This window comes from Phascolarctos cinereus, unplaced genomic scaffold, assembly GCF_003287225.1.
Source record: "Phascolarctos cinereus isolate Bilbo 61053 unplaced genomic scaffold, phaCin_HiC Scaffold_4;HRSCAF=312, whole genome shotgun sequence".
In the NCBI taxonomy this organism is placed as follows: domain Eukaryota; kingdom Metazoa; phylum Chordata; class Mammalia; order Diprotodontia; family Phascolarctidae; genus Phascolarctos; species Phascolarctos cinereus.
In genome coordinates, this window is record NW_027555847.1 from 710,948,827 (window position 1) to 711,020,003 (window position 71,177).

Sequence of the window (71,177 nt, forward strand, 5' to 3'; positions counted from 1 at the left end):
GAGAGAGATGAGGAAGATTCAGTTTTCCTGCCCCCTCTTCTCCTCCGGCATCTTCGGTCTTGCCATACTTTATGCAAGTAACACAAAACCCCCACAAGGGCCCCGGGCTGGGCAGAGCTCACAGCTGCCTTCCTCCCCTCTGCTGCATGTTTTTGGGGAAAACTGGGCGACAGGGGAGGTTTAGATGAGAAAATTCATGTCGTATGGTAGAGGGAGAGAAGCTTTCCCAACAACAACCAGAGTCTGGCCCCTGGAAGCCATCCCAGGCTAGAAATCTACTCAGCTCAGAAGAGCTCCATGTTTGAGATCTGGTCTGTCTGTCCAGCTTCTCCAGGAAACTAACAGTGAACAAGAGACTGCCTCACTTTCCTGCAAAGTAGAAGCAGGAGAGGGAAACTCACTGTGCCAGACCCAGGGTCCAAGGGAGTCATGTGGCCTCGGAGAGAGCTGCCGTCCCCTCCTTCTCTCCTGAGTCCCATGCCAGATTGCCATAACACTCCCCACACATTCTATTTGGCATCTCCAACACATCTGGGCCTCATCTGTAGCTCTCCAGGGACCCCGAAGGGAAGGGAGAAGTTAGAGGCAGTGGGCAGCAGGCCTGCATGGGAGAGTCTGTAGGCTCCTAAGCAGGGCCCTGCAGAGGGTGGGGTCTGAGTGGATGTGGGAGGGGGCCCTCCCCCTCTGCTGGGTATCACAGAATAAACACTGGATTTGGAGTTGAAGGATCTGGGTTTGAATTGTAGCTCTACCCCTTATTACTTAGAGACCCTGGCCAAGTCACCTAATTCTGAGCATGTTTGCTCATCTGTAAAGTGGAAAAGTTAGAAGATTTCTGAGGGTCTCAGTCAATGATTCTATCTCCCAAACAGCCAAGTCTACTTGTGTAGCTCTAAATCTTAGGAAATTTTTCCATCAGCAAACCTTAAGTATTCCTCTTGGGACCCACCTTTTCTCCCTTTGGCCCCATACCCCAAACTCTATGACCAAGTGCTGGGTCTGCCAATCAAACCCTACCGTAGGCTGAGAAAGCCTCCTCAATTTCCCCCTTCTTCCCTCCTTCCCTTCCCTTCTCTTTCCCTTCACCCCTCTAGGCTTTTGATAACTAAGAATCCCAAGAAAGACAGCATCACAATGTGGATCACACCAGACCAAAGTTTATTAGAATTTATCAACATTATTATTACTAGGTGGAGCAGCGTGCTCCATCTTGTCCTTCCCAGTGGGGTACCAGGGATGGGTGGGGGTCTACAGGATGCCGGCAGAGGTGGGTTCCTGCTCCCCATCCCCGAAGCAGGCCAGCCAACTCTCTGGCCCCAATCCAAGAGATACCAAGGCCATTGGCAGTGAAGTTCTAATTGTTGGGTATGGGGAATTCAATGCCCCATCCTGCCCCTGACTCAAAATCCACAGGACAAAATGGGATTGGTTGGAAAAGGAGGAAAGAGACCCTTCACTCTGCCTTCTCTAGTTTAAACGGAGGAGATGTTCCCCGTCAGGTCATACTCTATCCTTTAACTCGCCAGACCAGTCATATCTTTGGAGGGAGAGAGAAAGGGGAAGGTCACTAAAGCCCATTCCACAACGTGAGTCTGGGCGCCCAGTTCCAGCTGCTGCCAGGCCCTCCCTCAGGTGGTTTCCTGAGCCAGACCCATATCTCTCTTCTCTCTCTAGCTGTCCTCCAAGTGCAGGGTCTGGTCCTACTTCCTGCAGAATGGAATCCTAAGGCGAAATGAAGCAATCCCTAATCCAATAGAGCTAGGATCCTCTTGTCCTCCCCTCCATTCAAGGCAAGCATCAGAAAGGCCCCTTAGTTCATAACAGAGCAAACCAGTTTCTAGACCTTTATGGCAGTGGAGGGAAGGAGCTGCTTGGGTGGTATTTGGAGGAAGAACAAAGAATGAAGCCAACAGAAAGTTCCTCCACTTTGTTCTCTATTTCTTATGCACTGTCCTCCGCAGGAAGATATAAGCCTCAAGTGAAGCGATCAAAGCCGATGGCAAGCTACCTATGGGTTTAGCTAAAGTAGAAAGAGTCTTTAGAAAAGAAGTTAGACCCTTATATCATTAGGGGGAGCTGAGTCAGCACAGTCTGGTTCTGGGTGGGTGTCTGGGGAAGCCAGAGGAAAAAAAGTCCTGAGATTTCTGGGGGCTGCTTGGTTGGAAGTAGAGTGGAGACAGCTAGGGCCCCAGCCAGACAGGCCCAGACAGTTTGGATTGGATGTTCAAGGCTCTAGGGGAACCGTCTGATGTAACCAAGTCAGCTGAGAGCACAGGCAACATGTCCGTGTCCAATCATCCATAGGCCGACTCACAGAGCCAACCCTTCTGCCTGGGTCTCGTGGGCCAGGGGAGAATAGAGTCTCTGGAGGCCAGCTGGTTGACAGAGTTGTGCTTCAGTCTGGAAGAGTGAGTGGCCCTGGTTCATCGAAGGTAGTCAAGCAGCTTCCTCCACCGTTGGAGAAAAACTGGGGCACGCACAAGAACCCTCAGGGACAGGGAGACTGGGGGACTCCCTAGCTTCTTGCAGTAACGAGAGAGCACCCTCCTGCTCACCATGGTCCATCCCAGTTGCTGGTGGCTCTTCTGCTCTGGCCTCAGCCCCTGATGGACAACTCAGCTCTGCAGCCTCCCCTGAGGGGGCCTCGGGTATCTCTTTGGGGCTACCCTGACCTTGGGATTCCTCCTCAGCCTTCTCTGCCTCCTCATCCTTCTTACTTCCCTCCTTCTCCTCCATTTTGACTCCATCTCCATTGGCCAGGGGCCCCTTGGTTGGAGACTTGAGATTCTGAGTAGCAGCCAGTATGTCAGCCTGGAGCTGGCGGGAAGAGTCCATGGCTGCATCTTCCGGGTGGGCATCCGGGGCCTTGTCAGGAACCTCGCTGAAGGCCCGGGTGCCTCCGGTCCTGTCGTTCTGGTCTACGTACTTCTTCTTGGGGAAGGAGGATGGGTAGTAGGCCGAGGCCTTGTGTTTCTGTTGGACAATGACAGCAGCACAGATGATGAAGAGAAGCAGGAAGACCAGGGACCCCACCACAGCGATGAGCAGCATGTACTCCCGGAAGAAATCCACAATCCCATCCAGGAAGTTGGTTGGGGGTGAGGGACCTGCCAAAGGAGTGGGTGGAGGCCCCACTGAGGTGGGACTGAGGGCCGGGGTGTGGGGCGGGGAGAGGCTGGGGGAGGAAGCTGAAGAGCCCTCCATCTCTCCACTGCCCCCACTGTCCTCCAGGAGGGCAGCCTGGACCAGCACTGAGTGGGCAGTGTTGGGCGGGGCCCAAAGGAGGGGCAGGAGCAATAGAAGGCTACTGGTCGCCAACGGGGCCATTTTCTCAACAGGCCTGGGGAGGAAATCTGCAGGAAATAAAAAAAAGGTGTTGGACCAGGCACATCTAGGGTCATAGAATGCATTCAGTTCATTTAATTCAAGATACATCATGGCCCTGGGAAAAGGGTACAGCATTCGGAGCCATGGGACCTAGGTTCAAATCCCATATCTGCTACTTACAAACTCAGCAAGTCATTTTCCCTGCCTAGACTTTACAACTTCATAGACATGACTTGAATTCAAATCCATCCTTAGACATTGACTAAATGTGTGACCCTGGGCCTCTCTCTGCCTCATCTGTAAAATGGGGATAATAATAGTACATACCTCCAGGACTGTTGCAAAGATCAAATGAGATATTTATAAAACACTTTGCAAACCTTCAAAGGCTGTAAAAATTCTAGCTATTATTATTATCATTTTTATTATTACTATTATCATAATGTAGATCTCCTGATTGCAAATCTAATTCTCTCTCTGGGAAGAGGAGGAGAGAATAGATTCCTTCTAGATAAGTAGACCTTTCCCTATCAACCCCTGAGAGGAAGCATTTGGTCAGAGTGGAGCGGTGGATAGAATGGTGGGCCTATAGTCATCACCCTGAGTTCAAATCTGGCCTCAGACACTTTCTATCTGTGTGACCCTGGGCAAGTCACTTAACCCTCTTTGCCTCAGTTTCCTCATCTGTAAGATGAGCTGGAGAAGGAAATAGCAAACCACTCCAGTATCTTTGCCAAGAAAACCCTAAAAGGGGTCAAGAAGAGTTGTACACAACTGAAAAAGATTAAAAACAAAAGCAAAACACCAGACCTAGAAGCAAAAAGACCTGGGTTTAAAACCTGCCTCAGGGACTTACTAGCTGTGTGACTGTGGGCCAATTAGCTGAACTTCCTGAGCCTCAGTTTCCCCATGTGTAAAATAAGAGGTCTGGGCTCCATGACCGCAGCTCTGCATCTATGATTCTGAAAGCTTGGCTCAGAAACCTCCACATGTCCTGAGGCTTTGACCTTCACTTCATTCGACGTAAGCACAGAGCCTGGCACATAGTAGGAACCCAATAAATCTGTGTGGGTTGATAAATGGATGGATTATGTGGATATATATGGAATCGTTGCATGTAAAAACAGTTTACAAATCCAGTTTGAAATGCTCTAGGGTGGGGCTAGGTAGGTGGTGGGCTCTGTATATAAGGGAACATATCATGAAATCCTACAGGGAATAATCATCTGATAGCTTGTCAGTATTTCAGGGAGCAGATAGGGCCGAAGGACAGAATGAGAGGCACCCCAGCCTGGATTCTTGTCTCAGCTCTGTCCCTAGCTCACTGGGTGACCATGGACAAGTCACTGCCCCCCAGATGGGCCTTACTTTCCTTATCTGTGAAATGGGAATAGATAACACCTCCAGACATTCAGATAAGATCTAGTGAGAGAAAAGTCCCTCCTGGTTCTCTGTGTGCTGGAGTGGAAGGAGGTGGCCCAAGGGGCAGTCTTCTCTGGCCACAGTCAGCCTACCTAGCAGAGGCAGAGAACTACCTACTTAGCAGGCCTGGCTCCAAGGGCTTGTCAGCCAGAGCCATATCCTGGAATTTGACCACAACCCAAAGCTTCAAAAGGCACAGTCAGCCCTTTGGAAGAGAGATAGCTTCAGTTATGGAGTGTTGCCTCTCCCTCCCCGAACTCTCTGGATCCTCACCTCACCCACCATGGGCTTGGCTGAATAGGGGTACTAAAGGCTATTCAGAAAACTGGGCCTCAACACGAGGGAGCCAAGTGGAACAGGCTTCAGAGCTGGGGACAGATGTCAACTTCAAGGAGAGAGTGGGAGAAAATCTTAGAATAGACACTATTGGGGGGCCTTAGAACAGGGGATGTCAGAGCTAGAAGGGGCCTTAGAATAGAGGATATGTCAGAGCTGGGAGGGGTCATAGAATAGAGACAGAGGATGTCAGAACTAGGAGGGGTCTTAGAACAGGGGATGTCAGAGATGGGAGGGCCCTTAGAACAGGGAATGTCAGGACAGGAGGAGAGGGGCCTTAGAAAAGGGAACACATGCATCCTGGGGCATCCTCCCTTTAAAATGCATCCCCCAATTCTGTCTGCCCATCCAAATACTTAAAGAGTGGCTCCAGTGTCTGAACCCCACCTCCGTGAAGCCCTCCATGACTACCCCAGCCCACAGTCATCACCCACCTCTGAACTTCCACCAACCACTCTCCCTCTGTGGACCACCCAGTTCAACCCTTGTTCATTCTCTGTCTTATTCTGTTTACTAACAGTTCCCTGTCTTGTTTTCCCACTAGACTGTAAGCTTCCCGAGGGCCAAGACAGTGTTTTCTACTTGTCTGTACACCCCCAACAATGGGCTCATAATATCTGTCCAGGGGACAATAGCCTGAAAGATAACCGTATTGGAGTTTTTCTGTTTGTAATCTCTTCTGAGACACTCAAAGCTAATTCTATTTTTAACCCGAGGGCCCCCCCCCAATTTGGGCTCCACCTCCTTCTCCAGGAACTGAAACCTTGGCCAAGCCAACCACACACCCCACAGCTCTAAAGCCCTGCCAGGGTGAGATTCCTGTCTGTCTATGGGCCCTGTCTCTGTCCTTGCCCCACCCCACCCCCACTTCAGCCATCCCCATCAGGATCTTAAGCTCGTCCTTCTCTCTCCTGGGTCTCCCTTCTGAAAATAATTTTGTTGGAGACAAAAAGAGCCAAAAAGCTCTTCTGCTCCAGGGCTATTGGAGAACGTCGCCCCCCCCCCCCCGCCATGACGTAGCCTCAGAGTAGATGAGAACCAGATGACCTGGCTCACTAGCTCCCGCCCACACAGCCATCCAGATAGGCTGCTCCCGGCATGAACCCCCAGATGCCAAGACCCCATCTGGAGCAGATTGGCGAGGCCAATTAATAAATTCCTGACAGCCCAGTCTGGGTATGGAAACTTTGACATGGATTTCCAAGAGCGTGGTCTGCCTGGGGCCCAAGGTGAGAGGGAAGACACCACTTTCATGGTATTGGGGGTACAGTGGGAGGTAGAGGTGCTGTCCTATGTTTTAAGACAAGGATGGATTAGATGACCACTCTAGGGCCTCTGAGATCCTGTGATTCAAGAATTCCAAGATTTATGATTTCCAAGTTTCAATGCTCCAGAGTCCTGGGCAGCTAAGTAGTACAGTGGATAGAGCACCAGGCCAGGAATCAGGAAGACCTTAGTCCAAATCTGGCCTCAGACACTTACCAGCTGTGTGGCCCTGGGCAAGTTAGTTCACCCTCTTTGCCTCAATTTCCTCGTCTGTAAAAAAAAAAAAGAAAAAAGAAAAAAGAAAGCTAGGGAAGGAAATGGCAAACCACTCCAGTATCTTTGCCAAGAAAATCCCAAATTGGGTCATGGGGAGTTGGGCATGACTGAACAACAAGATTTTCTAATTTGGTGATTATGTCCAAGACTTCAAATTTCTTTCATTGTAAGAATCTATAGTTCCAAGACTCTCTAATTCAGCAAGTATGTGGTCTTGATTCTAAGAAAGTATGATTCTAATATTGTCTGATTATGCAGTTAGATGGTTCTAACACAACAAAAGGGGGGGGCAGCTAGGTGGCACAGTGGATAGAGCGCCGGTCCTGAAGTCAGGAGGACCTGCGTTCATATCTGGCCTCAGACCAAACACTTGAAACTTACTAGTTGTGTGACCCTGTGCAAGTCACTTAACCCCAATTGCCTTAAAAAAAAAGTTGGTGATACTATTCTCTAATTCAGTGACTGTATGATCCCTGAGATTCCAAGATTCTATGATTCTAAGATTTCTGAATTCATTGACTGTGACTCCAAGATTCTCTGATTTCACGTTTCTGATTCTAAGATCTTCTAATGTGATGTTTATATGAGTCTCAGAATCTTTGGTTCTAAGAGTCTGTTCTTCAGTAATTCAATGATTCCTGGATTCCGTGATTCAGTGGGTGGGGCCTCGTGGTACAATGGAAAAAGCTCTGGATTTGGACTAGGAGCTTAAAACCCAGTTCTGTGATTTTACTCTCTGTGTAACCTGAAGCAAGCAATTCTGGGCCTCACTTTCCTCAGCAATAAAACAAGGAATTTGGGCTCAAGGATTTCCAGGCTCCAAGCCTGTGATCCCATGATTTGATGGTGGTCCTCAACAGTTCTGTGACTCTTTGACGTTGGGCCCTTACCATAAGCTCTGTCATCAGGACAGAGAACTCTCTTGGCCAGTGGCCCCCTCCCTGTCCAGTTTCTCCTCATCACTATACCCCTAGGCAAATGTATGTGTGCACGCAAACACTCACGTATACACAGAGCCCACCATCAACAACCATCTAGGAAGGTGAACCTGGGAGATAATGGCATTCACATCAGCGACTTGAAAAATGTTCATGTCTGGATTAAAAGTACCTTGGTTCTCACCTGCTGCAGAAATATCCCGAGCAAAGAAAGAATATGGTTTGTTCTATAACCAAGGGAGCCCCTGGCAAGGGAGGCTGGGAGAGCTGCTGGTCTGAGACCTTCTCCTGGCACAGGGAGGGAATCTAGACAGAGCCAGGGTGGAGAGCTGAGAGGGAACTCTGACATCCCCTGTTCTGAGGCCCCTCCCAGCTCTGATATTCCCTGTTCTAATGTCCCTCCCAGCCCTGACATCCTCTGTCTCTATTCTATGGCCCCTCCCAGCTCTGACATTCTCTATTCTAAGACCATCCCATCCCTGACATTCCCTGTTCTGAGGCCCCGCCCAGCTCTGACACTCCCTGTTCTAAGGCCCCTCCCAGTTCTCATGGTCCTGTGATTCTTTAAACAGGAGCTTCTTCTCCTAAACAGGAGGTCAAGAGTCATTTCTGCAGTGACTGGGGGGAATGATGTGCTGAGGTAACACATGTAGGGAGGAGAACCAGAAGAAGAAATAGCCCTTTTCTCATCCTCAGCTGAGGATCCGCATGCTCCCATCCCCCAACCCCAAGCTCCACTCACCCCTACATAATCATCTCAAAAACCTTCCACACCATTGCCTTCACTCCTACCTCCTTCGTGACCTTGGCCAAGTCACTGCCTGTCCCTCAGCCTCAGTTTCTCCAGCTGGGAAAGATGCCTTCAAGCCAGATACCCTCCTGTGGTACTTCCCAGCCTAAAAGTCCAGTGATTCCCTGAGAGCAGAGAGCAGATATAACTAACTCAATCTGCTTTCTCCAGCTTCTCATGGCCTCTGGGGGATAGGTTTTTTTTTCCCAAGGTCAGCTCCCATCTTGGTCATTTTCAGGAACCCTCCTAGGGGAAACACAGCCCCTGCCCTATAGACAGGGGAAGGGCAAGACACCATCTCCCCTAAGAAGGCAGGAGGGCTGGCCCATTTGCCCATAGGGAGTTCTGGCTCTTGGCCTCCATTCCTTGGGAAGGACAGCTTGGCTTCTGCCCCAGCCCCTAGGCAAAGACAGATTCCAAAGCCCTCGGGTCATAGAATGTAGGGCTAGAAGGGAGCTTCCATGGCACCTAGTCCAAACCCCATTAGCTTCATGATGAGGGAAGCAAAGGAGGTCTTACCTAGACTTACCCAAGGTCACATAGGAAATTAAAAAGCTGAGACCTAAGCCCAGCGCTCTTTCCCATCACCCCCCTGTCTCTCACCCTCTGGAGTGGTCCTCCCAGGCCAGGACCCTTCTCCAGCCTAGTCTCTCTCCATGTCTTAGACTGTTCTTAAAGTCAGCCTCGGTGGTTTTCTCCAAATCAAGCAGCCCATTCAGTTTGGGGTTTGACCTGTTTCCATGTGACACGTTTCTCTCCAATCTCTCCTCCACACAGCTGCCGAATGGATATTCCTACAGCACAGCTCTGACCCTCACTCCCTGGCTTGCCTCAAGCATGCAAACTCCGCCCCCCCCCCCCAGTCTGGTATTTAAAGTTCTTCCCAATCTGGCTGTGGCTTGCCTTTCTAGGCTGATTCTTCATTACTTTCCCTTAAGGTCCCAATCATGCTGGCTGCCTTCCTGTTCTCTCTACATCCCATCTCTCACCTCCAAACTTTTGCCTGGACTGTCTCTCAGGCCAGGAATGCATGCCCTTCTCAAGCCAAGGCCTCTTGGAATCAATCCCTAGCTTCTCTATAGTTCAGCTCGATGACGTTTTCTGATCTCCCCCCCCCCCCCCCCGTTCAGTACCGGCCCCTCCCTCCAATTGTTTTGTATATTTTCTGTGTACACTCCCTACCCTTAGCAATAAGCTCTTTAAGGACAGGGCCTTTGCCCAGCACAGAGCCTGGCACATAATAGGCTAATTTAACCATGACAACATTTATATATTTAATGAATGCTTGTTGAATGAATAAATTACTGAGTATGCAGATTATGCAAATGTGCCCCTTCCCCTCCCAGGAGAGACCCAGGTAGGTCCTTTGGTACCCTGGAGAGCAGAATCCTCTCCTTGTCTGAGAGGGGTCCTCTTAGGCCACTGGGAAGGCGGAGTGGAGGCACAGGGGGAAGGAGACAAGGAAGGGGGCCCACACACAGAAAACCTGGTTTCAATTAAAGAACAAGTCCATGGCGGGACTGAGGCTGCAGGCTGCAGGCTGCAAAGCCCTCCCAGCTCCCCTCTCCCCTCTGGGGCCTTCTGACCTTTTCTTCTTCCCCCTTTGGCCCAGGACTCTGGGATCCAACCCCCCCCCCCCCCCCCCCCCCCGACACACACACACACATTACCAGTGAAGAGGATATAGGAGGCGGGCATTCCCCTAGAAGGAAAAAAACTGAACTAAAGGGGTCCCCTGGCCTGACCATCCAAGAGACCAGAGGAGTCTGGTTTCCCAATGCCCCCAAAGGCCCCAGTGAGTACAACTGCTGTGGACGCCCCAGACACCCTGACCCTATAGACTGGAGCACAGTTACCCCCAACCCACACACACATCTACATCCACACAAATGATACACTCAACATACTGGTACATATAGCAGACACACTCACACAGAGACACACACGTACCCATATAGACAGAGGCATGCTGACCCACGTTGACCCACATACAGACACACATTGATCCCTATAGATTCACAGCCCCAGAGAAGACACACACACACACACACACACACACACACACACACACACTGATACATGCAGTGATCCACATACAGAAACAGTCACACAAATTCAGGGGGGATGGAGGGCTGTAGGGAGTAAGGAAAGACAAAAGCCTGAGATTATAGGGAGCAGGCAAGTGGAAACCAAGTGTTCAGTCCCATGAATGCACACTGACCTGAATCTCTTTCTGTGTAGATACCCCTAACAGCTATCAATCCCACACCCACACACACACACACACACACACACACACACACACACACACACATACACACACACGTGTGAGCATGCACAGACACTCCACAAACACACACAGTCCTAACAGCCGCCTGCATCTCCCAGACTTAGCCCAGGTCCCCAGACACACATGTGCAGGCAGTTACTGGACACCCTCTGTGCAGCTGGGACCCAGCCAGGCACTGCTGGAAGGACCAGGTCCATCTTAGCAACCTAAACACTCTCAGAACTGAGTCTCCCAACTGGGAAAGTTGGGGGAAGGGTGTGAGGGGTCAAGGCTGGTCCAAGTTCAATCTGCTAGTCTCAGGACAGGTCGAGCCAGAGCTGGGTAGCCTGGTCTAATGAAGAGGAGGAGAGGGCGACAGCAGTGTTTGAACAGGGGGCAGAGGAGGTTAGCCTGCAGCCCTAGGGAGCCTCAGGGAGGACAAGAGACCCCCAGAACTCCTCTTCCACCCTGATCTGGACCTCGCTGCCCAGAGAAGCCCAGACTCACCAGAGGAGCTGCAAAGGGAGGTTTCAGGATGCCTGGGTCCCCACGACTGAGGCTGGATGAGATCCCACAGCCCAGCAGCCAAGGATGGGGAGCTTTCTGGAGTCCTAGACTAGGAGCAGGGTGCTGGTCCCGGGCCCTTGCCCCTCTGCCCCCCTGCCCTCCTGCCCGCCTCCCCTTCCTCCAGTCAGTCAGCCAGCCAGCCAGCCTCAAGCTCACCAACTGAGAGAGGCTAGCCCCACCAGCTTGCTTTCATTAAAGGAGTTTCAAGTGGGGACAGGCAGGGCTGGGGGAGGGGAGAGGGCAAAGGGATGGGAGGGACTGAGGGAGGGAGGGACTGCAAGCTGAGCTCCACCAGGGGCCACACACACACACACACACACTCACACACAGAGCAATTGGGGGTGGCGGGAGGAGGGGCTGGAGTCCTCCAGCTGGAGGACTTTGTTCCTTTCTCTCTTATGAGCTTTTCTGGAAAGCAAAGTTTCCCTGAGTGAAGGGGTCCCAAGAAAAGCAAGAGAGAAGGGGGGAGGGAAGAAGAAGAAGAAGGGAGAAAGGAAGAGGATCTTGCCACCAGGACAATGGGTGAGGATGAGGGGACCTTGAGAGCCAGTAAAGAAGGAAAAATCTCCCATTCAGGGCTTGACTCAGTGTTTCCATGATGGGAGGGGTGAGGCAAGACTCAGGAAAACGTGGGAGATAGAGTGTATAAAAAGAGAGAGCAACAGAGAGGTAGAAGAAGTGGAGGCATTGGGACCCCCAGACACCCTCATCAAGGAGACATCCTGGCAAACGAGTACCCCAGTGTTCCCCAGCCCTCCCCCTGCCCTTTCCACTTCAGAGCCTGGGAATGGGTTTCCAATCCCATCCAACTGATGGATGTTTTCTCAGGCTTTGGGGTGCCTGCGGCAGGATGGTCCAGAGGAAACAGTGGACAAAACTATAGGGGAATAGGGGAGGAGAATTAAGTTCCCCTCTCCGTGGATATCTGGGCATCAATCTAGGTCTCCAGAGGATACAACTGTAGAATCTTAGAACATTCTCTCTTAAAGGGATCTGACTGAAAATACAGAAAACAGAGTGTGAGAGATGGAAGGGCCTTTAGGACAAGGGATGTCAGGGCTGGGAGAGGGCTTAGAACAGGGGATGGCAGAGCTGAGAGGGGCCTCAGAAGCAATTCAGTCCAGCCAATATCTGACCAAGACTCCCCTTTACAACGTAATTGACGAGTCATTCAACCTGTAAGTGAAGCCCTCAGGCCACAACAATGGCTGCTGGGGGTCTCCCGGCTTTAAATCTCTTCCCACACCAACCCATCCTCCACAACCGCCAAAGTGATTTTCCTAAAGCACAGGTCCCACTGAGTCACCTCCCTATTCAGTAAACTCACCGAATGGCTCCCTATCACCTCCAGGATCGGATATAAAACTCTCTCAGGCTTTTCAAGCCCTTCATAACTTGGCCCCTCCTAGCGTTCCAGTCTTCCTACACCTTCCTCTGCAATCAAGGGACCCTACCCTCCTTTCTGTACCTTCAATAAGAGCTTCCATCTCTGGACTCATTTGCACTGGCTGTGCCCCATGCCTATAATTCCCTCCCCCGGATCCCTTGGTTTCCTATGGATCCCAACTAAAATCCCACCTTCTACAGGAAGCTCTTCCTGATCCCCCTTAATTCTAGTGCCTTCCCTCTGTCAATTATCTCCAATTAATCTTGTGTAAGATTTGCTTATATCTAGTGATTTGCATGTTTTCTCCCCATTTAGGCTCTGAGCTCCATGAGAGCAGGGACAGCCTTTTGCCTTTCTTTGTATTGTCAACACTTACAGTACCCAGCACACCGTAGGGCCTTAATTAATGCTTGTTGACTTGCCTTGATTCAAGATAGACCTCCAATCTCAAAGCTCACTACTCCCAGAAGCCTCGGGACCTATTCCATTTTGAGAGAGCTCTAATTCTTAGGAAGTTGCTCTTGCCATCAAGCCTAAATCTGCCTCCCCCACCCATCATAGCCCATGCTAAGGCCTCATTCTGCCCTATGGGCCAAGGAGAGCAAGAAAAAAATATCCCTGTTCCAGGGTTCAGTTTTAAAAAAAAATTGAAGACAGCATTTTGGCTCGTCCTCCTTTCCCTAAAATCTTCTCTCCTCCAGGCTAAACATCTTCAGACATCTTAAGAACCAACTTGAAGTCCTTCATCATCCTCATTGGCCTCCTAGCTGGACAGTCTTCAACTTGCCTGTTCTAATCTGGGAGCCCAGAACTGAATGAACTCAACGTCCCAGTTATGGTCCGACCAAGGTGGAATCTGCTTCCTCGGTTGTGGTAGTGACTCCACGCCGCTGATTCATATAAAGCTTGCAGTCCACTAAGAGCCTCAGTCTTTTTCAGAAGAAAAGTATTATCTGTCCAAGCCCGTCCCAAAGTCATAACAACAACAACCATAATAATATCATGCCCATAATACTGTACCTTCAAGATCTATGAAACGTGCTTCTCGTAAAAGCCTATGAGGCAAGCAGTGCATGAATCTTTATCCCCAAGTGAGTTGTAAAAAGGTGAAATGATTTGTTCAAGGTCACTGTACTACTAAGTGGCAGATCTAAGGATAGGAAGAACCTAAACCCCCTGACTTCAAGCCAAGCCCCCTTTCCACTGCTGAGCTGCCTTGAAAGGAAGCCCAGGGTGTCTGAGATTGGGTATGGGGAGTGGACTGCTCCTGACAGAGACAAAGGATGACTCTGCCCTCACTGACCAGACCTAGAGCTGACCCTTGGGGATCAGCATATCTGAGAGTGTCTTCATAATATTGGCAGTGGTGGTCAAGGTGGCCTGAGGAGAAGTATGATTGTTCAATTGTTTGTCACTTGTGTCTGACTCTTCATGACCCCATTTGGGGTTTTCTTGGCAGATATACTGGAGTGGTTTGCCATTTCCTTCTCCAGCTCATTTTACACATGAGGAAATTGAGGCAAACGGGGTGAAATGACTTAGCCAGGGTCACACAGCTAGTAAATGTCTGAGGTCAGATTTAAAATCAGGTCTTCCTGACTTCATACTACCTAGGTGCCCCCTAAAGAAGGCAGTGTAGAGAAGTGGGGAAAAAAAGCCCAGGACTTGGATGTAAAAGAGGTGAGTTCTAGACTGGCCAAGTCATTTTACCCCAGCAGCCTCAGTTTCCCTTCTATAAAATAAGAGGGTTGGAGCAGATGACCCCTAAGGTCCTTTCCAGCTCTGACAGTCCATGAATCCTACGCTGTTCTCCAGCTTTAATGTCCACAATGAAGATAGAATGGGGCTTCAAAAATATTGTGAGAAGCTCTGCTTGGGACCATCCTTAAAAAGAGGCGTCTCAATAGGGATAAATGTAAAGTCACGTGCTTGGGTTTAAAAAGTCAACTTTCCAAGTCCAAGATGGCAAAGCGTTGACTAGACTGCCACCCAAAAAGATCAGAGAGTCTGTTCATGGGGTGATTTGTGATGATTTAATCTTAAGTTGAATTTCTAAGGTCATGCCCTCCAAGGCTGGAGAAGGCATGGACCCACTGTACAGAATGGATTCCACCTACCCAGATCCCTGTATCCAGTTCTTGCCACTGTTAGGGAAAGACACTGATAAAGTAAAAGACATTCAGAGAAAGCAACCAGGACAGTGAAGAGTCTTAAGGGGGAAGAAGATGAGGACCACAATGGTGAAGACATGATTTCTGTTTTAAAATATTCAAAGGGCTAAAGTAGGAAAGAGGGATTAGCCTTGCTCCACTCGGTCCCAGAGAACAGAATTAGGAGCAATGGGGGGAAGTAGCATATAGGTAAACTGAGGCATGCTGAGAAAACCTTTCTGAGGATTGGAACTGCCCCGAAGTGGAATGGACTGCTTTGAAAAGTCAAGGCTTCCCCTCCCTGGAGGACTTCAAACAAAGGCTGACTGACCTCTTGTTGGGGATGTTGTAAGGGGATTCTGATCCAGATAGGGGTTATACCAGGTGGTCACCGAGGGCTCTTTCTGCTCTGAGATTCTTTGATTCTATATTTCATGCTCTGGGTCTAGGCCGTTTCCCTCAGAGATTGGGGGATGGAGGGACTTGGAGAGAAGCCCATGGGTGGGGTGGGTCTGCCCATCCTTCAGGCCCAGGGAATGGTAGTTTGAAGCCAGCCTCTTGCCTCCCAGTAGCAAATGCTCAACAGGGCAGGGCTGAGGGTTGGCAAATTACATGGTAGGAAAGGGGTTGGGTTTCTGAGTGGCTGCCTGGGGGGACAGCCCAGCTCCATGTTCATCTCCCTGAAATTACATAGTTGGAACCTAGCTGCCTCCCACCCTGCCCTGCCCTGCCCTATGCCACAGGGTGGGCCCTGGGCCTCCCACTGGTCAGAGAGCCTCAGGGCAGGACTGAGTGTGGGCTAGTGATCAGGGTGGGCTTGGAGAAAAGACCCCTTAATACAGAATGTAGAATATGGAATGTCCAAATAGAGAGAGCATCTTAGAGAATATTGGAGCTGAGAAGGAAGGGAAGGGGAGCTTAGAACAGAGAATGTTAAGAGCCTTAGAACAGAGGATTCAGAACTGGGAGGGGCCTTCGAACAGGAAATGTCAGAGCTAGGAGGGACTTTAGAACAGGGAATGTCAGAGCTGAGAGAGGTTTTAGAACAGAGAATTCAGATCAGGGAGGGACCTTAGAACAGGAAATGTCAGAGCTGAGAGAGGCTTTAGAACAGAGAATTCAGATCAGGGAAGGACCTTAGAACAAGGAATATCAGAGGGGCAGCTAGGTGGCGCAGTGGATAGAGCACCGGCCCTGAGTTCAAATCCAGCCTCAGACCAAATATTTGACACTTACTAACTGTGTGACCCTGGGCAAGTCACTTAACTCCAATTGCCTTTTAAAAAGAAAAAGGAAGATCAGAGGTGAGAGGGGTCCTTAGAACAGGGAATGTCAGAGCTGGGAGGGGCCTTAGAACAAGGAATATTAAGAGCTGGAGTAGGTCATAGAGAGCATCTAACCCAGTGGTACCCAGATAGATTTCAGTGAGTCTGGGAACTTGAATAGGGAAAAAAATAGATCTTTATTTTAACTAAAATTTAACTGAATTTAAGTGTTTCCTTAAGTTATGAATTTAAAAAAACAAACATTCTTTTGAGAAGGGGTCCAGGAACTTCCCCAGACTGCCAAAGGGGCCCACAACACACAAAAAGTGAAGAACCTCTGATATGAATCCAATCCCCGACTTACAGAGAAATGACCTGAGACAAAGTTATTTGGCCAAGGTTCAGTGCAATTTAACAAACAATTATTATGCACCTACTATGTGTTGGGCCCCATGCCTAGGCACTGGGAATATAAAGATAAAAATGAAGAAATCCTTGCTTTTAATTTCTTGCATCCTACTGGAATAATAATATCTTAAAACAAGTACAGAGTAAGGAACAGGAAGGAAGGAGAAAAGTGTTAATAATGGGGAGAGGGGGAGGGGAGAAGCAATCAGGGAATGCTTCCTGGAGGTGGCCACTGATGAACCTTAGAAGGTAACCTGGGTTCTGAAGGGAGGTGAGGACAGAGGACATCCTGGAAGCAGTTTGCACTCACAGCCTTGAGTGGGAGGTTGGCTCCGGAGGAGTACGGTCTGATGAGAACGTGGAGTTTATAAAGGAGAATAAATCAAACATGCAAGGAAAGAGGGAGGCCCAAGGAGGGCACTTGGACAGGTACAAGTAGAGAAAAAGGGAGCAAACTTAAGCAAACTACTTCCCCACTCTGACCCCTCAGTTTTCTCCTCCAATAAGTGAAATGATTAGACTAGATGCCTCAGAACTATGTTCTGTGTTCTACAATCTTTTCTGGCTCTGACATTCCCTATTCTAAGGTCTTTCCCAGCTCTGACATCTTCTGTTCTAATGCCTCTCCCAGATCTGACATCCCCTCTTCTAGGGTCTCTCCTAGATCTGACATCCTCTGCTCTAGGGTCCTTCCCAGCTCTGATATTCCCATGTTCTATGATCTCTCCCAACTCTGACATTGTGTGCTAAGATCCCTCCCAGATCTGTCATCCTGTGTTCCAAGGCCCCTCCCAACTCTGGATCTCTAGGAACTTTTCTGACACCTTGCTGTGGGTCCACGGGTGCAGAAGCTAAAGCTGTTGGCCAGCTGGCCGTGGCTGACATGGTAGATGCTACCTCTGTCAGCTTGCAACTTTGGTGAGCTCAGGGTCCTGAGCGTGTGCTTGTGTGTGTGTGTGTGTGTGTGTGTGTGCTCATGTGTATCACGTCTATGTATAGATCAAGTCAGCGTCACCTGCTTCGGATCTCCAGCCCATCCCTCTTTATGACCTCAGGGTCTGATATCCAGACAAGCTGAGAATGACAGCCTCCATCCCTTCCTCCCTGACCCCCTCCTGGCGTCTCTAGATTGATCCTGTGTCTAAAAGAGGCAAACACATGTGAGGCCTGGGGACCTAGCCCCTCCCGGCACACCTGCTGTCTGGCCACATTAGAGCTGGGGAGATCTTAGCAGGGAGGCCAAGGTCGGGAGGAAGCTCACAACCAGGGTGGGGGACAGATGCAGTTGTCCTATTCTATGCCTCTCTTCTCTTGGGAAGAGAAGCAGCAGGGGCTACTGGGCTAAGGTATGTCGGGGTGCATTACATGTAGACACGTGCACATTCATGTTTGTATGAAGTTGCATGTAGACACACACCTTTCTGTTTAGAAGTGTGCATGGTTACCTATCCAGGTATGAAAATACCCCTGTACCTGCGTATGAGAGGCAGCATGTTGTGGTAGAAAGAACACTGTACTTACCATCAAGGGTCCTGGCTTCAAGTTCTGGCTTGTGGAATGCTCTTAGGGAAGTTAGGTCATCTCTTTGGGTCTCTATTTCCTTATCTGTAACATGACAGTTTCAGTGATCACTAAGGTCCTTTCCAACTCCAATTTTTGTGATCTTATGATTATCTATTTAAATATTTAAATGCATCTATATAAACATGATATATTAATTTACATAGCATGTATTTAAATGGGGGAGGGATGGGTGTGAGGGTCTGGGAGTAAGAGGAGGAAGCTGAGGGTGTGTGGGTTGGGGGCGGGGATCAGACAGAGATAAGATCATAAGATGGCAGGTGTAGAGCTGAAAGGAATCTTAGAGGCCATGGAGTCCAATCCCTTCACTTTACAGATAAGAAAACTGAGGCCCAGAGAGTTTCAGGGACATGCCCAAGATCCTGCATAGGTGGCTGAGTCCAAATCCAGAAGATGCTGTTTCCACTGAGCTACGCTGCTTAAAGGTAGAAAGAAAACAGAAAGGGCAGACTGCATGAGCCAACCCCACCTTGGACACCTGTACCTGCCTGATCCCAGGCAAGTCATTTCCTCTCCACGCTCAGTTTCCTCAATTGCAAAATGGGAGAAGAAGCAGTAAAGTAGAGAGAGAGAACTGGTCTTGGAGACAGAAAGGCCTCCCCCAACCTTACTCCCTCCATGACCTTGGATAAGTCACTTAACTGTCTTTGGACTCAGTTTCCTTATCTGTGGTTGTATATAGCTCTAAATCAGTACACTATGTAAACGCTAACTATTGTTGTTGCTGGGTCTAGAGTCAGGAAGACTCATTTTCCTGAGTTCAAATCCAACCTCAGACTAGTTGTGTGACCCTGGGCAAGTCACTTCACCCTGTTTGCCTCAGTTTCCTCATCTGTCAAATCAGTTAGAGAAGGAAATGGAAAAACAGTTCAGTATCATTGCCAAGAAAACACCAAATAGGGTCCCGAAGAGTCGGACACAACCGAAAAACATGTTAGTCAACAGTCAGTCAACAAACATTTAATTAAGTGCCTACTATGTGTCAGCTACTGGGCCTGTAGATGTAGATAAAAATTCCTAGAGTACCTATGTCTCTGAGTTAGTATGAGGCTCACATGTGATAAGGTATTTAAAATATTTTGCTATATAAATATTAGCTATTATCATGATGATGATGATGAGGCTGGCTCCCCCACCTCCAGACCGGCTCGGGCTCACCCTGGGTGCAGAGGTCTGGGCTGTCTGGACAACTTTTCGGATCCAGAGGATGGCTCTGGGCACCCACAGTAAGGTCCGTGCCTGGGCTCAGCTCCTCAGTGGAGAAGGAGACAGTTCTGGGAGTAAAACAGCAGCTCACTGCCCTCCCCCTCCAGGGCCCTCTGGAATGTCTCTGATGTGTCCAAGGGACTCAAGCCAGGCCTTAATTACACCAGCCAGGCTGTGGGGACAAGTCTCCGAATTTAGCCTGCTCTGGGGTAAGAACAGTTCTAATCACCAGCCTTCAGTCTTTCATGTGGACCAAGAGGCCTGGGCCTCAGGCAGGGAAGAAAGCAGCCGCCCCTGTCCCGAGCAGCCAGTCTAGAGGAGAAAATTCCGTAGATCACAGAATGAGTCTTCAACATGGAGCCAGAAGCCCTGAGTTTGAATTCCAGTTCTGCCATTGACCTGATTGTATGACCGTGGGCGAGTCACAGAATCTCAGAGTCTGAAGGTCCCTCGGAGGCCATTGAAGAGAAGGCAGAATCGACCAAGCATCTCCTCTATGACATTCTTACCAATGGTCATCCAGGCTCTGCTTGCAGGCTTCCAGTGCCAGGAAGCTCACCACCTTCCAAAGAGCCCACGCCATTTTGGAACAGCTCAAGGTGTTAACAAAGCTTCTTCCTGATATCCAACCTTATGGACCTTCCATCCACCCATTCGTTGCTCCTATTCTACCTGTCAGGGTTCAAACCAAAGCTATCTTATCTTTCTTCCTCAGGACAGCCATCCAAGGACTTTAGAAGTATGTTATCTCCTTCCCTCCAACCTTGCCCCTCAATCTTCTCTTCTCCAAGCAAAACATCCCTAATCCTTCATTCAAACCCCCTGTGCCATGGTCTTTAGTCTTCTCACCATGGTTGCCTTCTTTTGCATATACCCCCAGTTTATCAAGCTCCTTCCTGAAACGTCATGCCCAGCACGGAGCACAGATGTGGTCTGACTGAGGCCAAGTATAGTCAGACCATCACTTTCCTAATTCTAGGTACATTTTCTCCCTTACTAGATCCTTTTAGCTTTCCTGGTTGCCATGTCTTAGTAGTGATTCATATTGACTGAGTTTGCAGTCAACTAAAACTCTCCAATTTTTCCTCAAGAACTGCTGTCTATATTGTGCTATAAGAAATGGCAAGCAAGGACAGTGGACAGAGCACCGACCTTGGAGTCAGGAGCACCCGAGTTCAAATCTGACCTCAGATACTTGACACTTACTAGTTGTGTGACCCTGGGCAAGTCACTCAACCCCTTGCCTAGTGGAAAGAAAAAAAAAAGAAATGATAAGCAGGATGATTTCAGAAAGACCTGGAAAGACTTAAACATGAACTGATGCAAAGTTAAGTGAGCAGAACCAAGAGCACAGCCTAGCTTAGTAAGAAAAGCACAGCATATGATGGTTCCCCTTTAGTAGATGATTGTTTGTTTTTTCAATTAATTCCTATACAAATAATGAGTCAACTAGTCCTTCTCTGTATACTAAGGCCTTCTCTTTCCTCTCATTCATGCTAAGAAAGGCAACAGGGTGTGATAGAAAGAAGGGACCTGGGTTGGAATCCTGTTACTATTGATTAAGTGCTTAGCACAGTGGATAGAAAGGGATGGCCTGGAATCAGGAAGATCTGAGTTCAAATTGAGCCTCAGATATTTCCTACAATTCTAGCTCTTGGACAAGACACTTAACTTCTGTTTGCCTCAGTTCTTCAACAGTAAAATGGGATAATATCAGCATACACATCATAGGGTTGTTGTGAAGATCAAATGAGATCATATTTTTAAAGCATTTATAGGTTGGGGAACCTGTGGCCTTAAGGGCACATGAGGCCTTCTAAATCCTTAAGTGCAACCTAAATTCAGTCAAAAGGTAGCACTTAAGAATTTAGAAGACCACATATAGGGGCAGCTAGTTGTGATTAGAGCTCTGGCCTTGGAGTCAGGAGGACCTGAGTTCAAATCCAGCCTCAGACACATGATACTTACTAGCTGTGTGACCCTGGGCAAGTCACTTAACCCCGATTGCCTCACAAAAAAAAAAAGACCACATGTGGCCCCTTAAGGCTGCAGGCTCCCCACCCCCTGGTTTAGAACATGGTAGGCATTTAATAAATGCTTGTTCCCTTCTCTTCCCCTTAATAAATAATTGTTGACCAACTTGTTAGCTGAATGTCTCTAGTCCAATCAGTCCCTCTACTACCTCTCTGACAAGTGACCATCTAGTAAGGGTAGAAAGGTTGCAATCCGCATAGGTGGATGGAGTATGCACACTGAGGAAATCATAATCCTTGAAGGATAAAGGGAAAACCTCTCAGTTCATGGGAAAAGTTGTTCTCCAGAAGAATACAACTCTAGTTCAAATATCATGTCCTTCTTGGGGCCTTTCTGGATGCTCCCAGCAGCTAAGTATCTCCTCTTTCAAAATTACCTTATACGTATTTTTTTCTATCTATATATGTACATGTCACAATAAAATTGTAGGCTCCTTGAGGGCAGGGATCATTTTATTATTGTCTTTGTATATCTCTCGCCCAGCCCAGTGCCTGACATACAGTAGGCACTTAATAAATGCTTTCTAATTGATACACTGTGCGAGGATCCCAGAGAATCATAAGATCTGAGATTTAGAGCTGGGAAAGACATTTACAGGACGTTGGCTCTACACTTCTCATTCTAAGAGATGAAGAAAATGAGGTACTTGGTAGTTATGTGACTTCCCCAAGGATCACACAGCTGGTAAATATCAGAAGTATAACTTGAACTCAGCTCTTCCTGACTCCAGTCCAGCAATCACTGCCTGTCCAGGTATAAATGAGGGGGCAGAGAAGGCTTTAGTGTAAATGAGGGAAGCAGCTGATTCATTACTTGCTATTATTGGGGGGCAGGGATGAGAATCACCCAATAATTCAATTATTCAAGTGATAAATATTAAACACCTACTGTGTGCCAGAGAACAGAGAGGCCTCAGAGAGGCCTGTCATTCTGATAGCCTTCTCCTCTCCACTTCGAAGAAGGCTCTGAAAGCTAAGTCATCTTTGCTGAGAATTCCAAGGCTTTCTCTGGCTTTGCTGCACAGAAAGCGCACAGGGCCCAATCCTTGCAGATCCTCCCATTCTTGTGGTCACTGGCCCCTCCAGATGCTGGTCCACTTGTAAACATTTACATTCGCTGGGATGAAGGCAGAGGAGAACTTGTTTTATTAGGGCTGAGTGGAAAAATCTCTCTAAGCAGGCCAGGAATGTAAACATGGCGACATGGCACCAGTAAATGCCACGCTTCGGCAGCCACCAGGACAGCCTCCTCTTGGAGCTCGTGGCTGTAGGGATCAGAGCAGGGGGCCTGGCTTTGGAAGGTCACTACATCCTTTAGTTCTTCTGGGGTCAAGAAATTGGAGCAGTAGAATGACAAGAATCATTGCCCTCGGGGTCAGTAAGATAACTTTCCAACCACTCAAGCTGACCCTTAGCCCACTGGAGGTCTTCAATCCAAGACTAAGTCGTCACTTGTGGAGATGTTCTAGACATAACACATACATTCTGGCCTCTCCCTCCCAGAATACAGCCTGCTTTGTATCCCTGCTTGGGTCCTAGAGCATCTTCCTCTACTGTCATTGGCTAAAGCCCCCATCGGTTGCGTTTGCTCTCACTGTCAGCCACCAAGCATCAATAGTCTGGCTACTATGTGCCAGGCCTTGTGCTTAAGCACTGGGAATACAAATAAGAAAAATAAAGACAGATGCTTCTTGACTGACTGACTCTAGTCCAATCAATCAGTCCCTCTACTACCTCCCCCACCAGGAGCCATCTAATAAAGGTGGAAAGGTTGCAGTCTTCAGTGGTGAATGGAGTACCATACTGAGGAAATCATAACCTCTGAAGTAAGCGTAAGTCAGTCAGGAAAAGTTAGATTTCCAGAAGGATACTATTATTCACTCCTCAATGATCATCTCATCCAGCCTGAGTTATAGATGCCCCCAGAAAACCTAACACGTGTCCCTGTCCAGATGTATTTGCATTTTAGGAGAAGACAGGCTGAAGCCAAAAGAATGAATCTCTAATGGTGGAACTTGAACATATCAAAGCTAGAGATGAGAGAGGGAGATATGCAGCTGCCTATTTTGCCTACATCTAAGTCCAATCCTGACTAGGGAAGACCTAATTAGCATGTGATTATAGGTCAGTATTTATGAAATAGTAAGATGAGAGTATTGCAACGGAGTCATCAAGAAGAGGTAGTTGGGGGAGAGGGTCCAACTATGTCTCCAGACTTCAGTCCTCAAATACATGTTAACTCGTCCTCACCACGCAGTCTAAGGCCCTCTGTCCTCCTCATTCCATTTACGTTGGACCCTTCCCTTTCCCATTTATACCAAGACCTTTCCTCCGTCTCCTTCCATTTATACTAAGTCCTCCTGCCTCTCATTATAACTGAGACGTTGTAGAAACAACGCTGGATTTGAAGTCTCCAGAACTTGGGTGTGATTCCCAGCCTTGCTATGTCAATATAGACCTTGGATACATTTCTTCACCTCTCTGGGCCTCAGTTTCTCCATCTGTAAAATTAGGGGACTGGAATAAATGATCTCTCATGTTCCATCTAGTTCTAAATCCTATGATCACTCAGCCTTTCTCTTCCCCATTTCTACCAAGGCCTTCTTCCCTTCTTCCATTTACACCAATGCTTTATTTCTTCTTTCCCCTATTTACACCAAAGCTTAGCACAGTGCTGGTACACTGTAGGCACTTAGCAAATGCTTTCTGACTGGTTGTCTTCCCCTTTTTTGAACCCCATTTTTACTTAATGCCAACTCCTCTATTTCACACACATCCTTCCATATCCTTTTTTTTTTTTTTGGTGAGGCAATCAGGGTTAAGTGACCTGCCCAGGGTCACACAGCTAGTAAGTGTCAAGTGTCTGAGGCCGGATTTGAACTCTGGTCCCCCTGACTCCAAGGCCAGGGCTCTATCCACTGCTCCACCTAGCTGCCCCTCCATATCCTTTTCTTATGGGAACCAAGTTCTTTCCTTTCCAAAAACTAGAGTCAGAGAAAGCTCTTCCTCCAATCCAAGGGCTCTTAACCTTTTGGATACCATGGATCTCACGGGTAGTCAGTCTGGCCAAGTCTATGGACCCCTTCTCAGAATCGTGTTCTTATATGCATAAAATGAAATAGGTGGTACAGTGGAAAGAGCCCTGGGCCTGGAGTCAGGAAGACCTGAGTTCAAATCCAGCCTCAGATACTTACTAGCTATGTGACCCTGTGCAAATCACTTGATCTCTATCTGCCTCAGTTTCTTCAACTATAAAATGGAGATAATAATAGCATCTACCTCTCAGGGTTCATTCTTGTAAATGGAATCATACTTGCAAAATGCTTAACACAGTAAGCAGCACGTAGTAGGCATTACATAAATGCTTATTGTTATTATTAGGATTACAAAAGAAACCAATTATATTGAAATAAGGATGTGATTTTTCTTTTGCCCCATCCAAGTTCATAGACCCCAGAAGAGTCCTCAGGTTGATAACTCCTGATTTAGACTAGATAATCTCAGAGAGTAGAAACCAAGGAACATCCCATGAAGGCCTGATGACTCTCACTGTCCCCTGGCTTCTAGCTCTTAGACTTTATTATTTAACTGTGGTCAAGGTCTGGGTCCATCCCAGAGCCAACTGTCCTTGAGAAGGGAGTTGAGAGGCAATATTTGCGTGCTGGATGAGACCTCAGAAGCCTTTTCTTTGGTCTGTGTTGGTCCTCACGCCTGCTTCCTGACTGCAACTCTTGTAAATCAAATATCTGGCTGTTTATTCTAAGCAGAAGTGAGAGGAGCTCAGCCCTAGCTCTGGGTGCTTCTGAAGCAGGCTGAAGGAGAGGGACACCGGCAGGCCAATGGGGGGGAAATGCTTGGTGACTAGAAGTCAGACTTTGGTGCCATCTTGGGTTCAAATACTAACCCCTGCCCTGGATCAGAAGGACATCTAGTCTCCTTTTACAGAGGAAGAAACTGAGACATAGAAATGTTAACTGACTTGCCTCAAGATCACAGGTAATAAGTAGAAGAACGATCTGAACTCAGGTCTTCTGACTTCACATCCCCTGGAATTTAAGTCCCTCCACAACTTGACCTGGCCTTACCACCTTCCCTCTTTCTCCTACTTTGAACTGCAGCCAGACCAGCTTTCCCTTGCCTTAAACCCACCAGATTCTTTCCCACCCCCGCACTCTTGCTCATGCAGGGCCTGTCACCTGGAACACTCTCTGCTCTGCCAAGTTAAATCCTCCCCAGCTTTCACCACCCCGCTCAATTCCCCACTCCTCTGGTGCATGCCAGCCCAGGGTGACCTCTCTCTCCTCAGAGCTCATTCCCACAGCATTCACTGTCTAGTCTTCATGTCGGAATCTACTCTGTCTTACATTGCTGCCTGATTGGTGCAGTGAATAGAGCGCCAGGTCTGGAGTCAGAAGACCTGAGTTCAAATCTGGCCTCACACACTTCCTAGCTGTGTCCAGTCACTCCCACTCTCAGAGCCTCAGTTTCCTCATCTGTAAAATGAGGGTTTCGATGAGACTCCCCTGGGGGGCCCCTTCTGGCTCTCCATCTACAGTCCCTGGGGAAGGCCCGTCCTCTCTCTTGACCTAAAGTATCTTCAGTAAAATGAGATGGTCGAATGAGATCTCCTGGGTCCCTTTCATCTTTGAACGCTATCATAGGCTTAACCAAGACCTAGCTAAGCCAGGTCCTGAATGGGCCCGGCTCCTCACAGCATCGGCTCACTGACCCCCAGTCCCTTCTCACTGGCCTGCAGCCCCTGCTGGGATTCCTCAGCAATGATGCTGTGTCCCAACTGAGTCCAAGGTCAATTTGCGGGCTCCCAGCCCTCCGCTCTAGAACCCAGCTCTCAGATGGGCTCCTGAGAAGACACCAGAGGGGAAGGAATGAGCTGGGAATAGCTAGGATGGTCCCCTGTATCCGACCCTAAACCATACAGGGGGAGACCACGAGGCAGGTTAGTGGCCAGACAGCTGGGAGGCAGCTGTTCTCCGGCCCTTTGAAGTGTATGTGTGCTGAGGATTTGGGAGGGAAGTCCGGCTCTGCTCCCCACCCCCAACCACCCTCTGTATTTCCACAAGCTCCTGCTTAGACCCAGGTCATAAAAAGAGCAGATTTATCTCGATCAAGAATTCCAGCCGCACGGAGCCATGTGTCCACTTGGGAAGAGTTTCTGGCACAGCCCAGGCTGGGGTGGGAGGGGGAGGCCAGACAGCTGGAAACATCTGGTTTGAATTGTCCGTGGCAACCACCCACCAAGGAATCCCAATGGCTGATCTTAAGCTGAGAAAGAGGAGGCTCAGCCTGGCTTAGCCGGGCTCCCCACGCTCCGGGCCAGGGCTGGGCAGGATCAGGCTGGGGCAAGGAGGCTCCCACCCGGTCGGCCTCAGTGCCCACACGTGGATGAGAAACCTTTCCTTCCTTTCGGTACCAAAGCAATGAGTCCACTGAGGTTTGTGCTAGCCAAGAGGGAGCACAAAAGAACAACAGTTAGGACCCAGGGAGACACCAGGCTTTAGACATTAAGAGACAGAGACATCTTCTGCTCAACAGAAATTAAAAGCAATTTTCTAACTTCTTGGTCTGGGACTAAGGACCTTGAGTTGGCACCAGAGGAAAGGCAGTCAAAAGAATATGTGGTCATAGGTTGGGAGTTGGTGTTAGCTTTTGCTGCATGCCTGGCTGACTGTAATGACCCATAGCAGGGATGTGGTAGTAAATGTTTAACAACTGGCTTGCTCTCTCTTCCCCCCTCCCCCAAAAAAGGCATCCTTTCAAGCTTAATCTTGATCTTAATCATTTCCTCCATCACTTTCTTATGTCTAGAGTCACAATCAACAAAACGATAAATCAGGCCCTGATTCGTAGCTTCGTCCAATCATTTAACAATCAGCTCCTAGCACAGCTCAGCCACAGCCTTTGTCTAAGCCCCAAAAGAGCATCAGTTGGCCCTTGTCAGAGAGAGGCTTACTAATCCCTGTACCACAAGACATGGTAGCAGATAGGGGAATAGACTACCCTGAAGATATGAAACAGCTGAAGAGATGCTCATAGAAAGAAGCCTGTCAACTCCAGAACCAGCAGAGACAATGAGGCAGAGGAGATTGTATTCTAAACTATGCCGTATTGCTTATAACATGGGCATAAGCATTGATTCTATGGAACTGCTCTATAGAATGTTGTTTTACCTAATGTTGCACTTTTGTAGAACCAATTAATGCTGCCTAACAACCCAATAAACCTCTATTAAGCACCTACTCTGTGCCAGGTGCTGTACTAAGCACTGGGGATTACAATTAATAAAAATCCCTGCCCTCAAGGAGCTTATATTCTATTTTTTTTTGCAAGCTGTTTTTTTAAAATAATATAAATTTATTTATTTTTAGTTTTCAATATTCGCTTCCACAAGTTTTTGAGTTCCAAATTTCTCACCCCTCCCCCCACCCCAAGATGGCATACATTCTGAATACCCTTCCCCTGGTCTGCCTTCTCTTCTATCTCTCCCCCCTTCCTTCTCTTATCCCCTTCCCCTTCTATTTTCCTGTAGGGCAGGATAGACTTCTGTACCCCATTTCCTGTATTTCTTGTTTCCCAGTTGCATGTGAAAACATTTTTTTAAAACAGTGTTTTTAAAACTTTGAGTTCCAAATTTTCTCCCTTCCTCCCCCCCACCCTCATTGAAAAGGCAAGCAACTCAATATAGGTTGTACATGTGCAGTTATGCAAAACACTTCCTAGTAGACATGTTGTGAAAAACTAACTCTATTTCCCTTAATCCTATCCTGCCCTCCCATTTATTCTATTCTTTCTTTTTATTGATTACCCTCTTTCCCAATCTGCCTCCTCTCTATCACCCCCTGCTCTCTTGTCCCCTTCTCCCCTATTTTCCTGTAGGGTAAGACAGATTTCCATACCCAATTGAATGTGTATGTTATTCTCTCCTTAAGCCAAATCCTATGAGAATAAGATTCCTCATTCCCTCTCACCTTCCCTGTTTCCCCTCCACTGTGAGAGACTTTTCTTTTCTGTTTTTTTTTGTGAGATAATTTACCCCATTCTACCTCTCCCTTTCTTCTCCGAGTATCATCCTCTCTCATCCCTTAATTTTATTCTCCAGATATGACCCTTAATCTTCAACTCACCCTGTGCCCTCTATCTATCTATATATCATATACATACATTTTTTTCCTTCAACTACCCTAATACTGACAAAGTTCTCATGAGTTACAAATATCATCTTTCCATGCAGGAATGTAAACAGTTCAATCTTAATAAGTCTCTTGATTTCTCTTTCCTGTTTACCTCTTCATGTTCCACTTGAGTCCTGTATTTGAAAGTCAAATTTTCTATTCAGCTCTGGTCTTTTCATCAGAATGCTTGAAAGTCCTCTATTTCACTGAATGACCATTTTTTCCCCTGAAGGATTATACTCAGTTTTGCTGGGTAGGTGATTCTTGGTTGTAATCCTATCTCCTTTGCCCTCCGGAATATTATATTCCATGCCCTGCGTCCTTTAATGTAGAAGCTGCTAAATCTTGTGTTATCCTGATTGTGTTTCCACAGTACTTGAATTGTTTCCTTCTGGCAGCTTGTAATATTTTCTCCTTGACCTGGGAACTCTGGAATTTGGCTACAATATTCCTAGGAGTTTTCCTTTGGGGATCTCTTTCAGGAGGAGATCTGTGGATTCTTTCAATTTCTATTTTGCCCTCTGGTTCTATATATCAGGGCAGTTTTCCTTGATAATTTCTTGAAAGATGATGTCTAGGCTCTTTTTTGATCATGGCTTTCAGATAGTCCAATAATTTTTAAATTCTCTCTCCTGGATCTATTTTCCAGGTCAGTTGTTTTTCCAATGAGATATTTCACATTGTTTTCTAATTTTTCATTCTTTTGGATTTGTTTTACAGTGTCTTGATTTCTCATAAAGTCACTACTTCCAATTGCTCTATTCTAATTTTTAAGGAAGTATTTTCTTCAGTAATCTTTTGGACTTCCTTTTCCATTTGGCCAATTTTTCTTTTTAGGGCATTTTTCTCCTCATTGGCTTTTTGGACCTCTTTTGCCATTTGGGTTAGGCTGTTTTTTAAGGTGTTATTTTCTTCAGTATTTTTTTGGGTCTCCTTTAGCAAGCTGTTGACTTGTTTTTCATGATTTTCTTGCATCACTCTCATTTCTCTTCCCAGTTTTTCCTCTACTTCCCTTACTTGCTTCTCAAAATCCCTTTTGAGCTCTTCCAAGGCCTGGGACTGATTCATATTTTTCTTGGAGGCTTTGGATGTAGGAGCTTTGACTTTGTTGTCTTCTTCTGGTTGTATATTTTGATCTTCTTTTCACCAAAGTAAGATAATATAGTCTGACTCTTTTTGCTGCTTGCTCATGATCCCAGCCAATTACTTGAGTTTTAAACTCTTTGTTAAGGTAAGAGTCTGCTTCCAATGTGGAGAATGTACTGTCCCAAGCTTCAGGGGTTTGTGTAGCTGTTTTCAGAGATACTTGTAGGGACCTGTAAATTTTCAGTTCTTCCAAGGTGGTATGATAAGGGGTGAGGTGTTTACTCCTTTCCTGGCCTGTGACCACAAGTATTCCTTTCTGTCCCATAACTGTGAGGAGGGTTTCTTCTCCACAGCCACTACAAGCTCCACCACGCCAGCGCTCCTCCTCACCCCAGCACTGTACCCAGAACTGTGACCCAGATCCACACACGGGCAAAGCAAGAGATTCCTGCCTCAGCACTGGCAAAGAGATCCCTGCAGTCCCTCTCTGATCAGCCACTGGATTCCCCCTCAGTCTGTGGGCCGGAAGCTCGGGAAGCAGCTGCCCCCCCCCCCCGGGCCACGCTCTTGGGGAATGGAGCTGAAACCCCGCCTTCCTCTCTGACCACCGACAGAAACAGACTTTTCCCACTGACCTTCTAAGTTATCTTTGACAATCGTGGATTGAGGAGTCTGGAAACCACCACAGCCGCCCAAGATTCAGTCCTCTGAGGCCTGCTCCAGGTTTGCTGTGGCCTGCGAGGAGCTTACATTCTAAAGGGGGACATAACTCACAAAAAGGAGGGAAGTCAGGAAGACAGGACAGCAGGTGGTATTCGGCATCAGGGAGTATCTTGTTACATGGAATTGAAACCAGGCAGGGCAGAAAATGCAAAGTAGAATGAGCTAAAAGTCCAGTTTCTACCCTTTATGAAGGAAGGCATTAGGAAGCGTTTTTGGACCTACACCCTCCAAGCCCTCCAATCAGAGGAGAGAGGAGGCCGAGGGAGGTGGTGTCAATCAAGGATTGAGTTAGCAGATTGGTGGTGAGGTTAGAAATGATGAGCTGCGATAGACATTTTGTTCCATGGAGTTGAAACCAAGCAAGGCAGTAGATACAAAGTGGATCAGATTGAGAACAGCCTTAAATTCTACACTTGTGAGTTTGGGCTTGTAGGTACTAGGGAACCACTTAAAGTCCAAGAGAATGACATGGTCAGAAATCATCAAGTCATAGATTACTCTTTTATTTACTTCTGATGTGGAAGCCGTATCAGAATTAATTATGTGTGCAAGCCAGATCATTATCAATATCAGCTAGAAGAAAGAATAGAGACATAATTGCAGCAGCTTCACCCTGACCTATTAAAAATAGCTTTTGATGTCCCCAAAACAGGAAATGGAAAAAGAAAAAACATTGACCTTGATTATCACTGGGTCTTTTGTAATACCTTCAGAAATATAAAATAATTGCTACAACAAGCAGGCTATAAACAGCTCACAAACCACCTGAGTCAGTAAACACTTCATCTCCTTGTCAAGCAGAAAGAAATGATAGCTGAGGACAAAGTCAGTTTAGAATGCACACTCATTTGTTAAACACTGTGAAGGAGTGAAAGCAAAAACAAGTCTACATAAAAGACTTGGCATGAGACCCAGCTGGACACATCATCTCAAAGGCATTCATAGATGGAACTGGCTGGCAGACTATGAAAGGCAGAAAATAGAGTAAATTCATTGGCATTTCCATTACAATCTATTTTCATCATCAGTGATAATGGCACTACTCCCTGGGACCATTAACACCTCAGTAACTCTGGGCCATATGAGTAAGCAGAAAAGGTACTTCAGATGAAGTTGGAGTAAAGTGCTGGAAATGAAGTAGATGCTCATTGTTTGGGGAATGGCTAAACTACTTGCGGTATATGAATGGGATGGAATGTTACTATGCTATAAGAAATGACAAAGAGGGTGAATACAGAGAAGCCTGGAGAGACTTATATGAACTGACGCAAAGTAAAGTAAGCAGAACCACAAAAACGATATACAAAAAACAGTATAAATGGAAAAAATAGCCATCATGAAATAATTGAAATAATTGCAAAATTATAAAGAACAATGTGTCTCCAAAGAAAAGATAAAACACCTCCCCCCCAACTCCTTTGGGAGAGGTGAGGGTCCATGGATGTGGAATATTGCATATGATGTCAGATTTTTCCCCATGTGTTGATTGGTTTTGCTGATTTTTTCCAAAAATAAAATTCTTTGTTATAAGGGATGACTCTAGTGGGAGGAGAGTATGAGGAAAATGAAAGAAATGTTAAAACAAAAGATGTCAATAAAAAAAATCTTTTTTTAAAAACACCACAGAGGAGGGTGGCCACATAAAATGGTGAAAGGCAGTAGAAACAAAAATAAATCTAAAAAAAAAAGCTTGGCATGAGATGAGACCCAGCCAAGCCACATCATCTCCTGAGTATTCATAGATGGAATTGCATGGCAGCCTACAAATAGCCAGAAAATAGAATACATTTGTTGACATTTCCACAATGATCTATTTTCATCGTCAATGATAATGGAACCACCAGTCAACAAAATTGGTCAACAAGCATTTATTGAGTACCTACTATGTACCAGGCACTGTGTTAAGTGTCGGGAATACAAAGAAAGGGAAACGACACTCCTTGCTTTCAAGGAGCTTACAGTCTAATAAGGGGGATACATTATACACATGCAAGATATAGACAGGATGAAATGGAGATGACCAGCAGAGGGAAGCTACCAGTGCTAAGGGAGATCAGGGAAGGCTTTTGGTAGAAGGCGGTGCTTCTGCGGAGGACCTATGGAAGAACAAAGACAAGAATCACTCAAGATAAAAAGGTGTGGAGAGGATGATAGCAGCATCATTCAATGCACTGGAGGTGGTGGCCACATACGCAAGACCTTAAATCCATCGATGTCTTGAATTACATGCTCATTCTGGCATGAAAGATGAATGGAAGAGGGAGCTGAAAAGATACTTAAAGATCATTGAGTTCAATGTTGTCATATTACAGAGGAGGAAACTGAGGCTCAGAGGAGTTGTAGGCTTATAAGATCATAAAGCAGAGTCAGGATTTTAACTCTAATGTTTGGTATCTAAATCCAGGGCATTTTCTACTGTACCACACTGATCTCTAAGCTAGAGATCAGTTAAAAGGCTATTGCAAGGGTCCAAAAGAGTCTGAACTAGGGAAATGGCTATGTAAATGGAGAGAATGTGGTGGATTGTAGTACCCTTCAGGACTTATTCTAGGAGTAACTCTGAAGGGCTGAGGATTTCTAGTATTATCATTCATGAGCCCCCATTCAGGATGCTCCCCACTGTCAATCAGCCAGCAGAATTCTATTAGCTTTTAGAAAAGAGGTATAATGAGAAGGCACAGAAGTAACAATAGTTAGAAAACCATTCCCCCAAACTGGTGGGGGGTGGGGTGCAGTACTCACCCTTTGCACATATAGCGTGTCTGCAGAGACTGGACACAAACACAAAGTACAAAATAGACAGGTATAAATGTAGAAAAATCATGGAACTAAGGAGCATTTCCTGCTTCCACAAGTTCTTTTCTCTCTTTTGTGGAAGTCTTCCCTTAGGTCAACTCAACAAACATTAATGAAGCGTTAATTGTGTTTTTGATGAAATAAGTGTAGGTCTCTTCTGGACTCTGAGGACGGGTGCTTTTCTAGAGTTCGTAGTCAGCATTCCTCTCTATCATAAGGATCATTATCCTGGAAGCTAATGTCATCCTCAGGGCATTCGAGATGCTTTCTGCCACTGGCCACAATCACTCTGATGGACTCTGCCACCGAATGCATTTGTCAGCGGAACCTTTGATGCATCTCATGGATCTACCAGCTGCCTAGGCAGCCTCTTCTTATAATATTCATTCCCCCAAGAGCAGGAAAGAATCAATTTTTTAAAAAAGAAAGAAACAGAGGCAGTGTGTGCCTACAGACACATGGTAACCAGGTAGAGATAAGACAATCACTCTTCCTTCCCCCTCTCTCCCCCCATGAAAACTGACAACCACTCTACCTCACTCCCTCATTGCCAGGAAGGAAAAGAAGCCGGAAGGCTAATGGAGGGGAGAGGGTCACTTTTTTGTATGTGTGCTCAGCAATGACTGAGCAGCTCATGAGTCATTAATCTTTCCTGTTCCTTGGCCAACCTAGAAGACTCTCCATCTCTTCATAGCACTGGTTCTTCATATGCTGATGTCTAGAAGTACATTCATCAAGCCTCACATGTTTAGCTGGAACCAGGGCAAATCCAAATACACTCTAAAGAGTGGACCAAAATTTAAATTTTAGATCCCAGAATTGTAGTGGAGGAAAAAGCAATGGAACATGATAGTTTATAAAATGAAGGAGATGAGGGAGAGAGATCTTATCCCTACACTTAATATCTCACCAAATCTTTTTACTGTTTCAACATGAGGGGCAGAATCAAGATGGGGGAGTGAGAGCCATCATTTTGGCCCAGCTCACCGACACACCTCCTCCATAACAATCTAGAAAATGCATCAGACTGAATTTTTATCAGAAAAGCCAAGAAGATGTCACCTTGAGTCATTTTTCCAGTCCAGAAAAGCTTAGGAAGACAGACAGAGAGGTCTGTTGGCACAAGGGAAGGGGCTGGCCAGGAATGCAGCAGAACTAGCTACAGCAGGGAAGCATTCTAGCAACTAGGGATGGTGAGAGGGCTGAGAGTCAAGAGCAGGGTAGGAAGCACTGGGGCAGAAAGAGATCAGAGGAGAGCCCTGGAGGACCAGGTGCCAGCTGGCAGCTCTGCCACCTATTTCCCAGTTCCTGGTCACTGTTCCAGGATAGAGAGAAGTAGTTGCAGGTACAAGAGAGTGGGGCCCCAGGCTGTGTGCAGAGCAAGGAACAAGTTCGAAAAAGCTGACTGTGTCTTCCTGAGCCCGAGAGCACAGAGGAGGCTCAGTTGTAACCTTCAGCCTCAAATATAAGCCCAAGAACATAAATTAGCTCACTTAATCCTTACAATAACCTTGCAATATAGGTGCTCTCATTATCCCCATTTTACAATTAAGGAAACGGAGGCAAACAAATTAAGTGGCTTGCTCAGTGTCACATGGCTAGTAAACATCTGAGGCTGGATTTGAACACAGATCTTCCTGACTCCAGGCCCAGTTCTCTATCCACTGAGCTACCTATCTGACAATTAATTGGAAACTACATAACCTAATCCTAAAGAATGGATGGGTCAAAGAATAAATCATAGAAACAATAAGTAATTTCATCAAAGAGAATGACAATAATGAGGCATCATGTGACAATTTGTGGGATGCAGCCAAGGCAGTACTTGGGGGGTGGGGGGAGAGAGAAGAAGAAGAAGAAGAAGAAGAAGAAAAGAAGAAGAAGAAGAAGAAGAAGAAGAAGAAGAAGAAGAGAAGAAGAAGAAGAAGAGGAGGAGGGGAGGAGGAGGAAAGAAAGAAAGAAAAGAAGGAAAAAAGAAAGATAGAGGAGAGAGACAGAGAGAAGGGGAGAGAGAGGGAAGGAAAGAAAGAAGGAAATAGAAAGAGAGAAAAGAAAGAAGGAGAGAGAGAAAGAAAAAGAAATAAAAAAGAGGATTATTGAGACATTTTAATGCAGTTAAGAGAGCAGAAAGAATCCTAAAAGAGGATGTGGGCCAGAGAAGGGTGGTGCCAGGACTAGAACCCAGACCTTCTGGCTTTCAGCACCATGCTCTTCCTGCCATTCCAGACCGTCTTTGGGGTCTGTTTCTTCTCCAAAGGGTGGCTGAACCCTGCAGAAGGGGTGTGCTCATGTGATGGACTCTTAAGATCTCACTGCCCTCTCAGCTGGCTGGGGTCCTCCTGAGGGCCCCAGAGCCTGTAAGAAAGCTGCTTCCCCAGCATTTACCTGGACATCCCGCCTCAGCACTTGGCTCTGAGCACTGGAGGTTTCAGAAGAAATACCAGACCTTTGTGGAAGGGGAAGGCGGAAGCTCCTCTGAGGCTTGTGCCTTCCCGGGGCAGAAAGGTTTGGAGAGTCTGACTCAGGCCTCAAGCCCCAAGATCTCCCCCTTGGTTCTGTCACAGCTCAGCTTCATGGCATCTGGTAAATCCCTTCCCTTCTCTGGGCTTCAGGCTCCTTCCTCATCTGTAAAATGGGTGAATTCAGGTCAATTCAATGAGCATTTATTTCTTGAGCACCTCTCTTTACCAGGAGCCAGGGATGCAGACATGAAACAGTCCCTGTCCTCAAGAAGCCTCCATTCTATCACCAAATACTGGTATTTGCCAGACGCTGAGCCAGAAGCTGGGGGTACGAAGACACAAACAAATCCTTGCCCTTCCATGGGGTGGGGGGAGGGGAATACCACAAGCATACAAATATCTTTTGTTTTTAAACAGTCCTGTGGTTTCCTCGATTCCTCTAGCAAATTCCTCCTATGTTGCAGATGGAAATTCTATAACTAAGTCTTAGAGGTTTTCTTGGGGGCACTTGACTCTCCCGGGGTCACACAGCCAATATGAGGTAGAGCAGAGGTCTTCCTGACTCCAAGGTTGGCTCCAATGTGTAATTCTCTGGGTCTCAGTTTCCTTATATGTAAAATGGATTACATGTCCTCTGAGGTCCCTTACAACTATAATCATTTGGACCATAGGGTTTTTAAAACTGAAAGGGTCCTCAGAGCTCATCTAAGACCACCCTACTCATTTCTTATATATGGGAAAAAGAAGTCCCAGAGAGGGGGATTCACTTGCTCAATAGAGAGTTAGTAGCAGCGCCTTGGGAGTAGAATTCCCATCTGACTGGTCTTTCCACTACATAAGATCGTAGGCTCCTAGGTCTAGAGCTGTAGGGAAACTCAGAGGCCATGCAGTCGACCCCCTACTCAATTTACAGATGGGGAAACTGAGGCCCCAAAGAATCCTTGAAGTGACTTGGTCACAAGGGACAAGGTTACAAGGTAAGAAGTGATAGGGCCAGAATTTGAACCCAGATCCTCCAGATAAGCAGAGGTCAGGCTTCAGGGCTGGAGGTACTAGCTGGCCCCAGATCATCAATGCAACAGAATTAGCTTCGGGTCTGGGGCCTCTTTTGATCACGTGAAATGGCCCTCTTAAGAAGGAGTGGAGAGATGAGGTATGGGCCAAAAGCAACAATCACTCTCTGGAAGAAGATGGATTTCCCACTAAAAGCTTGTCAGCAAAGGTCTACTCTCCTTCCATAAACATGTCCCTGTTATCTAAACAAAGCAGAGGGGATGGGGGAGAGGTTCTTAAGTGAGCTCCAGAACTGGCTGGCTTTGGCACCGATCCTAGGCAGGCAGCTGGGGGCAAGGAGGGAGAGGGAGGAGAGAGGATGAAGAGGGGGAGGAAGAGGAGTAAGGGAGGAGGAGGGAGAGCCTGATCAGAGGAGTCAGAGCTGGCATCTGATCAAACCCTCACTTCTACAGAGGAGGAAACTGGGGCCCAGAGACAAGCGATTTCCCCAAAGCTGAACGGGAGTAGAAATCTAGGTCCTCTGAATTGGGAATCCTTGATGTAGCAAGAAATGTTTATTAAGTGTTTAAAATGTTTTTAATGGAATTGAATTAAGCACCTGCTATGTGACAGGCACTGTGCTAAGTGCTAGGGATACAAAAAGTGGTAAAAGGGGCAGCTAGGTGGAGTAGTCAATAGAGCACCTGCCCTGGAGTCAGAAGGATCTGAGTTCAAATCTGGCTTCAGACACTTGACACTTGCTAGCTGTGTGACCTCGAGCAAGTCACTTAACCCTGATTGCCTTGCAGTGAATGAATAAATAAAATAATACATAATAAAATATATTTTATCAATAAAATTAAAAATAAAAAGAGGCAAAAGCCAGTTCCTACCATCAAGGAGCTTACAAGCTGGTGGAGGAGACAACATGCAAACGAAGCAAGCCCTATGCAGGAGAAATAGGAAATCATTAACAGAGGGAAGGCCCTGGAATTAAGAGGGGGGGGTCTTTCCATCTTCCCAAAGGCTGAAGAGGAAAAGGGTAATAATAATAGTGAGCATTTAGATAACACTTTAAGATTTTCAAGGTGTTTTACAATTATTATTTTATTTCTTTATTCACAACTACTGTGGGAGATAGGTGCTGTTATTTTCCCCATTTTCACATGGGAAAACTGAGGCAGAGAGAGATTAAATGACTTGCCAAGGGTCAGACAGCTGGTAAGTGTCTAAGGCTGGATTTGAACTTGGGTCTTCCTGACTCCAAAGCCATTGCACCATGTAGAAGAAAAGAAGGGAGGGCAAGAGAAGAGTCATGTCATGTCATGTCAGTCATGGAGCCAAGGGGGCACCCTGGGTATCTCCTCTAGCTCCAGAGAATGGTGCTGAGGAGAAGGAACCAGGGAAAGATGCTGAAGGTGGCAGTCATCTAATGAGGGGCAGCTCTTTATTTCCCAAGGCAGCCCATTCCACTTGGGGATAGCTCTCGTCATTAAAAAGTTATATTTTTAGGGCAGCTAGATGGTTCAGTGGATAGAGCCACTGGTCCTGGAGTCAGGAGGACCTGAGTTCAAATCTAGCCTCTGATACTTTCTAGCTGTGTGATCCTGGTCAAGTCATTTGACTACAATTATCTCCAAAAAAGAAAAGATGTTTTCTTTTCATAGAGGTGAACTCTGTCTCTTAAACTTCTACCTGCTTTCTCCTAGTTCTGTCTTCAGGGGCCCACTACCATTCAGATACTTGCAGACAGCTTCCCCGTTCCCCAAAGTCTTCTGTTCTCCAGATCTGAGCTAATTCTCTAATTGATACTCAGTACTACGGGCCCAAGACCCTTCCCCATCCTGGATGCCCTTCCCTGGACCGTCTTCAGGCTATCATTTTGTTGTGGCTGAATCATTTCAGTCCTGTTTGGCTCTTCACGACCCCATTTAGGTTTTCTTGGCAAAGATACTGGAGTGGTTTGCTATTTCCTTCTCCAGCTCATTTTACAGATAAGGAAACTGAGGCGAACAGACTTAAGTGACTTGCCCAGGGTCACACAGCTAGTAAGCATCTGAGGCTGGATTTTAATTCATGAAGATGAGTCTTCCTGACTCTAGGCCTAATCTTCTATCCACTGCGCTCCCTACCTGCTATCATCACCCTTTAAAAAAGTGAACACAATACTTTAAATGTTGTAAAATCATCGGATCATAAATTTAGAACTGGAAAGAAACTTGGAGGCAGGTGGGAACAAGGAGAGAGAAGAAGAAAGGAAGAGAAAAAAGAATAGAAAAGGGGGAGATGCAAAGGTAACCTTATTCTTCTTTAATTTTACAGATGAGGAAAGTGAGGCCAAGAATGACTCAAGGAGGGGGCAGCTAGGTGGCACAGTGGATAGAGCACTGGCCCTGGAGTAGGAGGACCTGAGTTCAAATTCGACCTCAGACCCTGGCTAGCCGTGTGACCCTGGGCAAGTCACTTAACCACGATTGCCTCAAAAAAAAAAAAGAGGGGGAAAGAGGAGAGAAAGAAAGGAGACAGAGAGAGGGTGAGGGAGGAGGTTTGCTGACTTGTTCAAGGTCACATAGTCAATAAGCAACGATTCCAGGGGCTTACGTCACATACAGTGTGCATTCATTCAATCCTTCCTCAAGGGTAGAAGTGAGGGCGGAGGGTGGTGAGACCAGTTTGACTAACAGTTGGGTTAGAAGAACTGGAAGAATGAAGGGTAGAGGAACAGGTTGGAGCTGGGGTGTTGAGGACTCTGAATGCTAAGCTGAGGAGCTGGGAGGAGTGAGATGGCTAGGTCTCCTGGCTGCCCAGAGACTGAGCTGGGCTCAAAACCCAAGTGAAGAAAGATTCCTGAATCTCTCAAGCCCAGATTCCTGAAAAGTTACTACAACCTCCAACCCCTTTTGGAGAAAATTCATGCTGCAAACCCGGTTGGCATTTGCTGCCATGTTCAGGGCTCCCTGAGGGGACAGGAGAAAGACACTCCTCACTGCCTCCTCCAGACACATTCATCCACACTTGGTGTTGATGGCAAGGATCCAAGCGGGGGGCCTGGGGAGGGGGTCGGGGGTGGGGAAGGGAACAACCCAAAACCTAGCGTTCTGCAGTGTCCGGCTTCCTGGCCCCTTCCAAGATGAGGACTCCTCACACAAAAACACATTCATAGAAATACCCACAGATGCTCTAGTCATTCCCATGTATTGGGACCTAAGAACAGGGAATGTCAGAGCTGGGAGGCCCTTTAGGGATCACTTGCTCTTCTTGCACAGTTGAGGAAACTGAAGTTTAGGGAAGAGGCTTTACAATGTCCCATCCACCTTGGGTCAGTGGCCGAGCTGCGGCCAAAGGTGATGCCTGCTGGTCTCCCTAAGCAGCCCGGTTCCATTGCCTTTGCTCCCTTCATGGGCTGCATATGCAGCCAGCTGCGAAGGTGAGGGCTGAGGTCTGACCTGGAAAGATAGGAGGCAGCTAGAAGGCTCGCTGTAATTCTGAAGACCCCAGAAAGTGGGAGTGTGCGCCCTCTGGTGGTCTGCGCAGACCAACACGTGATACATGCTGTCAGGGATAGCCAGCAACCGGTCCAAGCCATCGCTGACCAAGAATCCCCCTAGCAATATTCTGACAAGGGGTCACCCAGCCTCTGCTGGGAGACCTCCACTGAGAGGTCACTCTCGACCTTCCAAGGCAGCCCATTCTGCTCTAACAGGGAGTCTTACCTAACATCCAGCCCAGATCCTCATCTTCACTCACCCATTGTTCCTAGATTGGTTCAACAGAAAAAGGCTAATACTGTTCCCCTCGCCAACCCGGTAACCCTTCAAACCCTCAAAGACAGCTCTCTTTTCCACTCCTCCCACCCCACCCGTCTTCTCTTCCTTCAGCAGATCCTCATAGGGTTCCATCCCAAGGACCTGGTCACCCTCCTAGTAAGCTCATCAGCTCCTCAATGTCCTTTCTGAATGTGGTGCTTAAGCTAGGGTCTGACACGAACCAGTCTTCATACGGCACGAACAATTTCATCTCGGTGGCCCTCCAGACCTCTCCAGCTTATAAATCTTATCTCTAAGCTAGGGCCCCCAGAATCGAATTCAGTACTCCAGGTAGGGCATAACCAAGGCAGAGGATACAGTAACTATCACCTCCTTTTTTCCTAGGAATTATGTCTCTCTTAATGAGCCTAAGAACCCATGAATTTTGGGGTGCCATATCATACTTCTGACTTCTGCTGTCCTTAGAGTCAACTAAACCCTCCTCACTCCACAGATCTTTCTCTGATGGGCAGCTGCTGCCTGGTCATGCCTTTTCCATCTTATACTTGCGAAGGTGATTTTATTTGCACCGAAGCTTTAAAAAATATGTATTTTCCCCTGAGTTTCAGCTTACTTAATTTAGTCTTATGCTCTAGCTTCTCATGACTCCCATGGAATATGGCGTATCTATTCCTCTCTGCTTTGCGTCATCATTGTGTCTCACTGATTACATCATAAGCTTCTTGAGGATGGGGACTGGCTTTCTCTTTGTATTTGTTTCCCCAGAGCTTAGTACGGTGCCTGGCACAAAGTGGGCACTTACGAAATGTTTATTGACTGGCTGACTTATCAGCAAGGTTAGCAAGTAAGCCACCTTTATGCAAGGCATTTGTAAAAACGTTATACAGCACAGGACCAAGTCTACTGGAGACTTACTCCCAAGATGCCATTGAACCATTCAAGAATGGCTACTCTTTAGGTATAGTCAGTCAAGAAGAATTTATTAAGCCCTTATGTGTGCCAGGTGAGACAGCTGGGTGACACTGCAGTGGATAGGGCACCATGCCTGGAGATAAGAAGACTCCTCTTCCTGAGTTTAAATCTGACCTCAGTCACTTACTAGCTGTGTGACCCTAGAGCAGTCATTTAATTCTGTTTGCCTCAGTTTCCTCATCTGTAATATGAACCAGAGAAGGAAATGGCAAACCACTCCAGTATCTTTGTCAAGAAAACCCCAGATGGGGTCATGAAGAGTCAGACGTGACTGAAATCGACTGAACAACAAATGATCTTTCCAAGCTCATTGAGAGTGGCTTCTCAGTCATATCTGCCAGGTTTCAGTATCCCAGAATACAGTTCATCTGTGCCTAGTGACTGGACCTCACCAAGAGTAACTAGATTATAATATCTCTACCTAACTTGGATATCAACTCCAAATTATGTTTGTTCTGTATTTGTTCTCCTTTCTAGTCCAAAGATCATTCTCTTTGACATATAAAACAGAAGTGAAACTAAGGTGGGTCAGCTTGGCTTTCTTTCTGTCATCAGTATCAATGTCTCATCCACTCCAGGCTAGTGGTCCTGTCTTTGCTGTGATCCTCCTCTTTTCCCCAATATAGCTTTTTTTTAAAAAAAAAAGTTAACGTGTGTGTGTGTGTGTGTGTGTGTGTGTGTGTGTGTGTGCGCACATAGTGGGCTAATTGTGTGTCAGACACTTGATCTGTACAGGGATACTTTTTGTCCAGCTGATCTCCAATATATTCCAATGACAATATGCTTCCACTTCTGCCTCCATTGATATTCTTTTTTCAAAAAATAATTTTTATTGATACTTTCTTTTTCTTACATCATCATAGTTATCACCAGTATCCTTTCCTCTCCCCTTCTCAGAGAGCCACACCATATGAAAAATGTGATTTTTAGAGAAGAAAAAACACCAGCAAAACTGATAGATTGAAAAAGTTTGAAAATTTGTACAATGTTTAATACCCATGGATCACCCACCTCCACAAAGCGGTGGTTTGGGAGGGGGTGTCAATTTCCATCTCTTCATTTGCGTCCTGCTTGATCTTTATAATTCTGTTACATTCCCATTAGGTGTACTACATTGTTGTGGTTACTATGTATATTGTTTTCTTGGCTTTGCTGACTTTACTCTGCTTCTGTTCATATAAATCTTTACATCCTTCTCCGTATCACCCACATCATTTCTTACAGCACAGTAATATTCCATTACATCCATGTACCACAATTTGCTTAGACATTCCCCAATTAATTGGCATCAACTTTGCTTCTAACTCTTCACTATCTCAAAAAGTGCTGCCATAAATATTTTCATGTATATGAGGACTTTATCTTATCAATGGCTTCCTTGGAGGCATAAGCTCAGTAACAGAGTCTTTGGTTCAAAAAGTCAATACTTTTTTAAACACTTTATTTGCACAATTCTACATTGCTTTTCAAAATAATTGTAATATCTCAAAGTTCCACCAACAATGTACTAGTGTGCCTATTATTCCACCACCCTTCCAACACTGACTGTTGCTTTTTGTCATCTTTGCTAAATTTCAGTGTTTGCCAACTACCTCAGGGTTGTTTTGATTTTCATTTCTCTTATTTTTAGTGGTTGGGAGCAGAAATGTCAGGAATCAGATTAAAATGTAATTGGGAAATGTTTAACAAAATAAATAAAAATACAATGCAACATAGATAATCTGTGGCTAATTTGTGGTTTTCTGAATCAATATGCATCCTCCAGGAGACGCATTTCTGTTTGAATTTGACACCACTGGTTTTGAGGACTACTGTTTCATTATATAGTTTGAAGTCTGGAAGTGCTGTTTCCCCTTCATCTCTGTTCTTTTTCATCATTTCCCTTGATATTCTAGATGTTTTGTTTTTCCAAATTAATTTTGTAATTATTTTATCAAATTCTGTATAGAATATCCCCTTGGTAATTTGACTGGTATGGCATTAAAAGTGTAGATTAACTTTGGTAGCACTGTCATTTTTATTATATTGGCACATGAGAACTAAATATTCCTTCAGTTGCTTAAATTCTTTTTTCTTTATGGACCACTATGTTCTATTTTTGTTTTATCTATTCTATTGTATTTTTGTTTTTGTTTTTCCTTTCTTTTAAAAAAAATATTCTTTTTTTAGATTTAAATGCTCTCTCTCCCTTACCCAATTAGAAAATAAGAAAAACAAATCAATTACAAATATATATAGTAATTATTCCACATTAACCATATTAAGAAGCACTTCGTAATTGAATCTATAGAATTATTTTATGTTCTTTGGTAGGTTGACCCTGAGATGTTTTCTTTATTTTGTCATTATTTGAAATGGGGTTTCCATTTCTATTATTGCTTCTTATGTTTTGTTTTTATTATATAGAAATGCTGTTGGTCTTTGAGGATTTATTTTGTAGCCTTTAACTTCACTCAATGAGTATCTTTGCTGATTCCCTGGGGTTTTCCAAGTAAAACTGAAGAGGTCTAGGGGTTTTGGGGTGCTGGGACCCCAAGATCGCGGTACCGGGCCCTGTCTGTAAGAATTCAACTCAAATCTTCAGCCAGAGGAAAAGTTTATTAGTGATAAAACACTTAGGGCCAGGTGACACGGGCATGAAAGGTCCTCAGCCTCGTGGGCCAGAGATTCTCAGCATCTGAATGAGGGCCAAGGCGATCTTAAATACTAAAGTAACTTTGGGTGGCCAGAGAAGGGGGTTGGGTAAAGGGTCTAGGTAACAATTCTAATTGGGGAGGTCTGTGAGATTGAATAGACAATGGGAATAGATAATGGAGGAACAGGAAGGCAGAAGCTTGAAAGGCATCTGGACAAAATCAAGGTGGGGCTAGGACTTTCAAAAGGAGAAAAAGGAAGGCCTTTCTGGAGCCTATAGACAAGAGGGAGCCTAAGGCTTTTAGGGAGCATCTGAATAAGATTAAAAGGTAAAGCTAAGGCTTTCAAAGGGAGATGAGGGTCTGGGGCCTGTAAGTCAGATTCCCTTTGGGGCAAAGGGCGAAGATCTTGGCTTGGGCCCTCCCTCATCAAAACCATCACATGATCACCAAATAGGGACAGTTTTATCTCTTTTTTAACTATCTTTATGCCTTAAATTTCTTTCTTTTGTGTCATTGCTGTTGCTAATATTTCAAATAATAGCAGGGAGAGTGGGTATCCTTGCTTTACTCCCATATTTATTGGAAAAGGTTCTAGTGTATCCCCATTGCATATGAGACATGCTTTCTGTTTTAGATAGATATTTTTATAATATTTAGAAAAGGGCCCCTCTATGTCTATACTGTGAATTTGGGGGCATATATACCAATGTTCTTCTTCTTGTATTGTAGCTTCTCTATTATACATACATAGGCATTTTTCTCCCTCGTCTTCTTTGTCCATTTAAAATCCTTTTGCTTAGATTTGTAAAACTCCAGGCAAATGCATTCTAAGTGGTCTTGATTTGGTATACTCCATCTCTGTCCAGGACTCTGTCACTGCATGTTTTAGGCCATAGTCCAGAAATCCAAGTTCAATTCTCAGACATTCTTATCTAGCAGTATGCTTCCCCCATCTGCCTGTTTTCTTCTGTAGCCTTTGCTTTTGATGGACAGTAGTGATGGAAACACCACCTGTGTTTCCTGAAGCTGTAGCTTCAGTTTCTTGCTCAAGATGACATTCAGTTTCAAACTCACAGAAAGTCAGAGCTAGAAAGGGTTCAAGATCATTGAACAAAGATTTTTTTAAAATATAAATTTATATATTTTTAGTTTTCAATATTTACTTCCACAGGATTTTGAGTTCCAAATTTTCACCCCATCTCACCCCTCCCCCCACCCCAAGATGACATGCATTCTGAATATCCCTTCCCCTAGTCTGTCCTCTCTTCTATCTCTCCCCCCCCTTCTCTTATCCCCTTCTCCTTCTATTTTCCTGTAGGGCAGGGTAGACTTCTGTACCCCATTTCCTGTATTTCTTATTTCCCAGTTGCATGTGAAAACATGTTTTTTAAACATGTTTTTAAAACTTTAGGTTTCAAATTTTCTCCTTTCCTCCCTCCCCACCCACCCTCATTGAAAAGGCAAGAAACTCAATATAGGTTATACATTTCCAGTTATGCAAAACACTTCCATAGTAGACATGTTGTGAAAAACTAACTCTATTTCCCTTAATCCTATCCTGCCCTCCCATTTATTCCATTCTTTTTTTTGACCCTGTCCCTCCTCAGAAGTATTTGCTTCTGATTACCCCCTTTCCCAATCTGCCCTTCTCTCTATCATCCCCTTGCTCTCTTGTCCCCTTCTCCCCCTATTTTCCTGTAAGTTAAGATAGATTTGCATACTCAACTGAATGTGTATGTTATTCCCTCTGTAAGCCAAATCCTATAAGAATATGATTCACTCATTCCTTCTCACCTTCCCCTGTTTCCCCTCCACTGTAAGAGCCTTTTGTTTTCTGGGGGTTTTTGTGTGTGTGTGTGTGTGAGATAATTTACCCCATTCTTCATCTCCCTTTCTTCTTCTCTGAGTATAATCCTCTCTCATCCCTTAATTTTACTCTCCAGATATGACCACTTAATCTTCAACTCACCCTGTGCCCCCCCCATCTATCTATCTATACATACACATAATTTTTTTCCTCCAACTACCCTAATACTGACAAAGGTCTCACGAGTTATAAATATCATCTTTCCATGCAGGAATGTAAATAGTTCAACCTTAATAAGTCTCTTATGATTTCTCTTTCCTGTTTACCTCTTCATGTTCCACTTCAGTCTTGCATTTGAAAGTCAAATTTTCTATTCAGCTCTGGTCTTTTCATCAAGAATGCTTGAAAGTCCTCTATTTCACTGAATGACCATTTTTTCCCCTGAAGGATTATACTCAGTTTTGCTGGGTAGGTGATTCTTGGTTGTAATCTTATCTCCTTTGCCCTCTGGAATATTATATTCCATGCCCTGCGGTCCTTTAATGTAGAAGCCGCTAAATCTCCTGTTATCCTGATTGTGTTTCCACAGTACTTGAATTGTTTCCTTCTGGAAGCTTGTAATATTTTCTCCTTGACCTGGGAACTCTGGAATTTGGCTACAATACTTCTAGGAGTTTTCCTTTGGGGATCTCTTTCAGGAGGAGATCTGTGGATTCTTTCAATTTCTATTTTGCCCTCTGGTTCTAATATCAGGGCAGTTTTCCTTGATAATTTCTTGAAAGATGATGTCTAGGCTCTTTTTTTGATCATGGCTTTCAGATAGTCCAATAATTTTTAAATTCTCTCTCCTGGATCTATTTTCCAGGTCAGTTGTTTTTCCAATGAGATATTTCACATTGTTTTCTAATTTTTCATTCTTTTGGATTTGTTTTACAGTGTCTTGATTTCTCATAAAGTCACTATCTTCCAATTGCTCTATTCTAATTTGTAAGGAAGTATTTTCTTCATAATCTTTTGGACTTCCTTTTCCATTTGGCCAAATTTCTTTTTAGGGCATTTTTCTCCTCATTGGCTTTTTGGACCTCTTTTGCCATTTGGGTTAGGCTATTTTTTAAGGTGTTATTTTCTTCAGTATTTTTTTGGGTCTCCTTTAGCAAGCTGTTGACTTGTTTTCCATGATTTTCTTGCATCGCTCTCATTTCTCTTCCCAGTTTTTCCTCTACTTCCCTTACTTGTTTATCAAAATCCCTTTTGAGCTCTTCCAAGGCCTGGGACTGATTCATATTTTTCTTGGAGGCTTTGGATGTAGGAGCTTTGACTTTGTTGTCTTCTTCTGGTTGTATATTTTGAACTTCTTTGTCACCAAAGTAAGATAATATAGTCTGACTCTTTTTGCACTGCTTGCTCATGATCCCAGCCAATTACTTGAGTTTAAACTCTTTGTTAAGGTAAGAGTCTGCTTCCAATGTGGAGAATGTACTGTCCCAAGCTTCAGGGGTTATACAGCTGTTTTCAGAGATACTTGTAGGGACCTGTAAATTTTCAGTTCTTCCAAAGGTGGTATGGTAAAGGGCAAGGTGTTTACTCCTTTCCTGTCCTGTGCTCTGGTCTATTAGTGACCACAAGTATTCCTTTCTGTCCTGTAACTGTGAGGAGGGTTTCTTCTACACAGCCACTACAAGCTCTACCACACCAGCACTCCTCCTTACTCTAGGTCCGCCCCTCAGAACTGTGACCCAGATCTAAGCATGGGCAAAGCAAGAGATTCCTGCCTCAGCACTGACAAAGAGATCCCTGCAATCCCCCTCTGACCAGTCACTCGATTTCCCCTCAGTCTGTGGGCTGGAAGCTCAGGATGCAGCCACCGCTCCAGCGCCCATGCTCTGTGCTCTGTGCTCTGGAGCTGGCTCTGACCTAGCTCCTCTCTCACCGCAGAAACAGACTTTTCCCACTGACCTTCTAAGTTGTCTTTGGTGTTTGTGGGTTCAGAGGTCTGGAAACCGCCACAGCTGCCTGAGATTCAGTCCTCTGAGGCCTGCTCCAGGTTCCCTGCTGCCTGCATGCCCAAGTTGCACTGCGCTCCTCTTTCTGCCCGGCACGTTGTCTTGGGCTGGAAATTTGTTTCACTCTGTCTTTTTGTGGGTTCTGCTGCTTTAAAATTTGCTTAGAGCCATTTTTTATAGGTATTTGGAGGGGTTTGGAGGAGAGCTCAAGCAAGTCACTGCTTTCACTCCGCCATCTTGGCTCTGCCCCCCCATGATTATTCTGAACAAAGATTTAGAATTGGAAGGGTCCCTAGAGATCTAATCTAACCCTCTCATTTTAAAGATGGAGAAACTGGGCCTTGGAAAAGGGAAGTGACTCACCCAAGGACACATGCTCATAAGTGGTTTGCATTCATGTGTCTCCTGACTTCTAAGACCTTTTTCAACCAGCACGTATTCAAGTTGTGCCTTGAAGAATGGATGAGATTTAATAATAATCATATTAATTAATTAATAATGTATATAGTAGTTTAAGGTTTGAAAAGCCTAAGATTTAATTTGATTTGGTCCTCACAACAACCCTAGGAAGTAGGTGCTATTATTATCCCCATTTTACAGATGGAGAAACTGAGGCAGAAGCAGTTAAAGTGACTTGCCCAGGTATCTGAGGCAGCTGTGAGTTTTGGCCTAAACAGCAACATTATGTGATGATTAACTATGATAGACTTAGTTCTTCTCAGCCATACAATAATCCAAGATAGTTCCAAAAGACTCACAATGGAAAATGCTAACCACATCCAGAGAAAGAACTATGGAGTCTGAATGCAGATCAAAGCATACTGTTTTCTCGTTTTTTTCCTTTCTCATGGTTTCTCCATGTGGTTCTGATTCTCCTTTCACAACACAACTAATGTGGAAATATGTTTAACATGATTGTATATATATAACCTATATCAGACTGCTTGCTATCTTGGGGAAGGGCTGAAGGGAAGGAAGGGAGAGAGAAAAATTTGAAACTCAAAATTTTATGAAAATGAATGTTGAAAACTATCTTTACGTGTAATTGGGGGGAAATAAAATATTATTAAGGGAAAAAAATAGGAAAAAATGAGTTTTGGCCTAATCTTGCGAAGAACAAGGCCTCTGCTTAACTTCCTAGCCATCTCCTTACCATGATGTCTGCACTCAGGCTATCATCCTCACCTCCCCCCACGGCAATCATAGACTCTGCCTCCATGTTGCCTGGCTCAGAAATAAGTCAATTTTCACCTTATTTTGTCCCTCCCTGTCCATTTCTACACTGTGCCCATCCTACCAAGAGTACTCCCATCCCTCCTTTTCCAGCACCTATGTCTGTGTTGTCTTTCCCCATTAGAGTATAAGCTCCTTGGGGGCAGGGACTTACTAGGTAGTAAGCTCTTAATTAATGTTCCATCTATTCATCCATCCATCCATCCATTTATCTATCAGCCTGTCTGTCTCTCCATCTATCCGTCATATATCCATCCATCTATCCATCTATTTAACTATCTATCCTACTTACTAACTATTTAGCTATCATCTATTTAGCTAGGTAAGTGTGTATGTATGTGTGTACATATATATATGTATGTAGCTATCTAGGTAGCTATGGTTTCTCTTTAACCTTACATGTCTGTTTCTTCCACAAAGAACTTCTCCATGACCCCCTCCCAAGAGACCTACCTATCTGTTTTTTCATGAGAACATAGTGACTTTATAATGGAAAGATAATTAATGAGAGAAGGACAAGCCTTTATTGTCACCATTGGGCACCCCCGCACATATATACAATCACATATTCCAATACAGAAAAGATAAAATATCTGGTTCCTTCTTCCTGCCAACTAAAAGCCCAAGGCATCATTGAAGTCTCCTTGGAGATTATCATAGGAGGACCAACCTACCACCTAGGCCCAGTGGGAAAAAAAAAAAAGAGATTGTCAGCTCCCTGTAAGACTGAGCTACTTGGAGACTTGATAGAATGAAGTAAATAGAGCAGAGGAGGGGGAATAAACATTTTTACTGTCACCAACTCAATTAGACAAACAGTAAGCACCTACTATGTGCAAGGCACCAGTACTACAAAGACAAATTAGTGAAACCATCCTGCCCTCAAGGAGCTTACATTCTATGAGGGGGAAATAATCTGTACGTAAGGAAATATTTGCTGATACATTAATCTCTAGCAGGAGAGAATTGGGGGAGGGAGAGATCACTAATGGGGGATCTGGAGAGGTTTCATGGAGGAGTTGGCACCTGAGATGAGCCTTGAAGGCAGGCAGGTTTCTGACAGGTGGACATGAGGAGGGAGGGTACTCCGGGCATGAAGAAAGGCTTGGCCGAGTTCACAGAGGTAAGAGATAGAGCAGTAAGTTTGGGGAATGGTGGGTGGTCCGGTTTAGTTGGAATATAGCATGAAATGAGGCTGGAAAATTAGGCAGGAATCAGATCATGGAGGGTTTCGAACACTGGGCTCAGGAATCGGCATCTTATTGTAGCCTAGGAGTTTGTCACCTGTGTTTGTATAGGGGACCCTTTGGAAGTCTGGGAAGCCAATGGACCCCTTCATCCTGAGGCCAGGATTTCTGCCACCTCCCCACCCCCTGGACTGAGGTCTCTATTCAACAAAGCTGCCACCTTGCTGGAACATTAAGAAGCATCCTGGCTCAGGCACCTCAGAAGCCATGGAGCTCATCTCCCTCATTTTACAGATGAGGAAAGGAAAGGCCAGAGAAGTTAGTGACTTGACTAAGGTCATATAGGTCATAAGTGGCAGAAATAGGATGTAAACTTAAGTCTTTTGACTTTCAGCCTTTCCAGAGACTCATGAATCCCGTGGATTTGGATGGTCTCTTCTGGCTTATGAGCAAAGGATCACAGCAGTGAGTCAGAAGGGGAGGGCGCTGAGAACCAGCCTTGGAACAACCAGCCTTGTTCCTGCTGTTTGGGGTGTGTGTGTGTGCATTTGTCAGTCAACTAGCCTTTATTAATTAAGCACCTACTATGTGCCAGGCACTGTGCTAAGCTTTGGGGATACAAAGAAAGGCAAAAATCAGTACCTGTTCACAGTCTAATCTGGGAAACAGCATGCAAACAGTTATGTACAAACAAGATAGAGATGGATAGGACAAATGAGATAATTAGGAGGAAAGGCATTAAGGTTATGGGAAGATGGGAAAGGCTTCCTGTACAAGGTGGGATTTTAGCTGGGACTTAAAGGAAGAGAGGAGGTGGGGATAAGAAGCAAGAGCATTCCAGGCATAGGGGAGAAACAATGTAAATGCTCAGTCTAGAGGAGGCCTGTCTTGTTTGAAGAACAGCTAGAGATGTGTGTGTGAGTGTTGAGTGTGTGTAAGTGTGTGTGAGTGTGAATGTGTGTGTGAGTGTGTGTGTGTATGCGTATGAGTGTGTGTGTGTGTGTGTGTGTGTGTGTGTGTGTGATGTTAGTGTGAATGTGCACATGCACACGCAGTCCAGTGTAACCCAGTGCAGCCTGAGTCTGTCTTGTCTCTGTGGCCAGGAGGCGATCTTAGGCTCTTGAAGATGATGCCAGAGGAGAGAAAGCTTAGGCAGATTCTACAAAGGTCTCAGGAGTAGATGGGATGTCCATGTCCAAGGACCAGCCCAGCAAAGTTCAGACTCGCTCATCCCCAAGCCAGCTACAAGGTAGAGTTTTTCAAGTCCAGTTAACTCTCCAAGAACAACTAGTGAGTTATGGAGGGATTGCAATCAGCATTGGAGGAGGGCATATTCTCCTCAGCAGAAGCACAGATGCTTGAAGTATTGGTGTAAATAGAAATGCCTTTAAAAACATGTGGATATTCACAGCGGAGGCATTTTGTCATTTCCTTGCTTATCGTGACCTCCCAAGTTCATAGTGCTCCACTCTTATGGAACTCAGTTCTTTTAGCAAGCTATTTCAGGGAACGCCTCCTCCTCTTCCCCAACCCCTACCAGAGCTTTCCTCGTCCATAGGTCGTGTTTAAGAGCTGGAAGCAACCTTACAGATGTTATCTAGTCCAATTCCTCTCATTTTACACATGAGGAAACCAAGGCCAAAGAAGGGGAAGAGACTTGTTAAAGTCACACAAGAGGTAAGTAGCAGAGTCAGAATTTGAATTCAGATCCTAGAATTCCATCTTTACAACCAGGGAGAATGAGAAGCTTCAGGCAAACTTTCCATATAATTCCTCTCAGCCTCCCTGGGGCCAAGTATTCAGAATTCCCATGCCCATCTCTCCCAGCACAGGGCCCACCTTTGTCTGAACCCTTTCTGGGCATTTGTGTAGAGGCAGGGTAGGTCAGTGAGGATTATGGGAGGAAGCTGTGAAGGGTCAGATCATCCCCATCGCACTCCTCCCCAGGGCCTTGGGTAGGCTTTAGAAGCTGGGTCTTGGCACTCGTGGGGCCCCCATTGGCCATGGGTGGTCCCTCACCCTCATGCAGCAGGGAGGAGATGCAGACCATCTCAGTGGGAGAGTAATCCCGAACCGGGTAAGTGTGGCCCTTCCTGGAGAGGCGGATGGCCAGGACCACAGTGCAGATGAGGAAGATGGTGGCAATGACGGCCAAGATGAGGACGGCCAGCAGACACTGCCTCACTGGGATCTGGTCAGAGAAGAACAGGTGGGCGGTGGTGGCCACAACCACCAGGGCAGTGGTATTGGAGAGTTCAATCTGCCCAGTGGCTACCTCGGGCTTGGGAGGATCTGAATGTGCATGAGATGAGGAAGGCGGGGAGAAAGTGGTAGAAAAATTGTGTAGGGGGTGAACCGTAGTAAAAAAAAGGGCCGAATCATTCAGAGAGGAAGCAGGACTGCTGTGGTTAGGTTTGAGCTCTGCTGGGAGGCTGGTGGGTGCCTCCCTTGTGGTAGCAGAGTCTGTGACCAGCTGCCCCATGGTGGGAGTTATAGTCTCTGCCTTGTCTGTGTCCAAAGCCAGGGTGACCGTGGTTGATGGGTCTGTGGCTGATTTCCCTGTGGCAGAGATAGCCATTGCCTCTGTGCCAACATCGCCTGCAGTGGAGTTATGGATGACCTGCTCTCCTGGACTTGGGGCCTTGGAAGTTGACTCCACCGTGGTAGAGACAACGATTTCTGGTGCATCCGTAACCACTTTTTCCGTTGTGAGGTCATGCGTGGTCTGCTGCCCTGTGGAGGGCAAACCTGAAGTAGGTAGGGGGGGATGCATGGTACTCCTATCCGTGGCTTCTGTAGTCAACTCCTCCGTGGCCAGCTTCCCTTTAGTGCCCTGTGTCGTGGGTTCACTTCTGACCAAGTCCGTGGTGACAGGAGCACTCGTGGACCCCTGCTGTGTTCCTTGTGCCATGACTGTTGGCAACGCAGTTAAATTGTCATAGTCCATCAACTCTGGTGTTGGGGTTTGATAATGTTCATAATCGTCGTCATTGTCCTCAGGGAAACTTCTCTTGACTCGGTCGACTAAGGGCTCTCTGGCCTCTGACGCTTTACCCCATATCCACGGGGCCTTGCTGGCCCCAGTGGGCTGCCCATACCCATGAGGCTGCAGGGTCAGGAGGAAGAGGAAAGCAATCACAGACATGACACCTAGAAGACAAGGAAGAAAAGGATCAGGGCTTCACTAATTCAGTAGCTCAGTTCAATGACCCAAAAAGGGGAGATGGACTCCAAGGCCATTCACTTTGAAATTCTACCAGAATAATAGGCAGCTAGCATTTGCATAATGCTTTAAGGTTTGCAAAGCACTTCACACACATTATTTCATTTTCTCCTTGCTCTAGGAAGCAGGTGCCATTACTATTCCCATTTCACAGATGAAGGAACTGAGGCTTGGGTAACTTTTCCAAGGTCACACTACCAGTAAGTGTCTGAGGCTGGATTTGAACTCAGGTCACCCCAACTCCAAGTCCTATGAACCTATACCTATTCCTGTCCTAGGAACTGAAGAGGAGGCTGAAGAGCTGGGAGGTGGAGAAGAATACTTTTCCTCTCTTCAGGTGTTTGAAGGACCATCATGTGGAAGAGTGAACAGATTTGTTGTGATTGGCCGTGGAGGGCACAACCAGGAAAATGAGGGAAAGTTGCAGAAAGACAGATTTCAGTTTAACTGAGGTAAGAACTTTTCGGAGAGACTGTGAGGAAACAAGGTTGACTGGTGTGGGGTATTGGGAGGGGGCAGTGCAGATTGCTTAGATGATATTTTTTGTTGTTCAGTTGTTTCAGTCACGTCTGATTCTTCATGACCCTGTTTGGGGTTTTCTTGGCAAAGATACTGGAGTGGTTTGCCATTTTCTTCTCCAGTTCATGTTATAGATGAAGAAACTAAGGCAAACAGAGTGAAGTGACTTGCCCAGGGTCACACAGCTACTAAGTATCTGAGGACAGATTTGAACTCAGGTCTTCTTGACTCCAGGCCTGGCGCTCTATGTGTTATGGTGCCACCTAGCTGCCCTAAATGATATTTAATAGAGATAAATATATAAAGTCTTAATGTGGGTTAAAAAAATCACAGCTACAAGGCGGGGGAGGTGAGGCTAGATAGCAGTTTGTGTGAAAAAAAAAAATCGAGAGAATCCCAAGTCTGTTCTGGTAAAGGTAGGACCCACTCTTAAGTCTAATCTGCAGGGAATAGAGCACTGGCCCTAGAGTCAGAAAGACCTGAGTTCAAATCCAGCCTCAGACACTAGCTGTGTGACCCTGGGCAAGTCATTAACCCCATTGCCTCAAAACAAAAAAAGTCTCAGCTGCATTATTACCATTTCCTCCCTCGCTTTCTTAAATCTAGACAATCAACAAAACAACAAGTCAGGCCCCATCTGATGAAACTTAACCGTGGGCTCCCAGCTGGAGATTGCTTGGACACCCCTGGCTTAGTGCACTTCAGGGTCAATACAAGTCAGTGATGTCTTAGGGCCTGAAGAAAACTAATGCAATCTCTCAGGCTGCATTAAAAGCCTCCCAGCATCCAGGGGTGAGGATGGTGTCCCACTGTGCTCTATGCTGATCACATCACCTGGATAAGGCTATGGCCCATTGTATTTACAACGCTAACCTATCAGAGGAAGATGGCCAGGCCTGGGAAGAGACTAAGAGCTTGCCATACAAGACGTAGTTAAAGGACCCAGACCCCTGATCAATGCAATGGGCAACCAGGACTGGAGAGGCCCAAGGGTGGAGCGTGTTACCCATGTCTGAGAGAGAGAAGAGGGACTCCAAGTGGAATGAAGCAGACTTTTTTGGACGAGGCCAATGCTGGGTTTGGCTTGACTACCTATATTTGTGTGAATGATTTTTTCTTTTTCTTTTCCAATGGAAGGAGGGGAGGGGAAAATAAAGAGGACAACTAGCAATAACGTTGGCAAAGAATAAAATATGGGACAAGAAAGAAGGTCTCTAAAGCATCTTTAAAAAAATGTCCTTAAATGAACAGAAGGAGACACAGACAAGCAGGACAGCTTTGAAAGTAATGTGGAAATATATATACATATAATTCCACATTACTTTTTTTTTTTGGGTGAGGAAATTGGGGTTAAGTGATTTGCCCAGAGTCACACAGCTAGTGAGTGCTATGTGTCTGAGGTCACATTTGAACTCAGGTTCTCCTGACTCTAGGGCCGGTGCTCTACCCACTGCACCACCTAGCCGCCCCTCCACATTACTTTCAAAGTGTATGTATACTTATATGTACATATATACTTATAAATATATGTAAAACAAGCAGTATATAATAGAGATTCACAATGTCATATGCAATCTTTTTTTCTGTTCTACTTTGTATATCCAATTCTCTTTTTTCCATATTTAAATGAAGAATAAAATAATATTAATTTTTTTAAAAAAATTAATGGAACAGAGATGTTTTGCCTGAAGAAGTCAGTCAGTCAACAAAAACTTATTAAATACTTACTACATGCCAGGTACCATGCTAAGCTCAACTCTGGGGATATATAGAAAGGCAAAAAAGTCCCTGCCTTCAAGGAGTGTTTATTCTAATGACAGAAAACATGTATAAATAATAAGATACCTCTAAGTTATATACAAGTGGCACAGTGAATAGAGCGCCAGGCCTGGAGTCAGGAATACTCATCTTCCTGAGTTCAAATCCAACCTCAGACACTTACCAGCTATGTGGCCCTGGGCAAGTCACTTAACCTGATATGCCTCAGTTTCCTCATCTGTAAAATTAACTGGAGAAGGAAACGGCAAACCACGTCGGTATCCCTACCAGGAAAACCCGAAACTGGGTCAGCATGCAAATCCTGGGATCGTTTTAAAGCACCATTTCAATCCTAAGATGCCATCATTCATGAAGCAAAGTTGGCGATAAAAGGCAGCTCTGGTACTTGCTGGCCTACTTCAAGTTCCTCATACCGAAACTAACATCCCTTGCCTACACACTTACATCTATGCCTGGATGCATTCCATCTTTATCTTTGCTTAATAGAATCCCAAACTTCCTTTACGGCTCAGTTCAAGTGACTTAGGATCACAGATCTTGAGAGAAGGGGCATCAGAGGTCATGGGGAAAGGTGGGGGGACCAGCTCCCTTCATTTTACATGTGAGGAACCTGGGGTTCTTGTCTGGATCCACACAAGTAGTAAGTGGTAGCATCTACATTTGAACCCAGATCCTTGGACTCCAAAGCCAGCCTTGATTCCATTAGTGTTATTACTATTATTATTGGGGAAGCAGGACAAAGTTCTAGAAGGCCCCGGGGAAAGCAACCTCTCAGGATACATGGACGAGCCTCTCTGTTTTCTTCTCGTTAGCTCCAGCCTGAGTGGAACAGTGAGAGGGTCTGGGTTCAAATCTCAGTCCTGCTGATCGCTACCTGTGTAACCTTGAGAAAGTCTTTCTCCCTCTCTGGGCCTCAGTTTCTTCCTCTGTAAAATGAGGAGGTTGAGCTAGATGGCATCTAGGGTCCCTTCCAACCCCAGATCTATGATCCTGTGAGCCTCTCCAGTCGGGTGCAGGCCAGTGCTGGCCACGTTGACTTTCTAAATCTGCTCTCCCTGGCCCTGCAGAAGAGAACTATGTCCAGGAGGCCCTCACCCTAACAACATGTCTCCCTGGCAGCAGAGGCACAGTGAGAAGGAGCTGACCAGAAATCGGGCCTAGGGTGGAGCTAGGGGCCAGTTACAGGAAGATTGAGTTCAAAACCACTTCCTGGAAACTGGAGGATGTCACAGGGCACTAGAGCACCCATTGTTTCTCTGGAGGTGTTGTGGCATCTTCACTGAAGCTGAACATCTTGGTCTGGGGAAGAGGCTCCCATGAGACTTCCCTCCTGATTAGAGGAGAGGTCGATGGACAGGCCAATGCCTAGTAGGAGACTGAGGCTTGAAATAGGATGGATTCTCCATCTCCACCTTCCCTCTCTTCCTCTCTCCCCTCCCCACATCTCCCATATTCAGGGGCATTCAACCTGATACATGGAGAGTTCAATAATTGGGCACCCACAATTCCCTGATAATACTTCATTTCCCCAGGGAGCAACTTAAGGAGATGGACAGAAAGCTCTGTTCTGGGAGTGAGCCACCATGGCCAAGATAATCACTGATGGTCAGAGAGAGCGGGGCTCTAGAACATAGAATGTCAGAACTGTCTATCCATCCAACCAACTCACTATCTTTCTATATCCCTCCTCCCTCTTGAGGCTAAACTCCTTGAGAAGGTGGCCTACAATTAATGCCTCTACTTCCCTCCTTTCCACTTTTTTCTTAACTGTCATCATTCAACAGAAACTGCTCTCTCCAAAGTTACCGGAATCTAATGACCATTTCTTAATCTTCCTCCTTCTTTACTTCTCTGAAGCCTTTGATGCTGTCAATTACCCTCTTTTAGGTTTCCTTGATACTATCGTCTCTTGGTTTTCCTCCTACCTATCTGGCCACTCCTTTTTAATCTTTGTTGCAGGATCTTTAATCTTTAATCTTCATCCAGGAAATGCCCACTAATTCTGTCCTGGGCACTCTCCTCCTCTCCCTCTATACTATTTCACTTGGTGATCTCGGTGGATTCAATTATCGTACCTATGTCCATGTATCTCAGATACATGTATCCAGCCTCTCTCCTTACCTTCAGTCTCATATCTCCAATTGCTTATTGGGCATCTCAAACTGGATGTCCCACAGGCATCTTAAACTCAACATGTTCAAAACTGAACTCATTATCTTTCCACCCAAATGCTCCCTCTTCTTAACTTCCCTATTATTGTCTAGGACAACATCATCCTCCCAGTCCCTCAGGCTCAAAACCTAAGTGTCGTCATCAGCTTCTCTCTCTCACCCTCCATAACCAAGTTGTTGCCAAGGCCTCTCAATTTCAGCTCTGCAGCATCTGTTGTCCATTTCACCTTTGGAACATCTCTGGTCAATTTCACCTCTGCAGCATCTCTCCTCCATTTCTCTTTCACAACATCTCTGGTCAATTTCAGCTCTGCAGCATCTCTGCTTGATTTCCAGCATCTCTCAAATATGCTCCCTTGTCTCCTCAGGCACTGCCCCCACCCTGGTGCCTCATACCTGGACCATTGCAATAGTTCCTGGAGGGGTTTGGGAGGGGTCTGCCTGCCTCCGGTCTCTCCCCACTCCAATCTATCCTCTACTCTGATGCCAAATTAATTTTCCTAAAACACAGTTCTGACCAAACCAGTCCTCTACTTGGTAAGCTCCAGCGGCTCCCTATCACCTCCAGAATCAAACATAAAATCCTCTTTGTAGCATTCAAAGTCCCTCATTACCCGCCTATCTTCCATCTTTCTCATCTGCTTACACCTCACTCCCCTGATGTACTGTGAGATCCAGTAACACTGGACAGAACAACGTATTCCTTTCTGTTCCTCAAACAAGACCCTCCATCTCCCATCTTGAATATTCTCTGGTTGTCCCCAGGTCTACACACTCTCCCTCCTCCTCTCTGCCTCCTGGCACATCTGGCTTCCTTCAAAGCTCAGCTAAAACTTCACTTTCTACAGGAAGCCTTTCCTGGCCCTTTCCATCATTTGAGTTTTTGATTTGTTTTTTGTTTTATTTTGTTTTGCTAGACAATGGGGTTAAGTGACTTGCCCAGGATCGCACAGCTAGTTAACCGTCAAATGTCTGAGGCTGGATTTGAATTCAAGTCCTCTTGACTCCAGAGCCAGTGTTGTATACACTGTGCCACATAGCTGCCCCACCTTTCCATCAATTGAATACCTTCCCTCTGGGGATTATCTCCAATCGTCCTGTCTATATATTGTTTGTATATTCTTGCTTACATATTGTCTTCCCCATCAGACTGTGATGAGAGCAGGGACTGTCTTTTATCTTTCTTTGTATCCCTAAGCACTTATCAGGCAACTAGGTGACACAGTGGGCAGTCCCCTGGGTCTGCACTCAGGAAGACCTGAGTTCAAATCTGCCCTCATACTCTTAGTAGCTGTGTGACCCTGGGCAAGTCACTTCACCCTGTTTGCCTCAGTTTCCTCATCCGTAAAATGAGCTGGAGAAGGAAATGGCAAACCACTCCAGGATCTCTGCCAAGAAAACCCCAAATGGGGTCCCGAAGAGTCAGACATGACTGAAGCTACTGAACAACAATGCTGAGCACAATGCCTGGCATCATAGGTGCTTAACAGATACTTGTTAATTGACTGAGTAGTAGGGAACTCTGCAGAAACCACAAAGCTAGAACACAGAGCGCAGAATGCTACAATTTTGGACATAGAAGTTCAGAGAATTCAGACCTAGAAGGAAACTTAGTACATAGAATGTTACAACATTAAACATAAAATGTAATATAGAACATAGATGTCACAGAATATCAGATCTAGGAGGGGCCTTAGATATCCAGTCTCTTATACTATTAAGGAAACAGAAAGGGCATATGACTAGCTAGGTGGTGCCATAGTGCACAGAGCGCTCACTAGACCTGGAGTCCTGAAGAACTGAGTTCAAATTTGACCTCGTGTAGTAGCTGCATGACCCTGGGCACGTTCCTTCACCTCTGTTTGTCTCAGTTTCCTCATCTGTAAAATGGGGATAATAGGAACACCTGCCTCCCAAAGTTGCTGTGAGAATCAGAAATAATATCTGTAAATCACTTTGCAAACCTTAAAACGCTCTATCAATGTCGGCTTATTATTTTATAGCAGGGCCATGGTATATCCCAAAGCCTACTTTATCCCCTCTCCTAAGACAGTGACCCAAGTGAGCCCTCTGTTTTCAACACCCAGGCCCATGAGGGTTGGAAAGGTTAGGGAGTCAGATCAGCCTGTGGTATCAGGAATGGGAGGGTGGAAGTGGGGTCCCCAGCCTCTTTGTACAAGTTCAGCATCATGGAAAGAGCCCTAAAACTAAGAGTAGAGACATGGTTTCATATCTCAGCTCTTGTACCTTCTGGTTGAGCGATTTTACTCTCTCAGAGCCTCAGTTTCCTTATCTTATCCCATCTATAAAATGGGAATAATGATCCTTTCACTCCTCATCCCAAAAGACTGTTGGAAGGAAAATATTTTGTCAGCCTTAAAAACCTAGATGAATATGAATCATTAGAATGGCGCTTTCCAATTTGTCTCTCCCTGGGCCTGATTGGCCAGTCTAGGACCTACAAAGCGCTAAGGAGAGAGAGCAGAAGAGAGACACTCAGACAAGTCTCTGCAGATAGGATTGCAGAAATCATCTCACCCAACCTAGCCCCTCTCTTCATTTCACAGATAAGGAAACTGAGGCCCAGAGATGTGAAGTGACTTCTCCAAGGTATCGTAAGTTGTACCTGACACAGTTGGGATTCAAACCCTGACTCTAAATCCAGAGCTTTTTTCACTGCCTGATGCTAGCTCCCCACATACAATCTGGACAGTGTAAGGAGGCATGTGGGCAAATGAGAGCATGGCCAGGAACAGGAAACAAGAGAAAAGGGTTTGTTGGAGGTCCCAACCTACCACCCCAATCACCCTTGGTCCCCTAGCATCCTCTAGGAAGCAACTTCTGTACCTCAGTTTCCTTATCTGCAAAATGAAGGGGATGGACTGAATGACTGGACTAGCTCTAAATCTATGATACCGATAGCATACCCTGCCCCCCTCCCAGCTGCTGGTGCGTCCCCCTCCTCCCAATTACTTGATATTCATTATGTTTATCATTTACATCATTTGCATCCTTTACATTAGGATATAAGCTCATTAAGGGCAGGGCATACTGCATGTTTGTCTTGGTATCTCTGGCGCCTAGAGTCAGAGCTAGGTGCAGAAGAAATGCTTGTTGGTGAATTGGTTCATTGATTGATGCGTGGGTTAAAGGATCCTTTTGTCGGTCCTGGTGCCTGGCATCTAAATGTGACTGAGAAAATGGGCTTGGATTTATTCTGGGTCTTGAGGATCCCCCAGTCCTGGGATGATGGAGCAGGTTAGGATGGAGTGAACTGTGGCTGCCTAGCCCAGGCCCGAGCTTTCTTCTCATGAGTGCGTGGATCCCCAGACACCCATCCCCATCCCCAAGGGGACCTGTGAGGGTTTCAGCCTGCCACCGGTGCCAGACTGTGACTTCAAGCGAAAACTAGAAGCTTTCTAGAAGTCAAATCATCCAGGTAGCACAGCCTCTTCCAGTGTCTGTGGGTTTCAATCACCCCTGATCGACCTGGCCTGCAGTCAAGCATACTAGGCAGAGAGAGAGAGAGGCTGGTGATGAAGGGCAAGCTTAAAAATAAGCACTTGCATTGGGCCACCTGGCAATATCTTGGGAGGAAGCAAGGGGAGCAGATCCCACCCTTCTTCCCAGGAAGCCATGCCACAGGAGGAGCTCTCAAAGAAAGGGCAGGGCCAGAGTCTCATAGAGGAAGAAAGGGAGTCCACCCACAGGGAGGGTGCAGAGGGCGTTGCCTGGTATACTCACTGAACCTCCCAGCCTATCTCCCAAGGTTTCAGAGTCCATAAACCCAGTTGGGTTGGGCTGTAATGGAATAGAAAATGTCCCAGATGGAAGCAATCTTTGAGGTCCTCTAGAAAAGGGGTTCTTAATTGGGAATCATTGGTTAATTTTAAGGGGTCCATGAATTTTGATGGGGAAAAAAATCCGTCTTTATTTCACTAGAATTGGTTTTCTTTGTCAACTTACGTTTCATGCATTTGAAAACACAATTCTGAGAAGGGCTCCCTAGGTTTCACCTGAACCCAAAAGGTTAAGGACACTTGATCTGGTCCAGGCCCACCATTTGACTCGGGGAGCAAGAGACAGGAGACTTACAGAAGAAGGAGTGGGTTGCTGAAGTCTCACTACTAGGAAGGAGCAGAACTCAACCTATCGGGCATTCTACCAATTTTGAAGACTTGGAGGAAGCCCAGAGTAGGATAGACCAGTCACACATGAAGGCAGGGTAGAGACCAGACCTGTGATTTCACAGGTACAGGGAACTCCTTCTGCCAATGCAGGTTTCTCTGCAGTTTATAATGCTAGAGTTTTGCCTGAGGCGTCGAGAAATTCAGTGACTTACTCAGGAGGCTCACCCCAGAGGATTGTAAACTCTGAGTTCCTGGTTTGGAGGCCAGTGTGCTATCCACTATAGCATAAAGCAGTAGTCTGTAATCTCCCCACAGTGAGACTTCTCTCACCAAGTCCAGTGTTCTGCCCATTAGCTCACCCTGCCTCCTGCTCCAGGAGATGTCTTTGTACAGACACTAACTCAGTACGAATATTCACCACACCCTCTCTGTCATCATAGCAAGTCCAAGGTCACCTGGTCCCAAAGAACCCAGTGGACCCTGCTGAGGTTTGCTGAGCCTTGGGGATGCTTGCCTGCAGCGTGGAGGCCCATGGTAGCCTCCCCTCCCCTCCACACACACAGCCCAGCTTACCCTCTTCAGCAGACTGTGGAAGGAGAAACCAGTGGGGTGGCTCTGGACCTCAGACCAGGAAAGACTGCCCACTACCCGCTTCACTGCTGTGGTGACATCCTATCCTCATGCAGGGAACCATGAGGATGAGGGCCCACGGAAGGATCGGTGGCACTACCTGCCTGGGTCTTTGCTCTCCAGCACTGCGCAAAAGGAGGAAGCATGGCTGTGGTTAAGGCCATGTGACAGCACCCTCCCATCCCCTTCTTGTTTATCAGACCCTTTGTGGCATAGCTGAGCAAGACTTGGAAGGGAAGCGAGAAGAGGGGGCGAGGGGTGGAGCAGTGGCAAAGACTCCGGGTTTGGAAACACCTTGTATGGTTCACCAGCCGAGCTTCCATTTAAGTGGGCCAGCTTAGAACCCCCAGGGACACTGGGGGCTGGGACTTGCCTGGTACCAGCCTTCTGAGGAGCCCAATGATGGAGCAGGGAGAAAGAACCCCATTGGCAAAAGAGCTACACCCCAGTACTATCTCAAAGGGAAGGAGGAATCAGATAAGAAATAGGGTCAAGTTCTCTATTTCAGCTTATGAGAATGAAAATCAAACCCAGAATCTTTTTTGAGGTTATGCAAGAGCAAGGCAAGATAGAGAATTTTTTAAAAGCTTTTTATATATTTATTAAAATTAATCTTTTAAAAAGTATCTACTCTATTAATATTCAAGGCCTAATGATTAAATATAGTTTTTACTTTTTTTGTAAATAGTGTTTTATTTTTTCCAATTAAATATAAAGATAGTTTTTAACATTCATTTTTATAAGATTTTGAGTTCCAAATTTTTTCCCTCCCTTCCTCCTCCCTAAGACAGCAAGCGATCTGACATAGGTTATACATGTACAATCATGGAAACATTGCCACGTTAGTCGCGTCGTAAAAGAAGAAACAGAAAACAGAGAAAAGACACACATACACACCAAAGTGAAAATAGTATGCATTGATCTGCATTCAGACTCCATAGTTTTTTCCCTGGATGTGGACAGCATTTTCCATCATGAGTCCTTTGGAATTCTCTTGGATCGTTGTATTTCTGAGAAGAGTGAAGTCAATCATAGTTGATCAATGTGCAATGCTGCTGTTGAGCAATATTCTCCTGGTTCTGCCCATTTCACGCTGCATCAGTTCACGTAAGCCTTTCCAGGTTTTTCTGCAGTCTGCCTGCTCATCATTTCTTTTAGCATGCTAGTTTTGCATTACATTCATAATCATTCCCCTCAAGTTCCAATTCTTTGCCACCACAAAAAGAGTTGTTATAAATCTTTTTCTACATGTAGGTCCTTTCCCCTTTTTTATGGGATTGCTGGATCAGAGGGCATGTGTGCACAGTTTGGCTGCCCTTTGGGCATAGCTCCCAATTGCTCTGCAGAACAGTTGGATCAGTTCAAGTGGTTACTTTTTATTTCATTAAGATCATAAAACACAAAACATTAATGTTGAGAGAAATCTTACAGAGGATCTATGGGAGCTAGAATATGGAATGTCAGAGCTGGAAGGAACCTCAGGAAATAGTGTCGGAGCTCAGGAGGATCTTGGAACAGAAAATTTCAGAGCTGAAATCAGGCCTTAACCCGTAGAATGTTTGAGCTGGGAGAGATCTTAGAAGATTCAATGTTAGTGATGGGGGCAATCTTAGATAAATAGAATTCAATTAAAATCAGTAAACATTCACTAAGTCTCTACTTTGTGCTAGGTTCTATGCTGGGCACTTGGTATACAAAAACAAGCAAATGAACAAAACCATGACTCATATTACTAGTTTCTCATCTCTGATGTCACAGATAGTGAGATGCTGGGAATTGACCAGCAAGGCCTGAGCTATACAAGCATGGGTTATAGAAGGTTCTAGAAAAGAGCGGAAGAAAGGGGCTAAAACAGAGACAGCCTATAGCAATAAAGGATAGCAACCCCCTGCCTGGAAAGAGAGAAAGAAAGAAGGAAAGAAAGAAAACAGAGAGGTGGATTTTTGTTTGTTTTCTTATTACTATGGTAAAAAGTGGACTCAGAGCTAAATAGCAAATACATCCCAGACCAGCAACAGCAAAACCTCAAAGCCTGGCTGTGGAAATCCCCACTGGGCCAGCGTGGGCTATGGGGGGGAAAACAGAGGCCAATATAAACAGTGCATCCACCTGCCCTCCTCTATCTCGTCACTCAAATTCTCTCCAATGAGAGAGGCTTGCTAAGGTGTGCTAAGCATATAGCCGAGGAGAATTCTTCAGGAAGGGTTTCCCTTGGCCACAGGGCCAATGAGCCAGAGGATAGGAAAGGCTTTTCCCAGGGGGACAGAATCTGTTGGGGCAAAGGGTCCCAACATGCAGAGCCCTAAGTAGGAAGGCTTGTGCCAGGGGCAAATTGGTGGAGGTTGGAGTGGGGGTGGAGGATCAGAGGACAGGCTGCTCCCACTTGTCTGTATCCTCTCACAGAGTCTGCCCCATGGCCCCCTGGGAAGAGGAAAGAGGGGGACAGGTGAAGGGAATAAGCATTTATTTCACACCTACTATATGCCAGGCAGGGGCAGCAGGTGGTGAAGTAGATAGAGGGCCGGGCTTGAAGTCAGGAAGACTCATCTTCCTGAGTTCAAATCTGTGATGATTAAAAAAGTTAGAGAGACATAGTTCCTGGGTAATTTAATCATTTTATTAATAAGGCCAGCACATTATTAATAAAAGGATGATCATTTGGCTGTCCTTTTTCTCTCAAATCTGGCCTCAGACACTGACTAGCTGTGTGATCTTGGGCAAGTCACTTCACCCTGTTTACCTCAGTTTCCTCATCTGTAAAATGAACTGGAGAAGGAAATGGCAAATCACTCCAATATCTTTGCTAAGAAAACCCCAAATGGGCTCATGAAGAGTCAGACACGACTGAAACAACTGAACAACAACAGGAACCTGCCAGGCACTGGGCTAACCACATAGTGTGCTTTATTAGGACAGTAAACAAGACGAAGAGAGGTGTTCAACAGTGATGGGATCCTAGGGCTGGTGGCCCAGGGCAGGAAGCACATCCCAGGGAAAACTCCCTGATGCCTTGAACCGGCCACAGCACTAACTCTGATAACCAGAGGGAAGGGAAGGGCGAAGTTGATGCTGGGCAGGCCGGGTCTCCTTTGCCTTTGTCAAATGGAATCTGTAGGCAAAAGACAGACATGGGGTAGGATAGTGTAGTATATGGTGGAGGCAGTAGCTGGCTGGCTTTGAAGGCAAAGTCAAAAGAAGTGGCTAACTGACCCTCCCTTTCTTGGACAGGTGGGGGGCCATGGGTGTGGAATATCGCATACACTCTCAGATCTATTGATGTTGATTCATTTTGTTGAACTATTTCATCTCTCCCCCCCACCCCCACTGGGAATAGAGATATGTTTAGAAACAAAGGTCGTGTAAAACAAAAGATAACGATAATTTTTAAAAGATAGGGCTGAGTCAGACAAGAGTATGGCAATTATTTCTGCTTAAAAATAAGTTGAGTAATTATACAGCACTTATCACAGTTCCTGGCACACAGTAGGTGCTTAATAAATGCTTGTTCCCTCTGCCCTCTTACCCAGGATTCCAAGCTCCTCGAGGGGAAACACTCATTCATATACATGTCTATAGCTTATTAGCTCAGAGATCTAGAGCTGGGACAGACCTCCAAGGCTTCTGAGTCCAACCTCATTTTACAAATGAGTAAACTGAGGCCAAGAGAGTGAAGTGACTTCCTCAAGGTCACACAAGGAGTGTCAGAGGCAGGGATTTGAATCCAGGTCCTCTGACTTGAGACCCAGCGCTCTTTGTAATGTACCATGTTGCCTCCTGGATACAGGATCAGAGGGTCTGGGTTCAAATCCTGACTTCTGCTACTTACAGTTTCTGTGATCTTGGGCAGGTTGCTTCACTGTCCTCAGAAAAATCATAAGATTGAACCTGATGAACTCTAAGGCTGCTCTTAGTCCCAGACCCTGCGATCACAACTGGCTCACTTTGGGGGCCTTAGGTACAATGGGTGTTCAATAAATGTTCAGTCTTTTCAGACTCTTCATGACCCCATTTGGGGTTTTCTTGGCAGAGATCCTGGAGTGGTTTGCCATTTCCTTCTCCAGCTCATTTTACAGATGAGGAAACTGAGGCAAACAGAGTGAAGTGACTTGCCTAGGGTCACACAGCTAGTCTGAGGCCACATTTGAACTCAGGTCTTCCTGACTCTAGGCTGGCACTCTATCCCCTGCACCACCTACCTCCCAACCAAGAGATTTCAGCTTTGCCCCACCTCCCCCACCAAGTTTTACAGAGCTCTGCCCCCTGCCCCCTGGTCATATTACCTACTCCCATTTGCTACTCCACCAAAAATCCTTCAGATTGTTGTTTCCCTGGTGGGTTAAGCTCCTTAAACCTCAGTTTTCTCACCTCCAAACACAACATAGGCGCCAGCTCCCAGCCTTTCCTGACTCTCTCCCCGATCCCAAAATTATAATAATAGATAATAGTAAGGACAATCCCCTTCACCCAGGCCTCTGTGCTTCCAAAGAATTCTCACGACCCCGAGGAGGTGATGCAAGGGCTCTTCTTCCCATTCTGCAGACAGGAAACTGAGGCTCACAGGGGGTTAAAGATCGTACTGCATGCCACATAGCTAGAAGGTGGTGACAATATGGGGTTCAGAGCCTCAGTTCCATGCTCGTACTGCCCTCAACAACTCTTGTTGAGACCTAAAAGTGTTGTGACTTCAGAAGGGCAGCTCCTTCTTCTGAGTCTGCGGCTACCCTGTGGGAGGGAAGGTGTGAGGGGACCAAGCTCACGCCTGGTCTTCCCCTCTCAGCCTTCCACCACTCAGACTGAAACCCCTCACATCCTTAATGAGATCAAACCAGGACAGCTCTGAGGTCTGGGTTGGAGCATCCCCAGGGTGGCAGGGACCATTCCCGCTAAGGCAGAAGACTGCAGCTTGGGCGGTGCAAAGAGCCTCTGGCTTCTCTCCCTGGTTCTGCCACTCACTCATTGTGTGACTGGGCGTGAGTCGGTGCCTTCTCCCTGGGCTTTCGCTTCCCCCTCTGGAAACTAAGGGGCTGAGGAATGCAGAAGAGAGATTTTTGAATGATACATTGAAGAATACATAGTATCTTCATTTTCTCTTCAAATATGGATGTGAAAATGTTCATTTTATTGGGTGTTTGCTAAGTTTAGAATAAAAAAGAATTACTTAGAAAAGAAAAGCTGATGTAAAACCTATATTGAATTGCTCACCTTTTCGATGGGGGAGGGAGGGAGGAAGGGAGATAATGTGGAACTCAAAGTTGGTTGGGGTTTTTTGTTTGTTTTTTGGGGGGAGGGTTTGGTTAGGCAGTGGGGCTGTGACTTGGCGGGGGTTGGTTAGGCAGTGGGGCTAAGTGACTTGGGGTGGGGTTGGTTAGGCAGTGGGGCTAAGTGACTTGTCCAGGGTCACACAGCTAGTAAGTGTTATATGTCTAAGGCTGGATTTGAACTCAGTCCTCCTAAATCCAGGGCCAGTGCTCTACCCAGTGCGCCACCTAGCTGCCCCCGGAACTCACAGTTTTAAAAACCAATGTTAAAAATAGTTTTTACATGTAACTGGAGAAAAATAAAATACTAAATAAAATTTCCTTAAAAGATAAAATAAAGATAAATCCAATCCTAAAAAAGGAAAAGAAAATCTGAGGCCATAAACCTCTTGAAAATGGGTATTATTTCTTTTTTGGTGGCATATGCAGTGCCTAGCATTGTACCTAGCACTTGGTACGATCAGGACCCAGACTGTAATTTCATTGGTTTGAGGAACTCTTCAGAGAGGAAACTCTGTTAATGTAGGTCAGCTCCTCCTCTGAAACTAATGGCCTTGATTATCTTGGGGCTAAGGCTCAGGCCTAGGGCACAGTCCGGTGTAGTCTGCAGCTCAATGTGTACTCTCAGCTGGAGGAAAATTTGTTGAAAGCCATCACGGGTGGGAGTTTCAGTATTACCCTACCATATCCTCTCAGATGTTTCCTCCCTGCCTCCAACCTCAATTCCCAGCCAAGAGATTTGATTTCTGCTTTGCCCCACCTCCCCCACCAAGTTTTACAGACATCTGCCCACTGCCCGTTGGCCATAAACAAACTTCAGCTTGTTTCCCTAGAAAGTTAACTGTCCTATGCCTCAGTTTCCTCATCTGTAAAAGAAAGGAACTCTAAAGTGTCTTAGGTTCAACTCTAGATTTATGATCCCATGAGACAATGCAGTACAGTGACTAGAACCCTGGATCTAGGGACAGGACCCCTGGGTTCAAATCCTACCTCTGATGTTTACCAGCGAGACCTTGGGAAACCCCCCAGTCACTTAATGTCTTAGTTGCAGGGAAGGTGCTGACCTGCATTCAGGCTTCCTCTCCTAGGAGTTCCCTAAACCAATGAAATCACAGGCCTGATGATAAATGTCCCTGGACCTCAGTTTCTTCATCCAGAAAATAAAGGTTTGCACTCAATAGCCTCTGACGGTCCTTCTCATCTCTAGAAATGGCCTTCCAAGCCATTCCGGAACAAATAGGAGAGAAGAACCAATTCAATCCAATCAACATTTATTAAGCATGTGTCAGGCACTGAGCTAAGTTCTGGGGATAGAATTAATAAAAAGAAAGACAGCCCCTGCTCTCAAGGATCTTACAATCTAAAGACACAAAAGGAGTCAGGAAAGGGATACCAGGAGGTATCCGGCCAGCCTGGGGCCTCTTGTTCCATGGAGTTGAAACCTGGCAGAGCAGCAGGTGCATGGTAGAATGGGCTGAGAGTTCAGTTTCTAGAAAGGATGGCATCGGGAAGAATTTGGTACTCTGCCCTCCAGCCTTCTAATCTGAGGGGAGAAGAGGCTGAGGAAGGAGGTGTTAATAAGGCTAGAGATCGTGGTGTGATAGGGAGATTAGAGATGCTGGGTTTATCCTGGGAGGGGCATCTTGTTCCGTGAAATTGAAACCAGGCAGGACAGTAAAGCAGAGCAGACAACATTCTGGACATCTCCCTAAAGTCCACATGCCCACTTGAACTTTCTTGACTTTTCAGAATGACAGAATTGAGAGGGACCTTTGAACTCATCGCAGCCAACTTCCTATTACAGCAGAGGAAAGTAAGGCTCAGGGAGAGAGGAAGGGACTTGCCTAAAGTCACTGCAAGGCATAGGTGACGATAGAATCGGAAGAAGAAATCCAGGACGAGAGTCTCCCATTCTTTCAGGTTCTTTAGACTGGCTTGTTATGACCGAGATAGCAATGGGAGACCAAGTGCCCCTTTTTAAACAATCAAGTCTAATAAAATCTGTTTTCATGTCTGGAGGGAGCTCCCTTCTTAATACAGATTGGCACTTTCTCTGCCCCTGACTTAGAAGGTTGCCTGGCACACTGAGAGGCTTGACATGACCCAGGATCAGCCAGCCAGTACCCCTCAAGAGGTGACATTGAGCCGAGGTCTTTGTGACTCAGAGGCCAGGTGTTAGGCTACCCTGCCTGTCTAGTTCCCTGAGGCTGACTAAATCACACCACTCAATGACCTCTGGTGCCTGCGGATGGGAAGCTCGTATCATGATGCCTTTTAATTCATTCATATGAGGAGGAAGCACAAAGACTCTAAGAAAACGTTCAGAAGCAAAAGCATCTAGAGGACAGAGATGGAGACAACCAGATTGAGGAGCTGACCTTGAAAGGCTGGTCTTTGGGCTGTGGCAGGAAAAAGTGGGAGAGGGACAGTGATGGTCCTCTGGAGAGGCTGCTCCCAGATTCAGTGAGCTCACCTGCGCTGAGCTAGCCATCCTGTGTCCCAGTCAGTACCAGACACCTGGCTTGCCATCACTTTCACAACCAGACCAGCCAAAGGGCATGGGTTTTAGAGAAGAGGTCATTGTCTTACCCTGTCATGTTGGGTTGGTTTCTGTCTTTGTGGTTTTCATATTTCTATTCCCCAGCTATTTACGTATTTCCTGGCAGCTGGGTGGTACAGTGGTTAGAGGCTGGGCAGAAGTCAGAAAGACCTAAATTCAAATCTAGCCTCTGCCTTGTACTGGCTGTGCGGCCCTGCCAGATCCTGTAACCTCTATCAGCCTCATTTTCCCCAATTGTAAAATGGGGATAATAATTGTACCTACCTATCAAATGAGATATTTGGGTTTGGGGCGGGGTTGTTTCCCCTCCTCCTAAGTCATTTTATCATCTTTTTTAAATTAAATTTTATTTTAACAAATCTGAATTTTCTCCTTTCCCCTCTCCCCTCCCCCACCCCATTGAGAGGGCGAGAAAAACAAAACCCCAAATGAGATAATATTTGTAAAGTGCTTAGCACAGTGTCCGGCATACAGTAGGTGCTTAATAAATGTTGATTGATTAATAAAGGCTTGTTGATCCACTGAATATTACAAGCATGGATATTGGTCTAGGAGGCCAAGCTGAATCAACTTGGGATCAAAGAACTGGGCAGAGGACGTTTCCAGACCAGGTAGGAGGAGCAGGGCATGCCCAGCGCCCAGAGTGGAGGCAGCCCACAGGGGGGGCACCTAACGTTCTCTGGACTGGCGCAAGGCCTGGCTGTAGGAAGAAATTGAGCTCAAGGGCTTTCCAGCACTTGGGAAGTACTTTAGAAATGTTAGTTTTAATCCATTGAACATAATACCGTTGTCATTCAGGTGAATTCAACTCTCCACAACCCCATTTGGGGT

The 71,177-nt window shown here is 46.0% G+C and overlaps 2 protein-coding genes across 5 annotated transcripts; both read right to left on the bottom strand.

The window, feature by feature from the left end:
* Window positions 1-1,141: 1,141 nt before the first annotated feature.
* TMEM119 (transmembrane protein 119) lies at window positions 1,142-30,235 on the bottom strand. Of its 4 annotated transcripts, XM_078154383.1 has the most exons (4): window positions 11,132-11,395; window positions 8,358-8,480; window positions 6,568-6,621; window positions 1,142-3,353 (listed from the first exon to the last, which is right to left on the bottom strand). In XM_078154383.1, exon 4 carries the CDS (start codon window positions 3,325-3,327, stop codon window positions 2,437-2,439), a length of 891 nt encoding a protein of 296 aa, XP_078010509.1. In that variant the 5' UTR covers window positions 3,328-3,353; window positions 6,568-6,621; window positions 8,358-8,480; window positions 11,132-11,395; the 3' UTR covers window positions 1,142-2,436. The 4 variants fall into 4 exon arrangements, with proteins under 4 accessions (XP_078010509.1, XP_078010510.1, XP_020863673.1 ...); XM_078154384.1 differs by lacking the exons at window positions 6,568-6,621; window positions 8,358-8,480; window positions 11,132-11,395 and adding exons at window positions 17,923-18,006; window positions 30,133-30,235; XM_021008014.2 differs by lacking the exon at window positions 8,358-8,480.
* A 19,155-nt stretch (window positions 30,236-49,390) lies between these two features.
* On the bottom strand, window positions 49,391-62,677 carry SELPLG (selectin P ligand). Its single transcript, XM_021007999.2, has 2 exons — window positions 62,472-62,677; window positions 49,391-53,226 (listed from the first exon to the last, which is right to left on the bottom strand). The coding sequence occupies exon 2, from the start codon at window positions 53,219-53,221 to the stop codon at window positions 51,971-51,973; it is 1,251 nt and encodes a 416-aa protein (XP_020863658.1). The 5' UTR covers window positions 53,222-53,226; window positions 62,472-62,677; the 3' UTR covers window positions 49,391-51,970.
* Between the last annotated feature and the right edge of the window lie 8,500 nt (window positions 62,678-71,177).

Bases quoted from the DNA above. Each gene is read 5' to 3' on its own strand.
- TMEM119 (XM_078154384.1), bottom strand. From the start codon at position 3,327: ATGGCCCCGTTGGCGACCAGTAGCCTTCTATTGCTCCTGCCCCTCCTT.
- SELPLG (XM_021007999.2), bottom strand. From the start codon at position 53,221: ATGTCTGTGATTGCTTTCCTCTTCCTCCTGACCCTGCAGCCTCATGGG.